General features: G+C 37.1%; 1 protein-coding gene across 3 annotated transcripts; it reads left to right on the top strand.

Moving 5' to 3' along the window:
- The first annotated feature begins 2,517 nt into the window (after positions 1-2,517).
- On the top strand, positions 2,518-54,817 carry LOC127425633 (uncharacterized). Of its 3 annotated transcripts, XM_051671823.1 has the most exons (9): positions 2,518-2,605; positions 6,692-6,764; positions 45,491-45,699; positions 45,962-46,016; positions 46,484-46,587; positions 46,690-46,916; positions 47,020-47,173; positions 49,019-49,126; positions 54,289-54,817. In XM_051671823.1, exons 3-9 carry the CDS (start codon positions 45,498-45,500, stop codon positions 54,330-54,332), a joined length of 894 nt encoding a protein of 297 aa, XP_051527783.1. In that variant the 5' UTR covers positions 2,518-2,605; positions 6,692-6,764; positions 45,491-45,497; the 3' UTR covers positions 54,333-54,817. The 3 variants fall into 3 exon arrangements, with proteins under 3 accessions (XP_051527783.1, XP_051527782.1, XP_051527784.1); XM_051671822.1 differs by lacking the exons at positions 2,518-2,605; positions 6,692-6,764 and adding an exon at positions 26,355-26,459; XM_051671824.1 differs by lacking the exons at positions 2,518-2,605; positions 6,692-6,764 and adding an exon at positions 36,540-36,570.
- Positions 54,818-60,948: the final 6,131 nt, after the last annotated feature.

Below are 60,948 nucleotides of genomic sequence, written 5' to 3'. Positions count from 1 at the left end.
AACGTCTCCCGAACAGATACATAACATAATTTTTCATATGAATCTACCAAGGAGGTCTATAATACCTGGAAAAATCTATCTAATAATATTTTGATTTAAATGTTGCTTGCAATAAATTTCGTTTCGTCAGGGTACACGGTTATGCTGCGTTCCATTCAAGTTGGATGTGGGATATTCCTACTTAATATCTCCGACCATAAATGCATTCTATTCCCCGATATTCAGAACTGCAACGCTCCCGTTATCTTAGCAGGGATTTGACTCTCATTAGAGATGTCTCCTAGCAACCTAACTGATAAACAATGCTGCAGTGCTAGCATTTGTGCTTCAGGTGTACGATTATCAAAAGAGATGCAAATGGAAGATGCATTCCGCTGCACTTTTCCTAGAAGGAAGTTGAAAAATCAGACTTTCCGAGTTGAATGGAACGCACCACTACTTTTCAAAACTTGATCAGACACTGAATGCTCCAGCAGCCTAATTTACACTTAGAAAACTCCTGATGTTGCTATAACAATGCAAAAAGCACTTTCCAATTTGCTTGAAGTGAAAATCAGTCCTCCTTTCCTGTTTAATAAATTAAGCAATCACACGGTCATGCAGAACATCTCGTGTTTTTAAATCCATAAGGATCTCTTTCTCAACGGCAATACCAGCAGTGATGACAGCCGACTCGTCAGCAAGATTTCGCGCTTTTCGCTCTTGAATTACGTACATCACTTAAAGCGTGATTGCATCACTCAAAGCCAGCTAGAAGGCCTCCACCGGGACATATCCTAAAGATCACACCCACAAAGAACAAATAAATCAATCTGATTGGCTGATTAATCTGACAATCTGACTTTAGTTGCTCATTCATTTGCACTGTTGAGGGATTCTGTGGAAATTCTGAAGGCCTGAGGGGGTGGAGCTCAAACTCACGTGCTGCTTCGGGCATGCAATTTGTGAAACAGTTGTCACACTTTGCTTGTAAGAATCAAGAAATAAATTCTGACTGGATAAACTTTTTGTTTATCTCTATTTGTTTGTAGATTAATTAAGAGTTGAAAGCGATTAAAAATACACAGACAAAAAGGTGACTGAGAATGAAAGGATGAAAAATATTTATTTATTTGGCATGTTAGGCCAGCAGAGAAGGCTTTGAGAAATCGCCACTCTTGTTTTCAAGAAACAATTTTTATCATATGTATTTTATTCACCAATCACTATATTGACATTTTAAAAAAGGAAAATGTTAAAACTTTTTTCGCTGGGTCTCAGGAACTTGACATCATTACAGCTTGTAAAGTAAAATAATGAGATCTTTATAATGACAGAGCAGGCTGCAAGTATGACAATACATAGACATATTAGTTCACACTTTAAATATATCTTATAAAATGTTTATGTCAGAATTTTTAAAGCTCTTTGTTGTTGCTGTGGGCATGAATGTAATGTAATGGTGACTGAGAGATACCTCAAAAGCCTGTTGTATCATATTTGATACATGGATTTCTAAAGGGGTGTTTTCAATAAAATTATTATTCAAAATTTTAACCAAACACAAGTTGCTTACTGTATATTTAGTATATACTCATTTTAAAACATCATTAACAATATAATCATTACTGTCACTTTTACTTTATTAAAATAAGCTTTAATGTATACCAACATAAGTCACTTTTCGCGCAAGTCCACCACCATTTTAAATAGATCTATACAAACATCGAATGCCATAAACATGTGAAACTTACACACCATAGGTTGTTTGGCTCTTCAGCTTGAACAGAGAGTGAAACAGGAGCCATCAGATGTTGTGTATCATATGTGATACAAACAGCTTTATAGGGTTAAGAAAGAAAATCTTCATTTGAGGGGCCCTTACAGTATATTGTACAAACAGTTGGTTGAAAAGATTGTCTTGGTCAAGTTGATTTTCTACATTCAAAATGTGTAAACTTTTTTAATTTACAGGGTTACAGTATGCCATTTTATACAGAGAATTTATCAAACAATTCAGAAAGAAGTGAAAGGAGGAAAAAAACATTTGTCTATGATGAGATCTGTGCTACTATATTTAACATTCCATTTTGCATACTCCACCCCCATGTATTTCACTGATGTTATAAAAGCTTGTTAGCGGCATTCATACAGGTACTGCAGATTGTGGGAGCTTGTGATGTCAGTGCACAGTAAGTACTTATGATAAAATATTTTGTCTTGTGCTTAGGGTTCAATTAATTTTTGTCCTTATGTAGTTTTTACTTGTAACATACATTTTAGAGTTCTTTTCTTTAATAAAATAATTATATGTATGTATGTATGTATATGTATATATATATATATATATATATATATATATATATATATATATATATATATATATATATATATAATTAGAGCACTTGGTAATATAACTTATTTCCTTTTTTTGCATATTTTGTTGCCCTGCTTAAGACTCCCCTAATGTCTTGTTAACAGTATAATGTCCAGTATAATCAATGAATACACAGACTGGAGACACAACTGGACAAAATAATTTTCAGTTCCATCCCTCATTCAGGAATATGAACATCAACAGTTTCTGAGACAATAGCTATAATGCTTAGATTGCAGCGCAAACAAGGTGATCTCTCATTTCTTTCCCACAAAACCAAATGAATTTGAAAGCCTTTTAGATAACTTACAAAGGCATATTTTCCTGGGCTGAAATAGTTAAACTGTATGTGCTATGTTTTTAAATATTTTACAATGATAATTACCAAGATTCTACTGCTAGCGTTTTGAGATTTAACTGTTGTACTGTAATCAACAAACTAACTAATCAACAAACCAATCCAGACATTTTGACTTACGAAATACATGATACTGATTTGAAAGTTAATGATTCATGAAACTAAATATATATTTAATCAATCTTTATCATAAACTTTTAGTTAATAACTAAATTTTCCTTTATTGTTTTGGTAGTGACTTCACTGTTTCGGTAGTGAAATTTTGTTTAAAAGGTTGTGTCATATTCCCTGAAACATTTAGCAAAATTTTAAATTTGTTGAAAATATTACAAACACAAATTTTATGATAACTAAAATGTAGTATTTAATTATTAAAGACATAACAACTGTTTCTATCATCTGTATTTGGAAGGACAAACAGTACTTTTGAATTGTCATTGAAGTTAATGACTGCTTGGTCATACAGCTTGTTTTCCATACATATGAACAATAGTTTAAAATAATAAATCAAGTGGATTCAGTTTAAAAAAATAAAAGCTCAACCATAATATTAGCATTAAACCTAAAGCTGCCTGACTTTCAGAGCATTTTGTTTACAAAGTTATCCTACAAAAAGTCTGCAACAAAACAAACAGATACAACATCTCAAAGAAAAATACAACCAGGAAGTGAGACTGCATCCCTGTCCATCATGGCCGTATGATGAGTAGACAGATCCCATCATTTTGAAGTAAATGTGCTCCAAAGTCTGAATTCTGAAATCAGTGTGTAACTTTAAGAATGTCACACATTTTCTCGGCAATTTAAAAAATAGTGGGCTTAAATCTAAAGTTATGTTTTTATGTATGTACAACTGTTCAAAGCTTATGCTTGTTCCCTTAAAATTAATAGTTGTAAATAACATTTTGTCACAACTGAAATAATCATGTCATTATCGAAACTTTATCATACTGTATGTCTATGTATATGTATATGCTTCGGTAGTGATAATTTTAGCTAATTTTGAGCATAACTCAATTTTCATCTTAAATGTTATTTTTTATGTATGCGCAACTGTTCAAAGCTTGTAATTATTTCCTTAAAATGAGATGTTGAAGATAACATTTTGTCACTGCTTAAAATAATCATGTCACTACAGAAAAATTATTATACAGTATGTTTCGGTAATGACAGTTTTAGCTAATTTAAATTTTAGCTAATTTTAGTTTATGATTATTAGGAAATAATAATATGTTTTAAACAGCTGTACCTACATAAAACAGAATATTTAAATTAAAACCCCAAAATGTTGATTTAATTGCAGAGAATATGTGTTTTGGTAGTGACAGTTATTAATGTTACACACTGATTTTTCAGATTTTAGAGCACATTTACTTCAAAATGATAGGATCGAACTACTCACCATCCTGCCATGATGGGGAGAGGTGCAATCTCGCTTCCTGGTCAAAAATGCAGGGGTGTGGTTAAAATCAGGCTCAACCAATGGACTAAAACATTTTGTGTTTCAGTAGTGACAAAAATGAGAGACAGCATTTTTAAATACATTTTATTATTTAAAAATTAAGCCATCAATAGAATCTAAATAATTTCCTTTAACTTTAAAATCAATTAAAAAGGTCTTTTAAAAAACAACATTGAAAAATATTCTTTTATATATTCTTTTGTTATGTTGAAATTGAAGGGTGAGGGTTTGTGACAGCCACCTTCTAATAGAAAGTACTGTATAAATTATGATTAGGTATATATTTAGCATATTATTATCTTAAATAATGCCTTGGGTTTTAATAGATCATAACATAATCTTATGACAAATATCGGAATTCATAAATATATTTTTTAATAGTTCTTTTTATTGTGGGACCGCAGTTTGCACCAATTCAGTAGAATGGCCCATATAAGGTGCTTTAAAAGATACGTTATAAAGTATAGTATGTAATTTAGAGGCATATATTGAAGTAAAAGGCCTACTCTTAAAAGTATAGTTCACGCACAAATAAACATTCTGTTATTATTTACTCACTCTCAGGTGGTTCCAAACCCTTATGCATTTCTTTCTTCTATGGAACATCAAGGAGATGAATGTTATGGAATGAGAGCTTCAGTTGCCATTCGCTTTTATTGTATGCATAAAAGAACGATATGAGGTTGAGTAAATTATTTACTTTTAGGGGAACTAACCCTTTAGTGCCTACCCATCAGTAGCGGCTTATGATCACAAATATATGTGGGGCAAAACTTGCTCTGAGTGCTATAGGATACGTATTACCACAGTTTTTTTTTTTTTTTTTTTTACACGATTCAACTCATTATTCAAGCACAACTGGGCTGACACAATATGTGGTGTCCTTGCATTATTCCACCACAAGTCGGCAATCTTAGAACATAATGTTGATTCTAATATTCTAAAAAAGAAAGCTTTATATTACAATGTTGACTTGTTGAAGATCTGAATCTATGTCAAATGTTGTTTTATAATGTTGTGTCGTTGAAGAACCTCACAGAGTAGAGAAAGAGAAAGCTATGGTGAAAAAACTATCTACGTCCTGTATATAAACAGAACTATCTACCGTACATGCCAAGAAAAAAAAAAAAGTAAATGCTTAATAATAATAATAACAATAATAATAATTTTTTAAATCATAGTAAGTTTCAAGTAGTAAATAGTTTTGTTGTAGAAATGTTTCAAATCACATACACCTACGCTACTGTATAAATCCCCCGTCCCATTGTAAAATAAAAACAAAAAGGTAAATATGGGAAACTTAACACTTTATTCAGTTCAGAACAACAAAGACATACAAAACATACAATGTCTTAGTTATCATCTTTGTCTTTTGATTGTCAAACAATTTTTATGTCTGGCTTGCCAGGACCAATTTGTTTGATGGCCAGTTTGTCTTGAATTTGCAATAGAAACGACACGCTGTAAACACACATTTATCAATAGCACACACCATGTTTACAATCTGTAGCGAGTACTAATACTAAAGTTACCTTTGACTTGGCACTACATTATGGGCAGATTAATTTCTACACCAATGTGTCTCAGTGACTACATTCACATGGACACCAGAAATCATGGGCGTAGAAAATGCGGGTTTACACTGTGTCTTTCATATAGCAAATGTCTAAATGTGTAAATGCAAAAGTTAAAATTCACTGGTCAATCATGTAATTAATTAAATTAAAAATGTTTATAGATTGATAGCCTTAAAATGTATATATCTTATATTTTTATTTTCTTCTTGTGCTAATCGTTCTGTCTGATTTAAATGATTGCTACGCCCCTGCCAGAAAGCATGTTATTGCGAGCAAGCTGCGTTCTGGTTTACATGCACTGTATAAGCAGCATACTTATACATTCAGATTGATCAGTAAGCAGCTATTTCCACAGCAATGTAATTTTCTCGCAATGCTTGTGTAAAGGAAGGAAATCGGCGTTCTCGTTTACATGACGTTTCAGAATGCCGCTATTTGCACAAACTCTGGAATAAACCATTTTCTTAAGAGCATGTAAACGTGGTCAATAAGAGTTCATTGAAGTACCATATTTAACCACAGATTTCATGTGGAAAAAGGAGGGACATTTGTCCAAAACAGTGAGTTTAGTTATTTAGAAGAATTCTCAGGTTAGATATGCCTGCCAAATGTTTGGAAAAACATTACAAACTATGGTGTCATGAATAATTAATTTAGTTTATTATACACCTTCACATAAAGTGACTACACACACACACACACACACACACACACACACACACACATACTGAACAAAGACCGTATTGAGTACAATATTAATCCAAATAATTTTAAAAATTCAAGCAAAATTTGTTTGTCTTCATAACTCAAGAGTCTTATTTAACAACATTCTTACATAAATTTGTGCTTATTAAATTTGATTCTTACCTTTTTTCAATGCTGTTTAATCTTTAAAGACTTTAAATTGACACAAGTCTTGCTCTTTTTTTCATTTCAAGAAAGTGTCCTGTCTGGCCTTTTACATGAGCCCTACTTCATTTGCAATGAATATGCAAAAAATGAATGAATAAGGTAACAAATGCAGCTTCATATGTTCTCAAAGATGTTAAATTCCTTTAAAATTACTGACACTGTCATCTCATGGTCCACTGTAGAGACATATGCCCTGCTGTTTAAACCAATTAACATCATTCAAATCCAACAGTCAAATCTTTAAAGTAAATGTATATAGAAAAGGCACACACATACAAAGCCTTGCCTAGATTAATCGAGAGAATACATTCAATATATAATCATAAACTTATGTGTTTGCAATTAATGGATATTAAGTAAGCTACTCAAAGATCAAAACAAAGTAACACACAGATACATTTTTTATCAGTTTATTATATGTCCTAATATGTCAAATTGATTAAGTCAGATTAAATACAAATTTTGACTGGAATAAAACCAGTCACTTTAGATTTTGCCACATGAAGCACATTTTTTTAGGTTACCTGACAATTTTTTTTTAAACTTTTTTTTAAGTGTATAATAGAGAATACAAAAGTTTGTAGAATGCAGTGTTCAGATAACAAGAAATGCACATTAATGCACATCAGTTCTCCAGATTAAGTTGCAAATCATTTTCTATTTAACCATGCCAGCTTCTCAACCCAGCACAAGGTTGCTTGTTATTAAAGGGATTCACAATAACGTGGCAAATCACACTCTTGAGATAACCTTAACTAACGGTGGACTTCATTAAATCATTGTGCAGGTAAGGTTCTAGGGTCAGTGGATATTTGCGGCTTTGCCCAGATATCAATGTATGCATACCTTTGCACCTCATACAAAGCTGTCATGGCTTCAAAAAACTTGAAATAAGGCACAAATAGAATGGATTACTTTTATGATAATTTTTATGGTGCTTTATAATTTTTGGAGCCATGGCTTAAACATTCGGAAAAGTCATTATATGTCCCACGGCAAACAAAATAAAATGACAAAATAATGAGTATTATCATGAAAGGATTATCATTCAATTTAACATTAGAAAGTTCAGCATAGTGCAAAAGTAATGGAATCCTGTGAATTGTGAAATGAGTTTAATACAGCACCAGAGTGGTGAAGGATTAAAATCATTGTAGTGACATTTGTTTAAGAGTTAAGAGTGTTGAACATAGAGGTCTACCACAGAGACTAATGGGCGAAAAAAGTCAGGTCAAATGTAATTTTTACACATTGCAAAGCAAAATAAAAGTAGGTTCCTTCAGTGCAAAATTTTACATACACTGAAGGCGCATGGCAGTAAATTACAATAGCTAAAACCGTAAATTAAAATAATACATTGGACTCAACACACACACGCACGTGCTCACACACACACACACACACACACACACACACACACACACACATTTTCTGACTGTTCCTATGCCCCTGGTCAAGGTTATTTAATAATGCATGATTTACATGATTTTAAAATTAAATAATCTTCCCTCTTAATAATCTAGATTCCATTTCATTCCTGGATTACTGTCACATGGGTCACCATCATCATGAGTTTTGGAAGGAAACTGTGTCTTATGTCTTGGAATTCACGTGGGCTACGTTCTAAGATAAAGGACATAAAGAGTAATATAGAGAAACAAAAATGTCATGTTGTTTTTCTTCAAGAGACGTATTCAGTTAACTCTAAGGTTTTAGAGATACTGAAAGATTGGAAAACATTCTACACCAAAGCACCAACGTTAAACAAAAGAGGAGTGGCTATTTTGATAAGAAAAAGTGTTTTTGAAGAATCAGGTTGCACAGAAAACATTGATCCTTCTGGCTGCTATATTGTGGTTAAATGTACACTGAAAGGACAACTATTCACACTTGTAAGTGTATACAATTCTCAAAAGGATACAAACCCCTTAATGAGACTCATTAATGTACTTGAGAATTATGCAGAGGGCATCTTGCTGATTGGAGGCGACTTTAACGTTCCCCTGAATCCATATCTAGACAGAAATTCTACTACTACTAATAAAATCCACTCATGTTTGCAACCAGTTGTGAAGAGATTTATGACAGCTTTTCATCTTGTAGATGTGTGGAGAAGATTTCACCCAATAGTCTGGCAACAATCTTATCAACAAAACAACGTGATGTCAAGATTGGACTATCTTTTTGTTCCAGAGGAGTCAATGCAATATATTAAAACATGTGAGATTTCTAAGGAAAAATCCCACTCTGACCATTACCCGATTCTTTTTGATATTAACATATCCAAAGAAGAGAATAAGAAACCAGAATTTCGTCCGAATATCAGTGAAGAGGAGACCACAATTAATATCTGTACCTTCATGAAATTAGTTTTGGTTAAATGGTTGAACTGCAAACAGAAACTTGATTTTACTATAAATCCCCACAAACCTCTAATTATTAGTGCGTTAGAGATTGGAAGAGTAATTCAGTCCTTTGCAGTTAACCAAATCAATGCTGAACGCCAAGATGGTATACCACTTTCATTCTATAAGAGTAACCTTCATGCTCTGATGTCACATTTATGTGCTTTTTATCACAATGTATTTGAGCGATCCATGATCCCAGAGTCTTTCAGTGAGGCTTTGAGAGTATCTGAGACCCATTACATATTTAATGTTGACTATCTGATTTTAGCCACCGTCATGGCCAGGTGGCTCGATGACCATTTAGAGTCCCATTCAGCAGACTACAATAATTATGATAAAAATCATAAAAGTGTTTTGTTTACCTTCAAAAAGCAGTCAATAGAAGTCAGCTGGACTGTCTTAAAGAGTTTTTTGGAAAAAGAAAAAGACAGAGACCAGACCGATCCACCATTACTGGATACATTTAAGACTGACATTCTTGACAAGATCCTGACAAAAAGTCCCAGTAGTGAATGCAGATTACTGCGCTGGGGTTGCCCTCTGACTCTACCGTTGATGGCATTGTATCTTAAACATGTTGCTAATGAAATGGTTGACAATGTAAAAGACCAAACACCGAACATTTTCTATATTTCTAGAGAGAATGTCATTGCTAGATTTTCTGCTGATTTGGAGAGCAATGCATTGAAGAACTTGGGAGACACATACAAAATGGTGGACTGTATACCTGTAAATGAAATTATAAGTAAAAACAGTCAAGAAAGATCAGGATGTGAATAGCCACAATTTCTGGTATACATCAGGTTTTCTAAGCAACTTAGTCCAGTTTAGAAATGATTATTTTGAAAATGTTGCAGCCATATTTGCATATTACATTTTTAAAAATTCACCTGATTGCAAGTGGATTGTGATGAAGGAATTTAGTTTTATTTACATAATCACCCTAAATGATATTTGCAGAGCAATGCTTGCTTGCTAGCCACAATTGGCTAAAGTTAACTTGCAATCTTTTTAGTAAAATACCAAACTTATCAAAATCTTTTTTTATGCATTTGATGTTGGATTGCATCTTGTTGTATGGAAATGACTATGTATGATTAATAATTATACTGTGAATTGGTCATTAAAATGTTGTAAAATACTTTTTTTATTTGTTTGAAGGGAATTCGAAGAGATATAATGCAATACACTAAACCAATTTTACTATTTGTACTATAGAATAATATTTATAATAAACAATAAACAATATTTACTCTTTTTTAAATTATTATTATTATTATTATTATTAAATTACTGACTATTTAGATTGTAGTATAATGGGCTGGACAACAGATTCAATAGATATTATATATAATGACAACTAATTAGTACATGGCTGGTACGTTAAATATTTTGAATAGTGCACACATGATTCTGATTATGTATTTAATGACATTTAGATAGGAAACAATAGAGTAAAATCATATTTTGATATCAGAATAGATATGTTCGGTTTTATTTATCAGTCATTCAGTGGTGACGTAAAAGCAAAACTCTATTATTATCTTATTAAGTAGAACTGTTCAGGGCCTCATTTCCCAAATGCATCGTAAGCCTAAGTAGATCGTATAATTCATCTTACGATTCATCTTATTTTTGCGACCCTTTCCCCAAAAGCATCCTAACTTAGTAGTATTTGAAAATGCTTGTAGATTAACGAGTGCTCTGGAGTAATCGTACAGCGCTAAGAACATTGTTAAGACACAGACTTATGCAGACACCTGCAGGACAAATGTGAAATTACACCTAATACAATATAAAAACTATAGCTACAATTTATGCTCATTTAATATCAGTATACATACATTTTATTTTATTTATTTTTTAAACAACAAGGCTAATAATAATAATAATAATAATAATAATGAATGCATACAATTGTTAGTTAATATTGGATGAACAGGTAAATTAATAAGTAAACAAATAAAAGTTATTTGTGGACTAGTTGGTTACAACAAAGTGGTGGGATGATTATTGCAGAGAACAGTAAAAATTACAATCAGAGAGAGAGAAGGAAAAATGTCAATAACTTGATGCCTTGAATGAAAATCGTCCGATACAGTATACTGGCTTCTCATCTTCGTCTCCTCGTCCTCTGTGACACCTAAGGGTGCTCTGGCCCACACCACACGTTGTGTAGTACCGCACATATTGTGTAGCATTGCTGTTACCGTTGTAACTTTTGGGAGTAAAGAGCAGACGTTTGATTGGTGAATGTCCCTAAAGCGCAACTTCCAGTGCCTCCTTATTTTGCACTCATGGTGAAGCTCGTTATATTCAGTTAATGCTTGCTGTCATTAGCAGGACCATACACAGGGTCTCCGCTGTCTTCACTGATCTTGGGAGATTTAATCTCGACCCACAGAGCAAATTTTGAAAACAAAATATTAAAATGCACATCTGATGAACGAAGCAGTGATTGTGAAAAAGAAATATAGCCTATTGTTTTAAATGAAATGATTGCAAAAACAAAATGCAATTATGTGGTGAATTAAGTTGTACATTTAAGAAAATATTTTTAAATATTTCCAGCGAGGTAAATTACAAATGTTTTTAAAGTTACGCAACAAATATAATGAAGTTGCAATGAAGAGCAGCACTATATGGTCACATTTCAGCACTTCACGTTTATGGACAGCGTCTCTCTTAAGTAGCACTTAAAGCACATCCTCGCATGTTCATGTTAAGTGCAGTTTTGAGAAACTCACATAAAAAATAACGAACGTTCGTAAAAATGCTCGTAGAAAATGCTCTTAACCGCTAAGATCAATCGTTATCGGGAAACAGCAGAACTGTGATTTGCTTCCTGTAAGGCAGGGGTCGCTGTTCTAAGGTTAAATGGGGTTTCCTTAAATCATGTCACTTTATTTTGAAATTGTCTTATTGTCACAGGTCAACTGTATCCTTCTTCTGTTTCTCCAGTCCTGATTATTTTTAAATGCATCTTTTTAGTCTGATTAGTCCATATATCCTGTTTGTTTCTTACTTTTTATCAGATGTTGTTCACTTGCTGTTGATTGTGTTATGGTGAAAGCTGTATCTTCTTAGTTGAAATGGAGTATTGTGCTCAGTTGTATTTGTTTTTGATAATTTCATGTTTTACTTTGAATTAAACTATAAAATAAGCTGATTTCTGTATTACTATATTGAATGTTTATTAAAAACGGCCAGAAATTATAAAACAGTTATCAATAGTTGGACATTTAGAATTATTTCAAACTTTGTTTGTTTGGAACAGTAATTTAAATGAAAAGGAGATCAGATTTACATGAAAATTAATCTACACTAAGCAGAACATAAACCTCAAAGTATATCTATAAACTGCTTAATCTGGGTTCAGTCAAATTTTCTTTAAAAGAAAGTGATGTTTGTGTATCTATCACAGTGTATGAATCTTCCATCAAGCTTGACAGATGTCGTTCTTCAAACAATATGTTTACAGTACATTTTCACCATATTTTCTACTAAGTTCAGCACACCACTCCTGACAATGATAGGCTCAGTTCCGAAACTGCTTCGATAGGTAGTGCGAATACTGTAACCTGTCAATTTGGGTGGAACAATCCACAAATACTGTATATTCTTGTGTCCTGTGATTTGTTTTTAATTTTTTTTAAAAAAATGTTAGCATTAGGCACAAATCCCATCCCATCTTTGTTGTAAGAACTATTAGATATGTTAGATGTTAGGTAACACTTTAGAATAGCTACTGTTTCATACTTAATAGGTAACTATGCAGGAATTAATGCAGGACAAGTGAATAGTAGGCCTACTACATCAACACTTCAGTAACTACTATTATTAACTAATGTGGAAACACGATTAACTAATCCGTATGTATGTAATAGTGATCTAATGACTGCGGTAGTTCAGTGTTGCCTAATCAAGAATTACTAAATTTGATTTGCCTAATTGAGAACTCTTTACTAATTATGGCTAATTTAAAATAATTTTAAGCCCTCAGAATGCAAGTGAATGGTTATCAAAAATGTGAAGCTCCAAAAGCACATAATACAAAAGGCATGTTATGACCATTTAAAAGTCTTGCAATGTCATAATAACGATGTGGACATTTAGCTTTAAAGGGGTCATGACACGGCTTTTTTATTATTTCAATATGTTCCTTGAGGTTCACTTATAATATTAGTAAAGTTTTTTGCACATATATTTGTAAAACATGATCATTTAACCGGTTTTGGTGCTGATTCTCCTAAAAAAAAAGACACTAAACTACATTTTCTAAGATGTTATCAGATATGTAAGTGTTATACATAAAAGAAAACAATGTTAGCATCCATTATTTTTAATTTTACTAGGACAGTGTTTAATTTAGGGATTTTGTTTTAGCTATTTTCATCTTCCAGGTTTAGAATCAACATCGAGTTAACGTCACACTATTTGATGTTTCGATATACTATAGTGCATCGTCAGGTCTGCTGATCTTCTGATCACACCCACTTGGCATTTTTTGAAACTGTGTGAGAACTGTGTCGAAGCAGGGGATATCGTGACCCTTTAAGACTTGATGGTAAACGGCCACTGTTATGATTGGCTCTCTGCTCTTGACTGATCAGCTCTCTAATTGGCATCTCACTGCTCATCGCTACTCGGCGGGCTACAGAGTGATAAGGTAAAGTAGGCTTTGATGTGTTGTTGTGGAGATGGTCAGATGCAAATGTCAACCACAGTGTGACATCACAATGTGGAGGAACTAGAGAACGAGAACTTTGGCAGCTTGGTTTCAACAAATGCTCTTTGTGCAGTGAGGAGGTTTTGAGTTCTGAAACTTACAGTATGTTTTTATAGTACAATGACCTCTTATATGTCAAAAGATCAAGAAAAATTTGATTCCTTATGTCATGACCCCTTTAAATAAACCAACCTGTTTCAACAAATCATTCAAGTTCATTGTTAAAGCTGCACTACATAACTTTGTGCTCTCTAGCGACATATGTGGTTGAAAGTTTAAATTGCAAGCAATTTGCAGAAGAACACATTACATCAGTCCTGTTTCAGTACTGCTCTTCTGGCAGATAAATCTCATTGTTTGAGCTTATCTGGACATCGCCTGTGTGTGATCATGACTGGGAGATATTCAGAGCCTCATTCATGAATGCTGAAACCTGATTGCCCAGTGCAGGGATATTGCAGGGAATGCAAATACCACAAATAATGTATGAGTGACATGAACCTAACTTGGCACATCTGCAGGACAGCGTTGAGATCAGTGTGCACTGACTACTCTTGTAAAAGTTAACATTAACTATGTTTCCACCCAAGGTCTTTTTGTGACAAAAGGTGTAATGCATCAAAAAGTTTAGCGATATAACTGATGGAAAAAAAAGTTTCGCAAGAGTTGACATAACATTTTTCCATTTAATTCTAGCACATAAACTTCAAAGGTCACGAAAAACTGGTTTGGAAACACTTTTCTGTTGAGAAAACAGGCATTAACACAAAAATGTTGTGTCACATGACAGAATTTACTCTAATCGTTAGCCTGTGTTAATCATAGTGACAAGGTATACATCACTGAAAGCCAATTTATTGTACATGAATACATATTGTATTATGACATACCTGCACAGATCTGATGCTGTAAACACATCTGCTTCATGACACTTCCAGAAGTGTCAACACAAATGTCTTGTATCATGCACCTGTCATCTACAAGTGCACGGAGAACAAATTAATGGCCACTCTTTGCAATCAATTTAGTGCGGTAGCTATCCATTTATTTATTAAAGTTGCTTTTCCACACCATTCAAAATAATAGACGGCAGTCATGGAATTCGCCCACAATACAAAAAACATATATTTTCTGTGCACAAAGATGTTTTAAATTAAAAATTAATACACAATACTAGGAGAAAAGCTTCAGAGTGCTTTTTTGGAACATTAACATAGCTCAATTCAATAAAATGATTTAGTTCCAGCAAAATTCCCTGCATTAAATAAAATAAATTACCAAACGAATAAAACATTAAATTAAAAAATAAAAAGATCACAAAAGAAAAAATGATATTGTTAGGGCTTTAATTGCCTTTTCTTTACACAAACTTAAATTAGCCTCACCCTGGGAAATCTGGGAGGCGAAAGGTACATAATTAGCGATATACACACATTTCTGTATGGAAACTGCTTAAGGGCAGATTTCTTTTGCAATAAACCAAAACTTATGCGACAAAGTGTTTTTTTAAGCGTGACGTCATCACGCACACAATTGTTATTGATAACAAAGTGAAAAGTGGATGGAAACAAGGTTTATGTCATTAAAAGGCTATTAATCAAACAACAATAACAAGAAAATGAGAAAACCCCTCACTGCTTTTTGCTGAATAACTTTAGTAGCTTTAAAGTATTAATGTAATAAAACAATGGCATTATTAATAATATTTTTAAATAATAATATATATATTTTTTAATAATACCAACCCCTGATGTAGAGATTGTGTTAATTTTAATTACAAATTACCAAGCAAATAGAAAAGGTGAAAGAAACAATTTATAATTATGCTTAGATTTAATCAAGTTTTTCTAATGCCTGACAGAAAACAGTCTAACCTTGTAGAGCAATACTCCAGGGATAATATTCCCACCAGTCACAAATACACTTCAGAAAATTGTGCATCATGCATTTGAATGAGTATCTTGGAATACTTCCAAGAAGTCCACACACAAAGGTAAATATGTATATACCTATTGTTCACCTGACTTTCCATGTGATCTAAATGAAATGGTACACAAAGATTTTCCCTCTATTCATGAAATTGTATGACACTTTAAAACACGTTTAAACAGGTTGTGCCGGTATAAGATAAATTTCCACATCTTTATGATTTTGCATTGATGGTAACTGATGGTCTGGACTTAAACTATTCAAAGCAGCCGCAGATTGTGACCTGTTTAGTTAAACAGGTTCTTATTAAAGTTCAAAATCAACACCTTTGTCACGCATGGAAAGACAAAAGGTTTGATTCATGGACGTTGCTTTGTAGTTAGGGAATCTGATTGGAGAGCTTATGAATTGTACTAGTGCCTTCCAGTTTTGTGTGCAATATGCATCAGACCCTGCAAATAACTATAGAAGAACAATGTATAAATAACATTTTGTATTTGTATTTATTGTATTACATTCAAGTGAAAACATTGTGACTCTGTGGGTTTTTCTTTTTTAAAACATTGTCCTGTTCATTTGTTTGAGCATCCTGTCTTGCCCAACACAGCAACATTGCATCCGTTCTAAGATAGTTTCAGTTAAAACTTAAACAGAAACAAAAGTGAAAGCACAGTGAAAGCAAGTTAGATAATGCTGTTTTGTCATGTTACACCATAAAAAAGGTGGTTTCTTTTGAAAGCACTTATTAGCTTGGCAGCTGAATCAACGGCAGTGTCTCTTCCCACAGGGATTATCCTGAGACAAAAAAGTTTATCCAATTTTTTTAAGTAAAAAAAAACTAAAACTAAATAAAAATTAAAACTAAGCATAAATAATGCAGGATAGCTTTATATTTTATGTAAAAATAAAGAAATAAAATAAAGAAATTCAGATTTAATTGTGTCTTTACAGAATTGTTTAGGATTTTCTGAAATCTGAGAAACATTTTGTTTTTCAAAACAGGCCACAAAAAGCAATGTATATCTGTATTATTGTCTATTTTATCCAAAGAACACTTTTTTGATACTTTGACATGTCAGCCCTCTTTACTGTCCCCATTTTGCCATGTAATGATTTTATTTTTAAGGAAATAAAAGTTTATTGTAAGCTAGAAATTGTGAATGCACTCATATAATTTTAAAATATTTAATATTTTCAAAATATAGGTATATAATATTAAAAACCACAACCGGTGTTTTTTAAGTTTGGTGTCAAATTTGTTTTTGATGATAATTGCAGAATGCAGGATGTCAAAGAAGATCAATGGTCTGTGATTTGTGGAACAGTGAAAAATGAGTAACTCCTTACAAAATAGATCATATAAGTAATGCAGGCTGACATTTACAAGGTTGCACTTTTAGCCTTGTTTTCTTATACAGAAACTCTTTTATTGTAATGGTCAACTTTTATTGAAATTAAAGCCTTGATCGTTTTTGTTTATGGATTTGAAACCACAGGTGTTGCTAGGGATAAAGGGGCTTAACCCCCAGAGAACACCCCCACCCCTGTAATTTTGAAATATGTTAAAATGAGTTATGAACTACAGTGTACTACACCAGTAACTTTAACATTCTGCATTTATTGCATTTTGAACAAACAAAAACACAAATATGATTCCTTGTACTCGTGTTGTCTGTATTAGTCAAGTCATTTTTATTTGTATAGCGCTTTTCACAACACACATCGTTTCAAAGCAGCTTTACAGAAAATCGTGCATTAACAGAAAATGAAACTGTAATATCAATAAAGTCTTTTCATTGTGTAGTTTGATTAAATATGATGGTCAATTGTGATAAAATTTAAATAATTAAATAATAATTATATTTAGAACCCCTGTGAGCAAGCTGAAGGCGAACACAAAACTCCATAAGATGCTGGTTAATGGAGAAAAATAACCTTGGGAGAAACCGGGATCACTGTGGGAGCCAGTTCCCCTCTGGCTAAAAAGCATGAATATAATGCCAATATTAGTTATTTTTTTGTGGTGCAAATCATGATTTAAAATTTGTAAACTAAATTTTAAGGTCCAGTGTTTAATTCATATTTTGTATGAACTGTAAGATTAATGACCAATGTCTTTGAAGTCCATCCTGGATTAACTACAGATGTTCACATAAATGCATTGTCCTTTGATAGTTGGCTGATGAAGGCTTTTGTTGGCAATTAATTGATAGTCTATGAATTCCATTTCAAGAGTGTAGTCCATCAATATACAGAGGTGATGCAGGCAGAGATAAATGGTGCATCGCAGTTCAACCGGCAGGTCATTTCGGTGAGGTTCGATGGGGTCCATCCTAAATCCAAGGTTCAGGCAATGGCATATGAATTATCCCATGTCTTATGGTTGGAGTTGGCATCAGTTCATCGTCTGAAGTCCATCATAAAAAACTGAAGTGATGTCTGGCAAGCACCGGCTGTAGTTTGTCATCATCACTCAGCGACACGTAGCAGTGGAGTCCGACACCAAGCAGGAACGGAGCTGGATCTGGCGGCTCTGGTAACCTCGGGATATTAGCGTAGATGCCATTACATTTTTTTGCAGAGTTATAGATCATGATAGATGTTTCTGGTTCCAGCAGACCTAACTACAGCAGCCTAATTAATTAAATTATTATGAAATTTAAAGGAATAGTTCACCCAAAAATGAAAATGTGCTGATAATTTACTCACCATCAGGCCATCCAAGATGTATATGACCTTCTTTCTTCATCAGAACAGGATTTAAGATTTTTAGGAAAGTATCCCAGGTTTTTAGCTTCACCCAATGCAAGTGAATGGACACCAGTTTTTGACGGTCAAAGTAATCCACACGACTCCCGCCGATCAAGTAATGTCTTCTGAAGTGAATCAATATGTTTGTGTGAAAAACTAATCGCTAATTAAAACTTTATTAACTTTAAAAAATTGCTTCCTGTAAACACTCAATGCCTCCCATAGCTGTCGTCTGACGACATCACGTTGGCATGCTCACGGGAGAATTCAGAAGTTCTACTATGTTTACCACAGAGGAACGTACTTCATGTGAGAGTTAGGTCAATTCAAAGTTAAAAACGTTTTAATTAGTGATTTGTTTTTCACACAAACATATTGATTAACTTCAGAAGACATTACTTAATCAACAGGAGTCGTGTGGATTACTCTGATGCTGCCTAAATATGGTTTTTTGACCGTCAAAAATTGGTGTCCATTCACTTGCATTGGTTGAAGCTAAAAACCTGGGATACTTTCCTAAAACTCTTAAATCCTGTTCTGATGAAGAAAGAAGGCCATATACATCTTGGATGGCCTGAGGTTGAGTAAATTATCAGCAAATTGTTATTTTTGGGTGAACTATTCCTTTAACAGGTAGCCAATGTAACAACGATTAAATGGGGCTAATATGATCATATTTCTTGATTCTAGTCAGCACTCCGGCTGCTGCATTTTTAACCAATTGAAAGTTATTTATTGAACTTACTGGACATCCTCCCAGTAATGCATTACAATAATCTAGTCTTGATGTCATGAACGCATGAATTCGTTTTTCGGCATCAGCAAGAGAGAGCATGTGTCATTACTTAGCAATATTTCTGAGGTGGAAGAATGCTGTTCTACAAACATTGGAAATTTGATTTTCAAAGGACAGATTGGCATCAAATATAACACCTAAGTTCTTCACTGTAGAAGACGATGTAACAGTACATCCATTGAGAGTCACTTTGCTTACTTTTAGAGGTTTTTGGTCCAATTATTACTCCCTCTGTTTGTCAGAACTGAGTACAAGGACATTTCTGGCCATCCAATCTTTTATTTCATTGATGCACTCTGCTAATTTGGAGAATTGTGAAATTTCGGTATCGTCAGCAGAACAGTGGAAACGTATTCCATGATTCCTGATAATATCTCCCAGGGTAGGCATATATAAGGAGAAAAGCAGAGGCCCTAATACTGATCCTTGTGGCACTCCATACTTTTGTTTGATTTGACAATTCCTCCTTTACATAGACAAAGTGGTAGCGGTCTGATAAACAGGTCCTAAACCATGCTAATGCAGGTCCACTAATACCAACATAATTCTCCAGCCTATTCAAGAGAATGTTGTGTTCCTTATCTGTCACTCACTCGACGTTGTGTCGATGCAGTGACAATAGGGGTCACTCTTGGGAGCCCGAGACACCTCTGGTCTTTGATAAAAGGCCAATGAAAATTGGCGAGTGGTATTTGCATGCCACTCCCCCGGACATACGGGTATAAAAGGAGCTGGAATGCAACCACTCATTCAGATTTTCTCTTCGGAGCCGAACGGTCATGTTCACTGAGCTGAATTCCCACGACTGTTCATTCACCTCTGCTGGATCTGACGGCACATTTCAGCGGCTTCTCCCTCCTCTGCACTGGTGCACTGCAGAGAATGCCCCTGGGAACTTCGGCAGAAATAAGAGTATATTTCTCTAAAAGAGCATATTTCTCTAACAGAGCGGCACACACGGAACGTCTTTTTAAAGACGCGTATTTTTAAAGATGCCTTTCCTTTGTGTGTTATTCCTGGTTGCGCTCATTATCTCTCACCTTCTGATGGTCACGATCACTGTCTTTCGTGTCTGGGCACTGCTCACGCGAAGACAGCGTTCGTGGATGGGTCATGTACTCATTGCGAGGACATGTCCATGGTAACGACGCGGTCGCGGCTTGCCTTCGTAAGAAAGCAAGCCACCCCAGAGGCTCCCCGCCTCGGTCCTTTTACCCACGGGTATGAGGCCAGCACGGCTAGCACTGGGGACCCCAATGGGACCGCCTCCGCCGGGTATCCCCCCGCGGACCTCCCATTCCCCAGTACGCCTGTCTGCCCCGATCGGGCTTCCGGATGAATCCGCCGGCTCGTCTCACGGCGAGTTCAACCTCTTATTCAGAGCCAGTGAAAGTGATGAGCTCTTGAGCTAAGCATCGGAGAGCGGGCTCGTCCACTCGGACGCGGAAGCCTCAGCTGGGCTCCTCCCTTCGGGGACGATTGCCCAGTCACAGGCTGAGGCGGAGATGACGACATGCTTTCCCGGGCAGCCATGAGCGTCGGCTAGAGTGGAACCCTCCGCTCTTCCCTGAACCCTCGCGGCTCGATGATTGGTTCCTGGGTTCGTGGCGCCACTCAAAGCCACGCCCCGCCCCTGTTCCTTTCTTTCCGGAAGTGCATGAAGAGCTGACAAGGTCGGGGGAGCCACTTTTTACTGCCCGGTCCCGATCTTTTCAGCTTCCCCGCCCTCACTACCCTCAATGGTGGGGCAGCCAAGGGCTATTCGGCAATCCCCCGGTGGATAAAGGCGCTCGCGGTGCACCTATGGCCGCAGAGCGCCGCCACCTGGTGCGGGTGCCCAAAGGCCCCCGTCCAAGGCCTGTGGGCTTATGTCATCTCTGAACAATGTATAAATAACATTTTGTATTTGTATTTATTGTATTACATTTAAGTGAAAACATTGTGACTCTGTGGGTTTTTCTTTTTTAAAACATTGTCCTGTTCATTTGTTTGAACATTCTGTCTTGCCCAACACAGCAACATTGCATCCATTCTAAGATAGTTTCAGTTACATAAACTTAAACAGAAACAAAAGTGAAAGCAGAGCGAAAGCAAGTTAGATAATGCTGTTTTGTCATGTTACACCATAAAAAAGGTGGTTTCTTTTGAAAGCACTTATTAGCTTGGCAGCTGAATCAACGGCAGTGTCTCTTCCCACAGGGATTATCCTGAGACAAAAAAGTTTATCCAATTTTTTTAAGTAAAAAAAAACTAAAACTAAATAAAAACTAAAACTAAGCATAAATAATGCAGGATAGCTTTATATTTTATGTAAAAATAAAGAAATAAAATAAAGAAATTCAGGTTTAATTGTGTCTTTACAGAATTGTTTAGGATTTTCTGAAATCTGAGAAACATTTTGTTTTTCAAAACAGGCCACAAAAAGCAATGTATATCTGTATTATTGTCTATTTTATCCAAAGAACACTTTTTTGATACTTTGACATGTCAGCCCTCTTTACTGTCCCCATTTTGCCATGTAATGATTTTATTTTTAAGGAAATAAAAGTTTATTGTAAGCTAGAAATTGTGAATGCACTCATATAATTTTAAAATATTTAATATTTTCAAAATATAGGTATATAATATTAAAAACCACAACCGGTGTTTTTTAAGTTTGGTGTCAAATTTGTTTTTGATGATAATTGCAGAATGCAGGATGTCAAAGAAGATCAATGGTCTGTGATTTGTGGAACAGTGAAAAATGAGTAACTCCTTACAAAATAGATCATATAAGTAATGCAGGCTGACATTTACAAGGTTGCACTTTTAGCCTTGTTTTCTTATACAGAAACTCTTTTATTGTAATGGTCAACTTTTATTGAAATTAAAGCCTTGATCGTTTTTGTTTATGGATTTGAAACCACAGGTGTTGCTAGGGATAAAGGGGCTTAACCCCCAGAGAACACCCCCACCCCTGTAATTTTGAAATATGTTAAAATGAGTTATGAACTACAGTGTACTACACCAGTAACTTTAACATTCTGCATTTATTGCATTTTGAACAAACAAAAACACAAATATGATTCCTTGTACTCGTGTTGTCTGTATTAGTCAAGTCATTTTTATTTGTATAGCGCTTTTCACAACACACATCGTTTCAAAGCAGCTTTACAGAAAATCGTGCATTAACAGAAAATGAAACTGTAATATCAATAAAGTCTTTTCATTGTGTAGTTTGATTAAATATGATGGTCAATTGTGATAAAATTTAAATAATTAAATAATAATTATATTTAGAACCCCTGTGAGCAAGCTGAAGGCGAACACAAAACTCCATAAGATGCTGGTTAATGGAGAAAAATAACCTTGGGAGAAACCGGGATCACTGTGGGAGCCAGTTCCCCTCTGGCTAAAAAGCATGAATATAATGCCAATATTAGTTATTTTTTTGTGGTGCAAATCATGATTTAAAATTTGTAAACTAAATTTTAAGGTCCAGTGTTTAATTCATATTTTGTATGAACTGTAAGATTAATGACTAATGTCTTTGTAGTCCATCCTGGATTAACTACAGATGTTCACATAAATGCATTGTCCTTTGATAGTTGGCTGATGAAGGCTTTTGTTGGCAATTAATTGATAGTCTATGAATTCCATTTCAAGAGTGTAGTCCATCAATATACAGAGGTGATGCAGGCAGAGATAAATGGTGCATCGCAGTTCAACCGGCAGGTCATTTCGGTGAGGTTCGATGGGGTCCATCCTAAATCCAAGGTTCAGGCAATGGCATATGAATTATCCCATGTCTTATGGTTGGAGTTGGCATCAGTTCATCGTCTGAAGTCCATCATAAAAAACTGAAGTGATGTCTGGCAAGCACCGGCTGTAGTTTGTCATCATCACTCAGCGACACGTAGCAGTGGAGTCCGACACCAAGCAGGAACGGAGCTGGATCTGGCGGCTCTGGTAACCTCGGGATATTAGCGTAGATGCCATTACATTTTTTTGCAGAGTTATAGATCATGATAGATGTTTCTGGTTCCAGCAGACCTAACTACAGCAGCCTAATTAATTAAATTATTATGAAATTTAAAGGAATAGTTCACCCAAAAATGAAAATGTGCTGATAATTTACTCACCATCAGGCCATCCAAGATGTATATGACCTTCTTTCTTCATCAGAACAGGATTTAAGATTTTTAGGAAAGTATCCCAGGTTTTTAGCTTCACCCAATGCAAGTGAATGGACACCAGTTTTTGACGGTCAAAGTAATCCACACGACTCCCGCCGATCAAGTAATGTCTTCTGAAGTGAATCAATATGTTTGTGTGAAAAACTAATCGCTAATTAAAACTTTATTAACTTTAAAAAATTGCTTCCTGTAAACACTCAATGCCTCCCATAGCTGTCGTCTGACGACATCACGTTGGCATGCTCACATGAGAATTCAGAAGTTCCACTATGTTTACCACAGAGGAACGTACTTCATTGTGAGAGTTAGGTCAATTCAAAGTTAAAAACGTTTTAATTAGTGATTTGTTTTTCACACAAACATATTGATTAACTTCAGAAGACATTACTTAATCAACAGGAGTCGTGTGGATTACTCTGATGCTGCCTAAATATGGTTTTTTGACCGTCAAAAATTGGTGTCCATTCACTTGCATTGGTTGAAGCTAAAAACCTGGGATACTTTCCTAAAACTCTTAAATCCTGTTCTGATGAAGAAAGAAGGCCATATACATCTTGGATGGCCTGAGGTTGAGTAAATTATCAGCAAATTGTTATTTTTGGGTGAACTATTCCTTTAACAGGTAGCCAATGTAACAACGATTAAATGGGGCTAATATGATCATATTTCTTGATTCTAGTCAGCACTCCGGCTGCTGCATTTTTAACCAATTGAAAGTTATTTATTGAACTTACTGGACATCCTCCCAGTAATGCATTACAATAATCTAGTCTTGATGTCATGAACGCATGAATTCGTTTTTCGGCATCAGCAAGAGAGAGCATGTGTCATTACTTAGCAATATTTCTGAGGTGGAAGAATGCTGTTCTACAAACATTGGAAATTTGATTTTCAAAGGACAGATTGGCATCAAATATAACACCTAAGTTCTTCACTGTAGAAGACGATGTAACAGTACATCCATTGAGAGTCACTTTGCTTACTTTTAGAGGTTTTTGGTCCAATTATTTCTCCCTCTGTTTGTCAGAACTGAGTACAAGGACATTTCTGGCCATCCAATCTTTTATTTCATTGATGCACTCTGCTAATTTGGAGAATTGTGAAATTTCGGTATCGTCGGCAGAACAGTGGAAACGTATTCCATGATTCCTGATAATATCTCCCAGGGTAGGCATATATAAGGAGAAAAGCAGAGGCCCTAATACTGATCCTTGTGGCACTCCATACTTTTGTTTGATTTGACAATTCCTCCTTTACATAGACAAAGTGGTAGCGGTCTGATAAACAGGTCCTAAACCATGCTAATGCAGGTCCACTAATACCAACATAATTCTCCAGCCTATTCAAGAGAATGTTGTGTTCCTTATCTGTCACTCACTCGACGTTGTGTCGATGCAGTGACAATAGGGGTCACTCTTGGGAGCCCGAGACACCTCTGGTCTTTGATAAAAGGCCAATGAAAATTGGCGAGTGGTATTTGCATGCCACTCCCCCGGACATACGGGTATAAAAGGAGCTGGAATGCAACCACTCATTCAGATTTTCTCTTCGGAGCCGAACGGTCATGTTCACTGAGCTGAATTCCCACGACTGTTCATTCACCTCTGCTGGATCTGACGGCACATTTCAGCGGCTTCTCCCTCCTCTGCACTGGTGCACTGCAGAGAATGCCCCTGGGAACTTCGGCAGAAATAAGAGTATATTTCTCTAAAAGAGCATATTTCTCTAACAGAGCGGCACACATGGAACGTCTTTTTAAAGACGCGTATTTTTAAAGATGCCTTTCCTTTGTGTGTTATTCCTGGTTGCGCTCATTATCTCTCACCTTCTGATGGTCACGATCACTGTCTTTCGTGTCTGGGCACTGCTCACGCGAAGACAGCGTTCGTGGATGGGTCATGTACTCATTGCGAGGACATGTCCATGGTAACGACGCGGTCGCGGCTTGCCTTCGTAAGAAAGCAAGCCACCCCAGAGGCTCCCCGCCTCGGTCCTTTTACCCACGGGTATGAGGCCAGCACGGCTAGCACTGGGGACCCCAATGGGACCGCCTCCGCCGGGTATCCCCCCGCGGACCTCCCATTCCCCAGTACGCCTGTCTGCCCCGATCGGGCTTCCGGATGAATCCGCCGGCTCGTCTCACGGCGAGTTCAACCTCTTATTCAGAGCCAGTGAAAGTGATGAGCTCTTGAGCTAAGCATCGGAGAGCGGGCTCGTCCACTCGGACGCGGAAGCCTCAGCTGGGCTCCTCCCTTCGGGGACGATTGCCCAGTCACAGGCTGAGGCGGAGATGACGACATGCTTTCCCGGGCAGCCATGAGCGTCGGCTAGAGTGGAACCCTCCGCTCTTCCCTGAACCCTCGCGGCTCGATGATTGGTTCCTGGGTTCGTGGCGCCACTCAAAGCCACGCCCCGCCCCTGTTCCTTTCTTTCCGGAAGTGCATGAAGAGCTGACAAGGTCGGGGGAGCCACTTTTTACTGCCCGGTCCCGATCTTTTCAGCTTCCCCGCCCTCACTACCCTCAATGGTGGGGCAGCCAAGGGCTATTCGGCAATCCCCCGGTGGATAAAGGCGCTCGCGGTGCACCTATGGCCGCAGAGCGCCGCCACCTGGTGCGGGTGCCCAAAGGCCCCCGTCCAAGGCCTGTGGGCTTATGTCATCTCTGAACAATGTATAAATAACATTTTGTATTTGTATTTATTGTATTACATTTAAGTGAAAACATTGTGACTCTGTGGGTTTTTCTTTTTTAAAACATTGTCCTGTTCATTTGTTTGAACATTCTGTCTTGCCCAACACAGCAACATTGCATCCATTCTAAGATAGTTTCAGTTACATAAACTTAAACAGAAACAAAAGTGAAAGCAGAGCGAAAGCAAGTTAGATAATGCTGTTTTGTCATGTTACACCATAAAAAAGGTGGTTTCTTTTGAAAGCACTTATTAGCTTGGCAGCTGAATCAACGGCAGTGTCTCTTCCCACAGGGATTATCCTGAGACAAACAAGGTAATCCAATTTTTTTAAGTAAAAAACAAAAACTAAAACAAAATAAAAAACTAAGCATAAATAATGCAGGATAGCTTTATATTTTATGTAAAAATAATAAATAAAATAAAGAAATTCAGGTTTAATTGTGTCTTTACAGAATTGTTTAGGATTTTCTGAAATCTGAGAAACATTTTGTTTTTCAAAACAGGCCACAAAAAGCAATTTATATCTGTATTATTGTCTATTTTATCCAAAGAACGCTTTTTTGATAGTTTGACATGTCAGCCCTCTTTACTGTCACCATTTTGCCATGTAATGATTTTATTTGTAAGGAAATAAAAGTTTATTTTAAGCTAGAAACTGTGAATGCGCTCATATAATTTTAAAATATTTAATATTTTCAAAATATAGGTATATAATATTAAAAACCACAACCGGTGTTTTTTAAGTTTGGTGTCAAATTTGTTTTTGATGATAATTGCAGAATGCAGGATGTCAAAGAAGATCAATGGTCTGTGATTTGTGGAACAGTGAAAAATGAGTAACTCCTTACAAAATAGATCATATAAGTAATGCAGGCTGACATTTACAAGGTTGCACTTTTAGCCTTGTTTTCTTATACAGAAACTCTTTAATTGTAATGGTCAACTTTTATTGAAATTAAAGCCTTGATCATTTTTGTTTATGGATTTGAAGCCACAGGTGTTGCTAGGGATAAAGGGGCTTAACCCCCAAAGAACACCCCCACCCCTGTAATTTTGAAATATGTTATAATGAGTTATGAACTACAGTGTCCTACACCAGTACCTTTAACATTCTGCATTTATTGCATTTTGAACAAACAAAAACACAAATATGATTCCTTGTACTCGTGTTGTCTGTATTAGTCAAGTCATTTTTATTTGTATAGCGCTTTTCACAACACACATCGTTTCAAAGCAGCTTTACAGAAAATCGTGCATTAACAGAAAATGAAACTGTAATATCAATAAAGTCTTTTCATTGTGTAGTTTGATTAAATATGATGGTCAATTGTGATAAAATTTAAATAATTAAATAATAATTATATTTAGAACCCCTGTGAGCAAGCTGAAGGCGAACACAAAACTCCATAAGATGCTGGTTAATGGAGAAAAATAACCTTGGGAGAAACCGGGATCACTGTGGGAGCCAGTTCCCCTCTGGCTAAAAAGCATGAATATAATGCCAATATTAGTTATTTTTTTGCAGTGCAAATCATGATTTAAAATTTGTAAACTAAATTTTAAGGTCCAGTGTTTAATTCATATTTTGTATGAACTGTAAGATTAATGACTAATGTCTTTGAAGTCCATCCTGGATTAACTACAGATGTTCACATAAATGCATTGTCCTTTCATAGTTGGCTGATGAAGGCTTTGTTGGCAATTAATTGATAGTCTATGAATTCCATTTCAAGAGTGTAGTCCATCAATATACAGAGGTGATGCAGGCAGAGATAAATGGTGCATCGCAGTTCAACCGGCAGGTCATTTCGGTGAGGTTCGATGGGGTCCATCCTAAATCCAAGGTTCAGGCAATGGCATATGAATTATCCCATGTCTTATGGTTGTAGTTGGCATCAGTTCATCGTCTGAAGTCCATCATAAAAAACTGAAGTGATGTCTGGCAAGCACCGGCTGTAGTTTGTCATCATCACTCAGCGACACGTAGCAGTGGAGTCCGACACCAAGCAGGAATGGAGCTGGAGCTGGCGGCTCTGGTAACCTCGGGATATTAGCGTAGATGCTATTACATTTTTTGCAGAGTTATAGATCATGATAGATGTTTCTAGTTCCAGCAGACCTAACTACAGCAGCCTAATTAATTAAATTAATATGAAATTTAAAGGAATAGTTCACCCAAAAATGAAAATGTGCTAATAATTTACTCACCATCAGGCCATCCAAGATGTATATGACCTTCTTTCTTCATCAGAACAGGATTTAAGATTTTTAGGAAAGTATCCCAGGTTTTTAGCTTCATCCAATGCAAGTGAATGGACACCAGTTTTTGACGGTCAAAGTAATCCACACGACTCCCGCCGATCAAGTTATGTCTTCTGAAGTGAATCAATATGTTTGTGTGAAAAACTAATCGCTAATTAAAACTTTATTAACTTTAAAAAATTGCTTCCTGTAAACACTCAATGCCTCCCATAGCTGTCGTCTGACGACATCACGTTGGCATGCTCACATGAGAATTCAGAAGTTCCACTATGTTTACCACAGAGGAACGTACTTCATGCGAGAGTTAGGTCAATTCAAAGTTAAAAATGTTTTAATTAGTGATTTAGTGACAAGGCCTGTGGGCTTATGTCATCTCTGACGGCCAAGGCCTACGGTGCCGCTGGACTTGCCGCCTCCGCCCTGCACGCCATGGCTCTCCTGCTAGTCCGCCAAGGCGCTAAAGGAACTGCACGAGGGTAGTTACACCCCGGGATTGATGCAGAAACTGCGCTCGGTGACTGACCTCGCTCTCCAAGCGACGACGGTCACGGCGCGGTCTCTCGTGCGGACGATGTCCACAAGCGCCACCTTTGGCTCAACCTGGTTGAAATGTGTGAGGCTGACAGGACACAGTTCCTATCTCCCAGGCTGGCCTATTCGGTGACACCGTCAAGGACTTTGCCCAGCAGTTCTCGACGGTGGAGCAGCAGACGGAGGCTATCCGGCATATTCTACCTCGACACAGACCCTTCCTGCGGTTTGCATTCGAGGGACAGGTGTATCAGTACAAGGTCCTCCCTTTCGGCCTGTCCTTGTTTCCTCGTGTCTTCACGAAGGTCGCAGAGGCAGCCCTTGCCCCGTTAAGGGAAGTGGGCATTCACATTCTCAACTATCTCGATGACTGGCTAATCCTAGCTCACTCTTGGGACACGTTGTATGTACACAGGGACTTGATGCTCTCACACCACAGCCGACTAGGGCTTTGGGTCAACTGGGAAAAGAGCAAGCTCCTCCCGGTTCAGAGCATCTCTTTCCTCGGTTTGGAGTTGGACTCAGTCTCTTTGACAGCGCACCTCACGAACGAGTGCGCCTAGTCGGTGTTGGCCTGTTTGAAGGCGTTCAAACAGAAAACAGAGGTTCCACTGAAATTCTTTCAGAGGCTCCTGGGGCATATGGCATCCTCAGCGGTGGCCACCCCGCTCGGGTTGATGCATATGAGACTGCTTCAGCACTGGCTTCAGACTCAAGTCCCGAGATGGGCATGGCGCCGCGGGACACATCACGTGGTCATCACACCGACCTGTCACCGTCTTTTCAGCCCTTGGACCGACCTCTAGTTTCTACAGGCAGGTGTTCCCCTAGAACTGGTCTCCAGGTGCGTCGTGGTCATGACGGATGCCTCCAAGATGGGCTAGGGCGCTGTTTGCAACAGGCACACAGCTGCCGGCTTGTGGACGGGCCCGCAACTGCATTGGCACATCAACTGCCTCGAGTTGTTGGCAATTCTGCTCGCCCTGCGGAGGTTTCGGCCGTTGATCCAGGGCAAGCACGTGTTATTTTGGACAGACAACACGGCAACAGTAGCATATGTCAACCGCCAAGGTGGTCTGTGCTCTCGTTGTATGTCACAACTCGCCCGCTGTCTCCTCCTCCAAGTCGCTGCGAGGCACTCACAACCCGGGCAACCTCAACACTACAGCGGACGCACTGTCACGGCAGGTTACCCTCAGGGGAGAGTGGAGACTCCACCCTCAGGTGGTCCAGCTGATTTGGAGTCGATTCGGACAGGCACAGGTGCACCTGTTCGCCTCCCAAGAATTCTCCCACTGCCCGCACTGGTACGCCCTGACCGAGGCCCCCCTCGGCATAGATGCGCTGGCACACAGCTGGCCCCCTGGCCAGCGCAAATATGCGTTTAGTGAGCCTACTTGCACAGACCCTGTGCAAGGTCAGGGAGGATGAGGAGCAGGTTGTCCTGGTAGCACCCTATTGGCCCACCCAGACGTGGTTCTCGGACCTCACGCTCCTCGCGACAGCCCCCCCTGGCGAATTCCCCTGAGGAAGGACCTTCTTTCTCAGGGACGGGGCACCATCTGGCACCCACGACCAGACCTCTGGAATCGCCATGTCTGGCCCCTGGACGGGACGTGGAAAACCTAAGCGGTCTACCACCCGCGGTGGTAGACACGATCACTCAGGCTAGGGCCCCCTCTACGAGGCGCCTGTATGCCTTTAAGTGGCGTTTGTTCACTAAGTGGTGTTCTTTCCAATGGGAAGACCCCCAGAGATGTGCAGTCAGATCAGTGCTTTCCTTCCTGCAGGAGAGGTTGGAAGGGCGGCTGTTCCCTTCCACCTTGAAGGTGTACGTTGCCGCCATAGCAGCACACCATAACGCAGTCGACAGTAAGTCCTTAGGGAAGCACGACCTGATCATTAGGTTCCTGAGAGGCGCCAGAGGCTGAATCCCTCCAGACCACGCCTCATTCCCTCATGGGACCTCTCTGTAGTTCTTCAGGGTCTACAGAGAGCCCCCTTTGAGCCTTTGCAGTCAGCTGAGCTTAAGGCACTCTCCTTGAAGACTGGGTCTGCTTCCTCCTGGGGCAGCGCTCGCAGGTTCACCACCTGATCCCTAAAAGGGGTCGTGGGAACCTTGGGCACATAGCCCAGTCTGGGTCTCAGGATCACATGAGAGTAGCCCAGACTGCACTCACTTCCATCAAGAGGGTAGGAGACCTGCAAGTGTTCTCTGTCAGCAAAACGTGCCTGGAGTTCGGTCTGGGCTACTCTCACGTGATCCTGAGACCCAGACTGGGCTATGTGCCCAAGGTTCCCACGACCCCTTTCAGGTGGTGAACCTGCGAGCGCTGCCCCAGGAGGAAGCAGACCCAGCCCTATCGTTGCTGTGTCCGCACTTTATGCATCTATTTGGATCGCATGCAGAGCTTTAGGATCTCTGAGCAGCTCTTTGTCTGCTTTGGTGCACAGCAGAATAGAAGCGCTGTCTCCAAGCAGAGGATCGCCCACTGACTCATTGACACCATTGCTATGGCATATCACGCCCAGGACATGCCGCCCCCCGTAGGGCTACAAGCCCATTCTACCAGGGGTGTAGCGGCCTCCTGGGCCCTGGCCAGGGGTGCCTCTCTAACAGACATTTGCAGAGCAGCAGACTGGGCAACACCCAACACCTTTGCAAGGTTCTAAAACCTCCGGGTGGAACCGGTTTCATCCCAGGTAGTGGCACGCAATACAAGCGGATAAGCCCAGGATAGCTGGCCGGGTGTATCACTTGCACATAGCTCCTTCCACCTCTTTTGAGCTGACGACATGTGCCATTAATTCCCAGTAGTGTTCACAAACTTTGTTCCCTGGTTCACTTCCTCCGAGCCCTGTGGCAGTCGAGTGTTCGGAGAGACTCGCTGCCGGCCCAGTACATGTGCGAACTAAGAGTCCTGTTCTGGGGTAGGTGCTCCGCATGTGGCGGTTCCCTCTAAGGCAAACCCCATGCGATGTATATCTTCTGCTAATTTGTTTCCCTGTTGACAAACTGCATCTTTCTTGGGCAGAGACCCTCTGCCCCAGTCTCCATGTTTGTAGTAACTCCTCCCCCGTTGGGTAGGATCTACCTTGAAGACTCTCACCCATTTTTCCGTATTTTTCCACTTAAATATCCCCCCCTCTCTTTGGGCGAGGTGTGGTCTCCGCGGTGTCCTCCCCTTGGGAGGGACACCCCCCGACTAGACCTGGCAGCCCAGTCGGATAATCCCCCTTCTTTTTTAGGGAGTGGAAATAAAAAAAGGGAAAAGAGGCAACGACTGGGTTAGCCTGTCTCCATCTTTTGGGTAGTCGACTTGTCCCCAAGGGCCGTTCGACACTCATAACTATGCTGGGGGAGGTTACGTGTCGACCTGGTGTGCTGGCTATGAGCACACAGTGGTCTGCCCGTCACACACCGCCAATTCACGTAACACAGTTCAGCCAGTTGTGGCATTTCGTATAGGGACCCCTAGTGTCACTACATCGACACAACGTCGAGTGAGTGACAGATAGGGAATGTCATGGTTATTTGTGTAACCTCCGTTCCCTGATGGAGGGTATGAGACGTTGTGTCCCTCCTGTCACAACGCTGAACTACCCGCTGAAATGGCCGGACCTTGTCTAGGCTCCTCAGCATAAAACCTGAATGAGTGGTTGCATACCAGCTCCTTTTATACCCGTTTGTCCGGGGGAATGGCATGCAAATACCACTCGCCAATTTTCATTGGCCTCTTATCAAAGACCAGAGGTGTCTCGGGCTCCCAAGATTGACCCCTAGTGTCACTACATCGACACAACATCTCGTTCCCTCCATCAGGGAGTGGAGGTTACACAAGTAACCATGACGATTTATCATGTGGATGGCAGCACTAAGATCTAAAAGCACTAGAAGAGAAGTCATTTGTAACTCTGATAAGTGCAGTCTCTGTACCAGAGCATGTGAGCAAAGCTGAGTGGTATGACACTCTGCTCAGTAACCCGCTCCATGTGTGCGCTCCTCTCAGCCGCTCATGGCCCAAGCTTTTTTACTGGTGAGCGTGAGCGATACTCGAGTGGAGCACTCACCGCTCACGCTCACCGGTAAAAAAGTGTCCCGCTCCAACATTAAATTTCTATGTAGTATACAGTGGTGTGAAAAAGTGTTTGCCCCCTTCCTGATTTCTTATTTTTTTGCATGTTTGTCACACTTAAATGTTTCAGATCATCAAACAAGTTTAAATATTAGTCAAAGATAACACAAGTAAACACAAAATGCAGTTTTTAAATGAAGGTTGTTATTATTAAGGGAAAACAAAATCCAAACATACATGGCCCTGTGTGAAAAAGTGTTTGCCCCACCTGTTAAAACATAACAAAACTTAACTGTGGTTTATCACACCTGAGTTCAATTTCTCTAGCCACACCCAGGCCTGATTACTGCCACACCTGTTCTCAATCAAGAAATCACTTAAATAGGACCTGCCTGACAAAATGAAGTAGACCAAAAGATCATCAAAATCTAGACATCATGCCGAGGTCCAAAGAAATTCAGGAACAAATGAGAAAGAAAGTAATTGAGATCTATCAGTCTGGAAAAGGTTATAAAGCCATTTCTAAAGCTTTGGGACTCCAGAGAACCACAGTGAGAGCCATTATCCACAAATGGTGAAAACATGGAACAGTGGTGAACCTTCCCAGGAGTGGCCGGCTGACCAAAATTACCCCAAGAGCGCAGCGACGACTCATCCAAGAGGTCACAAAAGACCCCACAACAACATCCAAAGAACTGCAGGCCTCACTTGCCTCAGTTAAGGTCAGTGTTCACGACTCCACCATAAGAAAGAGACTGGGCAAAAATGGCTTTCCAAGACGAAAACCACTGCTGAGCAAAAAGACCATTAAGGCTCGTCTCATTTTTGCCAGAAAACATCTTGATGATCCCCAAGACTTTTGGGAAAATACTCTGTGGACTGACGAGACAAAAGTTGAACTTTTTGGAAGGTGTGTGTCCCATTACATCTGGCGTAAAAGTAACACCGCATTGCAGAAAAAGAACATCATACCAACAGTAAAATATGGTGGTGGTAGTGTGATGGTCTGGGGCTGTTTTGCTGCTTCAGGACCTGGAAGACTTGCTGTGATAAATGGAACCATGAATTCTGCTGTCTACCAAAAAATCCTGAAGGAGAATGTCCGGCCATCTGTTCGTGACCTCAAGCTGAAGCGAACTTGGGTTCTGCAGCAGGACAATGATCCAAAACACACCAGCAAGTCCACTTCTGAATGGCTGAAGAAAAACAAAATGAAGACTTTGGAGTGGCCTAGTCAAAGTCCTGACCTGAATCCTATTGAGATGCTGTGGCATGACCTTAAAAAGGCAGTTCATGCTCGAAAACCCTCCAGTGTGGCTGAATTACAACAATTCTGCAAAGATGTGTGGGCCAAAATTCCTCCACAGCGCTGTAAAAGACTCATTGCAAGTTATCGCAAATGCTTGATTGCAGTTGTTGCTGCTAAGGGTGGCCCAACCAGTTATTAGGTTTAGGGGGCAATCACTTTTTCACACAGGGCCATGTAGGTTTGGATTTTGTTTTCCCTTAATAATAACAACCTTCATTTAAAAACTGCATTTTGTGTTTACTTGTGTTATCTTTGACTAATATTTAAACTTGTTTGATGATCTGAAACATTTAAGTGTGACAAACATGCAAAAAAATAAGAAATCAGGAAGGGGGCAAACACTTTTTCACACCACTGTACTTGGTTCCAAGCACGTACACAGGAGGTAGCTACAGTGGCCCAAGCAACTGCCCCTTTGCCCACATGGGCTGAGTAGCCCCTCTGGGTGAAATATAGACTATAGTTCAACATTTATTAAATTTTCAAATGATTAGTAATGTACACATCTCAAATTATGTGATTATATTGTGTTTTATTATATAAAATCTCGTTGTTTATTTTGGACTGGTTTACAATGGCTGTTAGATAATCGGGTGAACCAGACCTTCCTTATCATTTGTAATCAGTCAAATATTTCTCTGTTAGCACATATATGTCATCAACATCTTCAAATAATACCTTAAAAAAGAAATTCAGTTCTAAATTACCATTATTTACTTTAAACAAGTCATCAAACATGCCTCTTCAAGTGATAAAACATGTGCATTGGCAGGGAAACTCGCATACGCGCAAATTTGCGCTTTTCAGTTTAAACTGGACCCAAGTGATACAACCGACCCAGAAAACTACAATCTTTTCAACTTCAAAGTTTGCTCATGTCATTTATGTCAATAATGAAAACATAGACTGGTACCAGGAAAAATATTGCAGGTAAAAGTGAAATTCATAATGGTTTTTCAGTTGTCTCCATGGAATGTTTATAGATTTGATACATTAATATGTTTCTGATTTAATGCTATCAGACTTTGGGTCTGTATATTAAAAATAACAATTTCTCATCCTAATTTTTGTTCAGTTTTAAAGGGTGTATTAAGTTATCCAGAAAAGAGCAGTGAATGTTTTTCTCTTTTTCAGTGTTGTTGCTTTATTAATATTTCCTACAATTTTATATTAGTAATGGAGTATACTACCTCCATTACTAAGAAACAAAATAAAGCAATACACTTTTAGATCAATTAGAATTACAGCCTTAAAGCAAATTACAAAGACAAATTAGAGTCCCTACGAATGCAAGGATGGAGTGGAGAGAAATAATATCAAGGAGGAAAATAAGGATGATTGAAAGGAAATATATTAGATGGAGAGAGCAATAACATATAAGATTAAGATCCTAAAATTTGACACAGATGGGAACTGCTTAAAGAAGTAATTATATAATATTAAATGATGACAATTCTTTCTGTTTGACAGAAATGTAATAAGCAATGATACTGCCCTACAAAGGCAAAACGCAAAATTGAGTTCTGAATGAAACAGGTCTCTTATGATTTGTCCAGTGACAGACGAGTTTGTCTCATATGCTGAAATTCAGAGTAACCATTGTGTGAAAATGCAATAACAACATAATCCACATCAAAATAATTCACGCCATTTTTCTCAATTTCAATGTTAGTTAAAGGGGACCTATTATGCAAAATTCACTTTTACATGGTGTTTGAACATAAATGTGAGTCGGCAGTGTGTGTACACAACCACCCTACAACGTTAAAAGTCCACCCACTCCTCTTTCTTATATTTCTATTAATCAAAAACAGTGTCTCAAAATGATCGGTTTTCGTTTCTGCTCTAAAGTGACATCTCTTTAGAGCAGGCCACGCCCACGACTGGTGACGGACTCCACCCTATTATCATAGATCCTCCCCCGAGTGATCTACACACAGTCCGACATTTTTTTCCACGCTGGAGCAGCTACTGTAAGAAGAATAATGTCTCAGCTTCGTAAGAGTCATAAGTGTTCTGTTGTAGGCTGTAAAAGTGAACATAAGAGTCTTCATGTACTCCCAGCATCAGAGCCACTGAAGACGCAGTGGACAAGTTTTGTTTTTGAAGCAAATGTGCCCCAAAACATACCAAAATTTGTGTATGTTTGTGCAAATCATTTTACATCGGACTGCTTTGTGAATGAGGATCAATATTGTGAAGGTTGCATGGGAAAGGACGAGTCGGGAAGCTCAGACACCGTCAAAGTAAGGCTTTAATTTTCTGCGCTCTGCACAGCCTGTACACTCTCTCTAGTGTTTTCCTGGGTTCACTCAGATAGCTTCACCAAAAACAAAAACTCTCCATAAACATAAACATCTTAAAAGACATGCAGCTTTTTGACATTCAGGACACACGCCAACACTGGACTGACGTGTCGTTCTCTCTCTGCTTCTGACGGTGGCGTGGCTGTTTATATGCCGCTCTCCCCAGCTCACTGCAATTAGAGACAGGTGTTAGACACAATTTAGCTCTGGTGTAAGCGCCCTTACCGCTTTCTCTCTCTCTCCGGACGGGCGCTCGACCACAACCCCGCTGCCACAAATATAAAGCAGGATTTTCCAAATATCTGATTGTCAAGCATGGATCACTACCAACTGCTCGTGTTCCAGCTTTAGTATCGCACTTTATATTTTGTTAATGTTTGCAAATCGCCTTTCCGAATGTGCTTGTTAGCTGATTCCACGGCTAATGCAGCTAAAGTTGCCATTGTCTCTGATTGTATTCACGGAGAACAGAGCTATGTCGTTATTTTTAGATTTACTGTCTGTAAAATAATAGGGGGTGGGGAGCAGCAGCTCATTTGCATTTAAAGAGACACACACGAAAACAGCGTGTTTTTGATTCCACCTAAAAAGAGGCATTTACAACATGGTATAATAAATGATCCGTGGGGTATTTTGACCTGAAACTTCACAGACACATTCTGGGGACTTATATTACATCTTGTAAAAAGGGCAATAATAGGTCTCCTTTAATGAGTATAACCTTTGTAGGATAGCAAAGGGTTATATTTTTTAGCAGTGAAACTATGTGTGAAGTAATTTAGGGAACACATGAATTTGGATGGTTGGATGGAAAGTAATGCCATGTAAGCACCAAAGGTTATTTTCATGGCAAAACTAGAGTAGTTTAAAAAGCAATGACAAACAATAAACAAAAAACTATCACAGTGCTGTAAAAAGATGTATAAGAGATGTAAGACGCGTGGAGACAGAATCTCTCATCGACACCGAATTAACAACAGGGAAAAAGAAGCACACGTCCCGCGGTGCAGGACAATTTTTGATTGCTGAGTGCAGGTGCTGGTGGGATGATATGTGATAAAATAGATTTATTTCATGTATTTTAGGTACAGAGTGTTATTTGTGCTCCATGCAGCGGAAAGTTCCTTAGTGCTATGGATGTTAACGCTTCATTAAAGAAAGGTACAAACAAAACTTTGAAACCAGCCAAAGGTCAATCAGATATTTGGCAATGTTAGAGTGATAAAAAAACCTGTTTTTTTCTCACTCTACCTGTTTTTTTGTTTTCTCAGATTGGGAATTGGAATAAAAATAGCCTATGATACCAGAGCAGGACAGAATCTTATGGGCGAGGGACTGAAAAATTTGCGCACTACCTGCAGGCATTTGTGGGCATGAGCGGGACAAAAGGTGATAGTTGCAGGTGGGAGCGGGACAAAATAAAATAAATAAATAAATAAATAAAAAATTGTGGGAGAGAGACAGAATCTCTCGGGAACGGGTCTGAAAAATCCATCCCGCATAGACCTCTACTTCATAATTCATGTCCAATATTTCACGAACACCTGCAGTGCGATTTTAGGTAGCTGATGTGGAGGGAGAGGGAGATATTTGATAAGAGGGAGCCTGTGATACATTAACAGAAGCCACATGGTCACAGCACACTGAGACAGCACCAGGCTTCTTTATGGGCATTAAAAACCTATACATTACACAAAAATATATTATTATCGTTCTTGCTTGCGTAATGTCTCGGACTCTCTGGTTTGCAGCAGCCGTTTCTTGAGTGTGTCCTTGCTTTTGGCCAATGACAAAAATAGAAAAACACTACTCATTTCTGGTGCTGTTTTGTGATTGGTTGGGCGTCTACAGCCCACCCTCAATGTTTGCAACACACAGCCTGCCCCCATATTGCTTTTAACCAATGTACAAATTGGAAAAATGTATATATATATATATATATATATATATATATATATATATATATATATATAGGTGCATCTCAATAAATTAGAATGTCGTGGAAAAGTTCATTTATTTCAGTCATTCAACTCAAATTGTGAAACTCGTGTATTAAATAAATTCAATGCACACAGACTGAAGTAGTTTAAGTCTTTGGTTCTTTTAATTGTGATGATTTTGGCTCACATGTAACAAAAACCCACCAATTCACTATCTCAGAAAATTAGAATACATCATAAGACCAATAAAAAAAACATTTTTAGTGAATTGTTGGCCTTCTAGAAAGTATGTTAATTTACTGTATATGTACTCAATACTTGGTAGGGGCTCCTTTTGCTTTAATTACTGCCTCAATTTGGCATGGCATGGAAGTGATCAGTTTGTGGCACTGCCGAGGTGGTATGGAAGCCCAGGTTTCTTTGACAGTGGCCTTCAGCTCATTTGCATTTTTTGGTCACTTGTTTCTCATTTTCCTCTTGACAATACCCCATAGATTCTCTATGGGGTTCAGGTCTGGTGAGTTTGCTGGCCAGTCAAGCACACCAACACCATGGTCATTTAACCAACTTTTGGTGCTTTTGGCAGTGTGGGCAGGTGCCAAATCCTGCTGGAAAATGAAATCAGCATCTTTAAAAAGCTGGTCAGCAGAAGGAAGCATGAAGTGCTCCAAAATTTCTTGGTAAACGGGTGCAGTGACTTTGGTTTTCAAAAAACACAATGGACCAACACCAGCAGATGACATTGCACCCCAAATCATCACAGACTGTGGAAACTTAACACTGGACTTCAAGCAACTTGGGCTATGAGCTTCTCCAGACTCTAGGACCTTGGTTTCCAAATGAAATACAAAACTTGCTCTCATCTGAAAAGAAGACTTTGGACCACTGGGCAACAGTCCAGTTCTTCTTCTCCTTAGCCCAGGTAAGACGCCTCTGATGTTGTCTGTGGTTCAGGAGTGGCTTAACAAGAGGAATACGACAACTGTAGCCAAATTCCTTGACACGTCTGTGTGTGGTGGCTCTTGATGCCTTGACCCCAGCCTCAGTCCATTCCTTGTGAAGTTCACCCAAATTCTTGAATCGATTTTGCTTGACAATCCTCATAAGGCTGCGGTTCTCTCGGTTGGTTGTGCATCTTTTTCGTCCACACTTTTTCCTTCCACTCAACTTTCTGTTAACATGCTTGGATACAGCACTCTGTGAACAGCCAGCTTCTTTGGCAATGAATGTTTGTGGCTTACCCTCCTTGTGAAGAGTGTCAATTATTGTCTTCTGGACAACTGTCAGATCAGCAGTCTTCCCCATGATTGTGTAGCCTAGTGAACCAAACTGAGAGACCATTTTGAAGGCTCAGGAAACCTTTGCAGGTGTTTTGAGTTGATTAGCTGATTGGCATGTCACCATATTCTAATTTTTTGAGATAGTGAATTGGTGGGTTTTTGTTAAATGTGAGCCAAAATCATCACAATTAAAAGAACCAATGACTTAAACTACTTCAGTCTGTGTGCATTGAATTTATTTAATACACGAGTTTCACAATTTGAGTTGAATGACTGAAATAAATGAACTTTTCCACGACATTCTAATTTATTGAGATGCACCTGTATATATATATATATATATATATATATTATTTAAAACCGTATTTCCCAAATGTTTGATTAGGTAGGCAAGACTGTTGTGGTGTTTGGGTGGGCTCAGCCCACCTCTGCCCATGCCTACATCCGGCCCTGTCATAACCCCGCAGAACCGGGCTTGCATCTAGCTGGCAGCTGCACTGACATGATGGCAGAACAACAAGACACCTTACTTATCTATTAATTTATTATCAAATAGTAGTGTAGTCTACTAGCTCACCTTTTGCTGTGCTACCATGTTCGCGTAGCACATCCTCGTGCTCTCTTGTAATGTGACACGTACGAATACTTGCTAATTCTCATGGTCTCTCCACACTCCTTTTCGATTTCCTCGTTCTTAGCTTTGATTTATACTTTGCATTTATTGAGGTTATAAGGTTTGCAAATTCACTAAAACAATGTTAGAGCTCCATAACATCAGGCCTATTGCTTATTTTGCAGATTCCCAAACCAGCATATCACGAAGGCATTCTGGGTTGAGCGAGCGGCACTGAGCGGCCTTCTGTAGAAATGAACATAGTTGGCAGGACATTGCCTTTTCTAGTATTTTCAACATAAATGGTAGATTTTAAATCGGTCTGTAATTAGCCAATTCTCCAGGATCAAGCTGTGGCTTCTCAATAAGCGGTTTGATAACTGCCATTTTAATGTTTCTTGGGACATGTCCTAAGGATTACAAAGAGTTAATAATATTAAGAAGAGGTTCTGAGATTACAGGGAATACCTCTTTTAAGAGCTTAGTTGGTATTGGATCTAACATTCAACATTTTTTGACAAGTTTTGTTAGTTCTTCATGAGCTAAAGCTGAAGTCAGAAGTTTACATACACTTAGGTTGAAGTCATTAAAACACATTTTTTAACCACTCCACAGATTTCATATTAGCAAACTATAGTTTAGACAAGTTGTTTAGGACATCTACTTTGTGCATGACACAAGTCATTTTTCCAAAAATTGTTTACAGACAGATTGTTCCACTTTTAATTGACTATATCACAATTCCAGTGGGTCAGAAGTTTACATACACTATGTTAACTGTGCCTTTAAGTAGCTTGGAAAATTCAAGAAAATGATGTTAAGCCTTTAGGCAATTAGCCAATTAGCTTCTCATAGGCAAATTGGAGTCAATTGGAGGTGTACCTGTGGATGTATTTTAAGGCCTACCTTCAAACTCAATGCCTCTTTGCTTGACATCATGGGAAAATCAAAAGAAATCAGCCAAAATCTCTTCTGGTTCATCCTTGGGAGCAATTTCCAAACACCTGAAGGTACCAAGTTCATCTGTACAAACAATATTACGCAAGTATAAACACCATGGGACCACGCAGTCATCATACTGCTTAGGAAGGAGATGCATTCTGTCTCCTAGAGATGAACGTAGTTTGGTGTGAAAAGTACAAATCAATCCCAGAACAACAGCAAAGGACCTTGTGAAGATGCTGGTGGAAACAGGTAGACAAGTATCTATATCCACAGTAAAACGAGTCCTATATCGACATAGCTTGAAAGGCTGCTCAGCAAGGAAGATGCCACTGCTCCAAAACTGCCATAAAAAAAGCCAGACTACAGTTTGCTAGTGCACATGGGGATAACGATCTTACTTTGTGGATAAATGTCCTGTGATCAGATGAAACAAAAATTTAACTGTGTGGCCATAATGACCATCGTTATATTTGAAGGAAAAAGGTTGAGGCTTGCACGCCAAAGAACACCATTCTAACCTTGAAGCATTGGGGTGGCAGCATCATGTTGTGGGGTGCTTTGCTGCAGGAGGGACTGGTGCACTTCACAAAATAGATAGCATCATAAGGACGGAATATTATGTGGATATATTGAAGCAACATCTCAAGACATCAGCCAGAAAGTTAAAGCTCATCGCAAATGGGTCTTCCAAATGGACAATGACCCCAAAAAACCTCCAAAGTTGTGGCAAAATGGCTTAAGGAAAACAAAGTCAAGATATTGGAGTGGCCATCACAAAGCCCTGACATCAATCTGATAGAAAATTTGTGGGCAGAACTGAAAAAGCGTGTGCGAGCAAGGTGGCCTGCACACCTGCCCAGTTCTGTCTGGAGGAATGGGCCAAAACTCCAGCAACTTATTATGAGAAGCTTGTGGATGGCTACCAAAAACATTTGACCCAAGTTAAACAATTTAAAGGCAATGCTACCAAATTCTAACAAAGTGTATGAAAAATTGTCACCCACTGGGAATATGATGAAAGAAATAAAAGCTGAAAAAATAATTCTCTCTACTAATAATCCATTTAAAACACAGTGGAGAAAAGGAATGCATGCAATCGACACGTGAGATGTAGACAAGCGAAAAAAAAAAAGAAAAACGGGTGCGCGCGGTAAAATACATACAGTTAAAACAGTAGAAAGGCGGAAAAACCCGAAGCACACGGTAAAACGGCAACAGATAAAACGATGAACATATCGTTTCATAATGCTTCGCAAGCTAGCAAGCTACAAACAGACTCATGCAGCATCATTAGTATTAGTTGTTACAGTCTTTCTATAAGCGCCCACTGCTTTTCATCACAGATAGATGGACTACCCCACCATCGACACTCTTTGTTTGTTTTTTCTTTTCATTTCTTTTCTTTTCTTTACTTTTGAAACCACAAGCTAGAAGTTAGCATATACATTTTTGGATTTTCTTGCAGAATATTTAGAACACCAGATTTTCTGGCATCAGTTTATTAACATGAAACGCCTGGTTTAGCAGGTTAATTTGTGTTCATTTGAATAATAAATTACCAAGGAAGAAGAGATGGTAAAATAAACTATTTATAATTATGGTCAGCCTTAATCAAGTTTTTCTAATGCCTGACAGAAAAAATCTACCTTTGTAGAGCAATACTCCAGGCAGAATATTCCCACCAGTCACAAATACCGTGTTCGGGACCAGCGAGCCAGTTTTTCTCTCTCTCTCTCCTCTCTCCCTCCCCTCGACTCTCCCCAGATTCCCAGGAGGCGGGGAGGACCATCAGGTGGTGGAATGGCTTGAAGGGAAGCGTCTCCCCTCCAGAGATGGGGAGGGGAGTAAGCCAGTCTGGCTGATGCCCGACCTGAATCGGGTAATGGAGGAGTGCGACGAGGAGGAGGGTGTGGCTGGGCTGTGAGGGTGCACGGCCAGCACTGAGTCACCTAATCAGTGGAAGAGAGAGATAAAGCGGAGCCGGAGATGCCAGTTAGAGAGAGAGAGAGAGATGCACAAAGCTGTGTGTGTGCATCTTATGTATGTGTGTGTCTTTTATGTTATGTTAAAATTCATTTGTATCATTAAAACTTTATGTTGACTGCTCAGACGGGTCCTAGCTTTCTCCTTTCCCGACCGAACAGAGGTCTTTTACATCGTGATAGTTTGCATCTGGTCTGAGGACCTAGATTAGGTAAAATCTATTGTGAGAAACTTAGTAATGAAGTAAAGAAAATTGTGATATGCAGACAAAATTGTGAGCCGTTGCAATTAAGCGGCTTATGAAATGGGTCTAAGGATGAGAATTGGGGAGGACGGGAAGATGAAACTCTTATATAACAGGAAGAAGCAGAAGAAAGTTGCACTGAAAAGGAGAAAAGTGATGTGGACAGTTGGGTCTGTGAAGCAATACATTATGAGCCTACAGGATATGTGGAGGAAGTTAATGGAAGGTGCACTCAAAAAATTATTTTTGCTGCTTGTTTAGTTAACTTAATTAAAATGAACTAAAGCAACACAATTCTAGAACATTTTATCACAACTTGATTTCATTGCGTTCTATCCATTTACATTTGTAAAATAGGAGTTTACTTAATCTATTTGAGTTGGGACTACATGAATACTTTTTGTGGTGTTAATGTAGCATTGATGAAACTGAGCATGGGATTTCCATTTCCCAGCATGCTTTGCATGGGACTTGATAGGGAGAGTATATGTTCAAATTAAGTGTTATTTTATGTGTTTTTTTTTTTGCAAGATGAATATAAAGGGGATACTTGTGTAACGTACTCACCAGCTACCTGCCGAAAAACTTCTACAACGGTTTTGTCTAGGGAAAATAACATGTTGGCTAGCTAAGAGCCCTAACATTAAAGACTATGTGCAGTTATTTCTCAGCGTGGTAGCATTATGTATGAGGCTAGTGTGTTCATGAATGTGGGTGAGAGGAGAGAGTATTACTCTGCTCACCTGTACTCCTCGGCATGTCCAAATGCTGACATGGGTGTCGATGAGCCCAAGCATACAGTGACCCGTCCACAACCGGAGAAAAGATAGAGTCACAAATCTTTAATAGTCCTATTCACTCAAAAGCTGAGTAAATGGGGAAAGAGAGATAACAGATTGTCGTTCAAAGTGCCGGGTGTGTTCTGTGTTCAAAGTGAACTGTTCTCCGTCCTGGGTTTGAAGCATCTCTCAGCATCACTCTCTGTCAGGCCTCAGACCACCCCCCTTTCTTCATCAACATCCTCTTTTAAATAGACACCTCCCCTTCTGGTATAGGGAATCCTACAGAAGTGCAGAGATACTCTCCCCCCTATTGGATGGAGTATGTATTGTGGAAGTGTAGTGTCTAAGCACCTAATCAATCTATTCCTAACACTTGTTAGTGTTTAAAGTTTTATTATTTTGAGATTTAGATGAGTTCCTTTTAAGTTATCATTATGGTGAAGAGTTGAGTTTGAGCTAACAATAAGAACAGGTACAGTAAATGTCATATATGAAAATAATTGTTCGCTTCATTGATCATATCCTGTGCTAACTGTGGCATAGTTAGTAAATTATACTTTCCAGTGCTTCCTATCAGCATGTTCAAAGAAGTAGCCTTTATTTTGTCACACATTATACATTTTGCATATATACAGTGAAATTCTTCTTTTTCGCATATCCCAACTAAGCTGGGGTCAGAGCGCAGGGTCAGCCATGATACGGCGCCCCTGGAGCAGATAGGGTCAAGGGCCTTGCTCAAGGGCCCAGCAGTGGCATCTTGGCGGTGCTGGGGCTTGAACCCCCGACCTTTTGGTCTTTAATTAGCATGCTAACTTTCACTTTCACTAGTTAGTACATAAAAAAATAAAAGGGATTTATTTGAGTTTCACTGACACGTTTAATTTCGTTGGGTTTACCCATTTGAACTAGGTTCATTTTTGGTGATTCAACAGTTTTAGAAATCATATCAATGTTATGACTTCAAGATTTCCAGTTTTCAACATCCTGTCCTCTTATAACAATGAAAGTGAAGCCAACTGATGCACATCAAAAGTAGTGAAGAAAAACTAAATATACTGTCTTTTTTTTCCTAGTCTGACCATGTATGCAGTCATTACATTACAAGACTCAAAAGACCTGAAAGTGATACCAACAAAGTGGTTGAATGAACAAAAGACACAATGCTGCATGCCTGCATTCATGTCACAAGAGAAGTTAATGGAAGCTGTTAAAAACAGTCTTGAGCGTTCAACAGGTGGAAATCCATGGGGGATGTTTGATATTCAAGTTCATTCGGAATGTGGTAACAGTTTTGATATAACAGTTAAATACAATATTTTAGTAACCTGCTTCATTTGTGACAATTGTATTTGTTTGAAAGCTAATCCATTTTTCATAATATAGCTGAGCTAGGAGTAACCTAAAGTATGTCCTTTTACACAAATAATGTAAAATGTACTGTTGTAATTATTTCTGTTTTTTTTTTCCCCTCAACAAAACACACATCAACCTTTTTTTTCTTCAGTTCTAAATTGAAAAATACTAAAATATTAATCTTTTTATAGAAACTTTTGAACAGGCTGAGGAGAAGCAAAAAGTGATTAGAAAGCAGAATGAACGGTAAGCAAAGAGATATAAGAGATACAGATTAATCCAGTAATTAGTTTACTTAAAAGATCTGAAACAGTAAAAGTTCACAGAATTCAGTTGCATGTTTTTGCTTTGGTTCTGTGTTTATTTTTGATTTTGCATTCAATATATAAAAATAATATGTATTATTTATAAGTTTATTAAATTATGAAGCAGCACATTGGATGATTATTTACAGAATGTGTGATTTGCACAAAGCTACATCTGATTTAAGAGAAAAGACATTAGATGATTAAAGAAAATCAGGACATAGAATCAGAAAACAATTATACAAAGTGAGGCCTACATATTTTACATATAATTGTTTGCAAGTAATTTGATTAAATAATTGTTTATTTGTAAATAAAGGTTGTTGTTGTATTGTTGATTGTTATAAGTTGATATATAAACAAATTTTTTTAATTTTTTTTATTATTATTATTATTTTTTTAAATCAGACCAGCTGCTGGAATCTCTGGAATACACAAAAGACAAAAACTTGAAAATTCTCAGATAATGTCAAAATATCCATTTCAGTTGCCTAATGCATTTTCCTCCGGTGGTGAGTCAACTTTCTTTGTCATAATCAGATGAATGAAAATTTATTTTCCTACTTATGTTGTTATAACCCTTTTTTTATTTTTCTTATTTCATTACACAACAGACAAAGAAAGGCTCTTCCAAATGTTGGGAGAAATCAAGAGCAGTGTTCTAGAAAACACTGGCATGTTAAGGAAACTAATAAAAGACAATCAGGTTTCTGAGGCCCCCAGCAGCACTAGCATGCCATCTAGAGATACTATGTCAAACCTGAATCTACCACTCAAAACCTTTGCAGATGTGATCAAAGCTGAATTCGAACTCGGGGATCCAAAAACCCACCAAAAATACGTGAGTCAGTTTGGCATTTGAAAAAAAAATGGCTGCATCCAGAAAGAAGCTTGTAAAGTGGGTCTATCAATAACTTTAATTTGATAAAGTGTTTGCTTCACAGGTACAATATCTTTCAATGCATTTTAGTCCAAAAGATGTGGTTAAGAATATAATGCAACGTGTCCTAACTGATGATCTGGCGAAGGAATTCAACTGGACAGGACGAGGTGGTAAAAAGTGCTTCTCAGAATTTAAATTAGCAGAAGTGATCAAAGGTAATACTTTGCAGAGCAAACACCCCTTTTTTTGCAAAAACACACAGCGGCTTCAAAATTCATGTCTGAGGTATGAAAGTGTGTAATTTATGTTGTAGAACAAAACATCTATGTATCGTCAAGTAGGGGTTTACCACAGACTTTAGTTTACACGTAAATTGAAAAACCCATTATATAAACCCATAGGAAAATCCTGAGGGAACCCATGGTGAATTCTCTTCTGGGTTCGCCTACAAATTGACGTCATGGCTGAAAAGCTCTATTTTATCTTTGTCCATTGTGAATATTCAGTTTAGCTGTGTAAGAAACACCACCCACACAGAGATCACTCCCAAACAAAGTAACTTCCTATTGGTCAACGTGTAAAATTCACCTGTAAAGCATCTTCACGCAAATTCCTCGAGGGGAAATTCTTTGCCAAGTCCATGAAATTAACCATTGTGCAGATTCCTAATGAGATGACTGAATTTCACCATTTAAAGGCCGAAACATACTCTACGCAAGTACATGAAAGCAGTCGCGAGCGCTTGACCACCACATAGCCAACACGCGGTCCGGTTGAACATGCTTAACGAGCGTTCTTGCATTACCACAGTTACCAACAAACCTCAGTACTCAAGGGGGTGATAGAGTTACCTTCAAATGTCTGTGCCATTAAACTGGATGTTTTATTATTCAGGTAAGTGGTTATAAATATACTGACTTTAACTTACTTGTTAAGCAATATTCTTTTCAAACTGTTGCTCTGCCATGACATTAGTGGAGCTGAAACAATAAACACCGTAAAGTGGACAGTTCACACTAATCTTGCTCTAACGCCCCTTGCGGCAACATTGAGAATGCAATGTGTAGGTGCTTTCAGTTATGAATTTATGTCTGACAAATTTTAGAATGCAATGACTAATGAAATTGAGCTTGAGTTGCAAGATGCATCTGCGTTCACATACTTGTGTAGAGTATGTTTCGGCCTTAAAGGTAAATTGGATAGCCATGTGGTCCCGGGGTTCCCCTGTCTCGTCTAGCCCTTCAGTACGCATCCAGTGTCAGGAAATAAGGGATGTTTGCCATGTTGGTCCCCCTGCAAACATGAGGATGCAGAGTGCCATATCCTTTTTTTCTTTTTTTTTCTTTTTTATACATATTTCAGTTACATTTTAAAGATTACTCATTTAAATTTGATTGAATTTTGTTATGTAATTCCTAAATCCTAAAAAGATTTTTTGAGCATTGGTAGTATCAGATTGAAAAGAAAATAAGTGGTATGCCCATCTTTAAAGGAAAGACTCAGTGGCAGATTTTTGCACTGACAATAAAGGGAATTGCCATACTAGCTTTTCCAGTAACAAGCTACTTTTCTCATTGTATTGCAAACGGAAGCAAACAGACACAGTGATCACCTAAACTGTTCTCTCTTTCTTCTCATGGGAAGTCCATTTCATTTAAGTGAATCAATTTGTTCAGATGGTTCATGTAAATTCTCATGTCTAATTTCACCTAGGGCACCATATCAGGACTGCCACTAGAAAGACTGGACTATTTATACATGAAATGGGACAGGAAATGAGAGACAGTTGAGAGCAATGATTGTACAGAAAAGAACAAAAAAAAAGAATTCTTAATGGGAGGGAAACTTCAGTTGGTGTGGCAAAGGTTTATGTTTAGGTTATTTTCAAGCTGCATTGCCCTTTAAAAAATTCATGGTGTAAACTGCTTATTTGAAAGACTGGCAGTCTGCGATTTTGATAAAAATATGACATGCTGAACATGCTGAAGCCATGAGAATTAACAAAAGAAATAGTAAATTATTGCATTCTTGTCTGTTCATCTTTGACTTTTATCTTTCAGAAGCTTCATCCAAATATGTAAACATGGAAGATTGTGAAACTGAAATCAAAAAGTATTTGTCTCACACAGCTGACCGACTCAGTCGGAAGAGACCAAGAGATTTTGGAAGTGAGTAATAAATGTGTGACTATGCAATGTATTACATAATTGATAATAATAATAATAATAATAATAATTAGGGATGTCCTGATACCCCTTTTGTTTTTTTTTTTGAAAATTTTATAGATTCAAAATACATTTCAAGGGCTGTTTGAAAATGAACAAAGTTGGGTTTTAAATCACTCCACTTACACTGATGAATATAACATTTTCCTAATAACAAAAACAAATCAATAACATACACTTTTCTTTTTGAAATGTCATTCATTTGAGTGAAGTAAAACTGTTGATAGATTTAGGGCTAAGTTAAATTTAATTTTCAAACTCAGAAATTGTGACATCTCATGCCAAAAAGATGATGAACAGGGACATTGAAAAAATAAATAAATGCACAATAGTTTATTTTTCACAGTTACAAAAAGAGCATTTGTAATCTCTATCCAGATGAAAACGCTCTAGTGTTTCTTTCACAGGATATATTCTGTGAGCAATTTTAAAGAATACCTCTTTAGTTTTATTTGTAACACAGTAATGATTAACAACTCCCCAAATATATTCCCACACCAAAGAGGGAAACATATTTATCCAAACAAATTTCGATGGAGGGGTAGAAATATTAACAAAGAGAGATCATCTGATTACTGCACTTATCATTAATTACATCAATCTTACCCAAAAACAAATGTTTAGAAATCTTACGGCCTACAGTGTTACACCAAGGGCTTTGATCTTTGAACAGAGATAGTATTTTGACAGAAATTGAATTCATGACAATACAATATTCTTTCACTGAAATATGACACTTAAATTTAGAACATAGTTTGTTAATACTCAAAAACTGACCATCAGATTTCAATAACTGACCAATGAATAATATATCAGACTCAAACCACTGTCTAAAAAACAGAGATCTATTTCGGTATTTGATATACTTATTGTTCCAGATATAAATAGAGTGAGGAGAAAAATTCTGTTTAAAAATCAAACACCACAGCTCTTATTTCACACCTCACTTGACTGCACCCATCTTTACTCTCGTCTACCTTCAAGGTGAAGCGTTTGGTAGGGATGGGTGGATCGATCCTAAAGTATTGATATTTCCAATACTGATGTTTTATCAAATACACTATATGGCCAAAAGTTTGTGGACACCCCCTTCTAATTAACGAATTTGGTTACTCCATTAAATCCAGTAAAGAAAAATCTTAATGTTTCTTTATGTAATGGCTTGGGCTTTGTGTGCTTCCAAATTAGTGGCAACTGTTTGGGGATAGCCCTTTTCTGTTCCAGCATGACAATGCCCCTGTGAACAAAGTGAGGTCCATAAAGAAATGGTTTACTGTGTCTGGTTTGGAAGAAACTGACTGGCCTGCACAAAGCCCAGACCTAAACCCCACTGATCACTTTTGGGGTGAACTGGAACAGCAAGTGTAAGTCAGGCCCCATCGACCAACATCAGTTCCTGACCACACTGATAGCCTTGTGTCTGAATGAGAGCAAATCCCTGCAGCCATGTTACTACATACAGTATAGTGGAAAGCCTTCCCAAAAGAGTGGAAGCTGTTATTACAGCAAAGGGGTAAATCGATGCCAAAGGTTTTGAAATCAAATGTTCATCAAGCACATATGGTGTCCACAAACTTTTGGCCATATAGTGTATGTCGATCCTTACACAAAAAATATTGATTCTAAAAAAAATAATATATATATATTTTTAACTATGGATATTATTATTTGGTTACCATGAACATGAACAATAATCATAAGCTTCAAAGTGAAATAAAAAAGATTAGGCCATATAAGTAAATACTTGTGCAGGATGGGAACTATTTCTTCTTCCACTCATCTTAACATTCATGCTGAAAGACAGAAGCAGACAAGCATTTGCACCATCACAAGGCTCGTTCAAACAAGAGGGATCAGTTCCTTGTAGAGGTAATGATAGAAAATCAGAGAAACAGCTTCTGGACAGTAGTGTAGTCTAGGACATATGCAGGCATACGCTGTATGTCCACCTATCTTTCTTAGGATTTTGCGTATGCCCACCTGAAATAAGTGATAATACGTATGGCCACCAGAACGAATAATCTTTTGACCTGGAATTTTTCAATCTGCTAACGTGATGCCACAGCACCATTGAGTGAATTGTGTATATATATATATATATATATATATATATATATATATATATATATATATATGTGGGCTAGGGTTATTTAAGTTTACAGAGATTCTCTCTAAATGCCCACAGAGATGCGGGAGCGCAACTGATGGCACTACCAAGACAGACAGTCCCACGCACTCTCATGGCGAAATCGTAAGGATTCATACGACTTTTGTAAATTTGGCTAATTCGTATGATATCGTACGACTGCACTCATATGAATTCGTACGACTTTCACTACAATGACATCGCTGGACATAGTTTCCATCTAATACACAACAATTACTTGCTTCTGTCACATACAACAGCTTCCTATCATGTTTACACACTCTACTGATTGTTTAGGTTTAGATAAGGGGTTTTGGTAAGGGCATAATATTAATAAGCATGTCCTTAACGCCTCGCGCTTCCGCATTAAACATCTGGACATTTGCACGTGATGAAATCATACAAATTTATACAAACAAACTCGTACCAAATCATATAAAATAGCCAACTTGTAAAATATGTACGACTTTTCATGAGACTGGGTTGGACAGTCTGACTAAGCTGATCCACCAATCAGAACGTTCATTTCAGACGTGATTGGATATTTGCTAACCAGTAATATTTTTCGTTTCAGTAAGGGGTGGGACATTTCCAGCATCTAATGCACAAGGAGTAACCATAATTTGTTTCCCTGCTAAACATAAATATATGTATATACATTTAAATGTAACTTATGCAAATAAAATTTGTGAAATACTGCATGTTATTACACCCCTGCTAGTTTTCGATGCTCTTTTTTTTTTCTTTCCTTTTCTGCAGTTGGTGTTGCCTTTTCCTTATGATATCAAATCATTTCAATTTATATTTCTAAGTAGGAAAACAATTTCACTATACACAGAAAAGTACATAATAGTACACAAATAAAACAAATAACCATTAATTTTTATGTAGGTTATATATGGTAATACAAGATAACATGTTAACATGAACTACACTCATATTAGCTACAATGCTTAACAGTTTGTGTATTATGAATAGTTTATTAGTTAGAGTAATAATAAAGTATTAACAATTTTCATAGTAGCCTAATAAAAGGAACATTAATGACATCTACGTATTTAAATACATATTTAACATCAAGTTATTATACCATTGTTCTTAGTCCTCTACACCATGCCAGTAAGAAACTTACCCACATATACATTTTGTAAGTTAATGTGGGAACTATGGTTTTGAAACCATGGTTTTACTACAGTAATATTGTAGTATTAACCATGGTTAATTTTTGTAAGGGAAAACAAAACAGAAGTCTAATAATTTTCTGTTTAGGCTCACAGATGTAAAAAAATAAAAACAAATAAAAAATTACTTGAATTATATCTAAAAAATTATATTGTAAGTGACCCATTTTATCCCAAGAAATAAAATAAAAAAATAAATAAAAAAAAAATTAATAGAAGTATCGGTATCGACGATATTAGATTTGAAATTATTGGTATCGGATCGAAAAGAAAATAAGTGATATCACCCATCCCTAGCCTTTGGCAACTCAAATGAGCCTAATCACTTTAAATCACCAGACTGAAAAGCTGCCGTCATCACACACAAAAACACTTCAAAATAAAAGCTCAATAAAAAAAAAAAAAGTATGATACAAATATATCACTATTGTAAAATTATGTAATATTCACTGTATTACTACTATTACTACTAATAATAATAAATCAATGGTAATTGTATTATATTTAAGCAATATCTCACATCTGTGATGCTCTGTTATGCTGCACTTTATCTGACAAAATATAACTCTATTGCTGTATTTTGGATTGTGCTGTAAGATTCTGTATAAAATCACTTAATCTGATAAAAAATAATCAACATTATGTTGAAAATTAATTGTTATATTTTCATTTGATTAAAGTTTTAATTAATTAATTTATTTAAACACTATTTTGATGATAAAATGTAAATAATCTGTTGATATGAAGTTGATATGGATAAAAAAACAGGTATCGGACTCGGTATCGGCGAGCATCAGAAAGAAAGTATCGGTACTTGTACTCGTTCTCAAAAAAATTGTATTGGGACATCCCTAATAACAATTTTTATTAACATAGCACCTTTTAACGATTAAGCACAAGGTGCTTCACAAAACATAAAATCAAAAACACACGCAGTAAAACAACACATTCACATATTAATAAAAACATGACTTAATCTGACTTTTTTAGAATAATGGCCGATTATAACAACCTCTGTTTTATCAGTATTTAACAGAAGGAAATTACATGCCATCCAGTGTTTTATATCTACTATACACACTTGAAGAACATTTCCGTTAGACAGATCATTGCGATTCAATGACAAACACAATTGCATGTCATCTGCATATAGGAATGAAAATTAATGTTGTATTTTCGAATCACAGAACCAAGCATTAGCATATATAGTGAAAACAAAACTGGCCCTAACAGGGATCATTGCGGAACACCACAATTCATTTTTGAAGAGGAGGACATCTCATCTCCAACAGACACTGCAAATTTCCTGTTCATCAAGTAGGACACAAACCAGTCTAAAGCTACCCCAGATATTCCCACCCATCTCTTTAATGCATCAATTAAAACTGAATTATTAACCGTATCCATTGCTGCAGTTAAATCAAGGAACACTAAAATAAAGCATCAATCTTCCGCCATCAATAAGTCATTTGTCACCCTAAAAAGGGCAGTTTCTGTACTGTGATTTTCTCTAAAGCTTGACCGAAAGTTTTCAAAAATATTGTTATCCTTCACTACCTCAAACAGTTGTTTAGCTACTGCTTTTATCTAATTGAGAATTATATTAATAATTAGATAATTTTATGGTATAGTGCTTCAAACAGCATTTAATTCCTCGCATAATGATTTTCATTTTTGATTTTTGTTATAAGTATAAAACCTAATTGGTAATGGGTATGATTGTCTTCTTTACTTTGATTTCTATAATAAAATGTAATATAATATATTTTCTCTTTCAGTTCTCTTTCCTGAAGTGATTTGTGATTTCTCCCACATTGCTTGACAGTGCCATCCAGCCAAATGTTTTTTTGTCAGGCCATGTACTATTACAATTTATAAGCTTACTCAATTTCAAGAGGATTATATGGTGTTACCTATTATTGAAAATTCTTGAGAATCCTTTTGTAAATTTCAAAATAATAAATTGTAGTAGAATGTTTATACTTTCTGTGTAATATGAGTGCATAGAGCAATGTACATGGGAGAATTATGAGAAATAATATGAGGTTACAATATTGTATACCCTGTCCCCTTTTTTTGTTGTTGTAATATTTAAATAGACTTGATTTTCTAGGGATTTATTAATGCAGACCATTATGTACAGTAGATTAGTCTTAATATTGCATGTTCATAGACCTTTATATATATATTCAAATAAGTTTGATTTTCTTAATGAAAACTAAAAGGAGTATAACTTGTAAAAAAAAAAAAAAGATTCTAAATATTACGTTTAATGAACATGGAAGTATTGATTGAATTAAAAATAAACCAGAATTACATTCAATCTCTTCAACTATGCTTTTGGCTCTTTGCATTTCTTAAAGGACTTTTCTGGGTTCAAAACAAGTTACGCTCAATCAACAGTGTTTGTGGCATAATATTATGTAGTAATAATTACTTCAAAAAATTATTTCGACCTGTCCCTCCTTTTCTTAAAGTCAAAATCAAGTTTACGGTGAGGCTCTTACAATGGAAGTGAATGGGCCCATTTTTGAGGGTTTAAAGGCAGAAATGTGAAGTTTATAATTTTATAAAAGCACATACGTTAATTCTTCTTTTTAAAGTCATGTATTATTTGAGCTGTAAAGTTTTAGGGATTTAGGGTTTACAGTGTTACATTGTTATGGCAACAAAGTGGTAAAATTGGATATAACTTTACACAGAAAATGTTAGGAAGCTCTTTTATCCCACTAAAATCATGTAACCTCTTAAACCCTGTTGCTGAACATAATAATAATAATAATAATATTATGGTTTATTCAATAACCACTTGCTTGATCTGCACAAATATGTGTCGTTTTGAAGACTTTTATCTTTACAAAGAATAAAGCTGATCTGACAAATTTTAAAATACTGCTTTTAAATTTGCTGACAAATTGAAATGGTTGCATTTTCATAATGTGCAAATTTGTGATCATAACTATTTTATAGAATCAGTAAAAAGATCACATAGCCATGTGTTATATATCGTTGGAAAGGTCTTAATAAGTACAATACAACAAGCAAATTTGTTTCTAGGGCTGCAACTAACGATTATTTTGATAATTAATCTTAGATTATTTCTTCAATTAATCGACTAATCAGATAAAAAAGTGACAATTTTTTGTGTTTTATTAAAATTAATTACAAAACATAAATGATTAAGGGTATAACAATCCATCTCCCCATTCAGATTGAGTCACGATGCTAAATTCACGTGACTCTCACAATACTTTAAACAAAGCCCAAATCAAGAAAAGTTCAGTCTGAATGTTTTTCTTTTTTTTTTAATTACTTTGAAGAAATATGCAAAAACATTTATTTCCTATATTTGTAAAACTTAATGAAATGTACTGTACATTAAAGTGCAAAATCATCCATCAGAGATACAGTGGGGCTAAAAAAATAGGTGATGTACAAATGGTCAGAATGCTAACAAATAAATCTGTAGGATAAATGTAGAAGCTTTAAAATGTATGGCAAAATTATTATTAAAAGTTTTTCCAGACACCACAGGAAGAACAGTAATTTAGGTCAGAACTGATTGTATTTTCCATTTGTGGTCATTAGTTACTGTTCTCTTTAGTTTGTCAGTCATTATTTACAATAAAATGCATAAACTAAAAGAGTCTTTAATTCAGCTTGGATTAATTAAAAGTGTTAACATGAGCATACAAAAATATTTTAGTATTGCTTGTTAATAGCATATGTTAAAACGTATTTCATTTATCCTGAAAACTGTGTAAATGTCAAATAGAACTGAAATATGAATTTACATAGTTTTTCTTAGTCCACACAAAACAAGCTAAAAACAAAAAACAAAGAGATGGCATTCTGCATCCTCATTTCAAAAGTTATAAAATAATAAACAAAATGAACCATCCTGGTCTCATAAAATGTATGCGAGCATTGCAATGTGAGCATTTTGCAAACGTTGCATTGAAATTACATGCTTCTTAACAGGTTTGGCTGCACTTTTCAAGTTAAAGGTCCAGCAGGGGGCGCCAAAACCGAACAAAATGAGGTTGTAATCACACAAGGTTTTTAAGGTGAATTTTAGATTCCTCCCTAACCTAAAACTTTACCCTAAACTTAACCAATAGTGTCCGAAAAGAAAAATGAGAGTTTAAAAAAAACAGACATCCTTACCCTTACCCTACACCTAACCTTAACTGAAAATGTTTTAAAATGCAGAAGCGAAATGAAAAGCACATTTTCTGAAGCAACCACGTCATTTCGTATCGCTTCTATGTCTCTGTCGAGTCACATGTCAGCTTGAGTTCTTGTCTGCTTTAGAACTGCGGTCCTCCGAGTCCAAAGCTCTATAAGGTGCGCTACCATGCAAGCTAATCACACTAAAATAAGTGTATATATGTAGGTGGGTCTGTAATACAAGCATTAAAATGTGTAATTTTTTAACAGATGTGTTAGAGTAAAAGTGTGCCGATATCATAACATAGCAGGGTCTGAGTAAAAGAGAGAAAAATAAGTGTTTATAAAGTCATAATCAGCCAGTGAAGTCATGATATGAGTGAAAGTGAACAAAACACACAATTGTTGTAGTGCCTGTAGTGTTCATTTCACCTGGAAACTGCAGGAAATTGTACCTGGTGACATGTACAGTCATGAGAAAAATAAAGTACACCCTTCTTGAATTCTATGGTTTTACGGATCAGGACATAATAAAAATCATCTGGTCCTTAGCAGGTCTTAAAATTAGGTATATACAACCTCAGAAGAACAACAACAACACATGACATATTACACCGTGTCATGATTTAACAAAAACAAAGCCAAAATGGAAAAGTCATGTGTGAAAACATCATTCATACACCTTATGATTCAGTAGCTTGTAAAATGACCTTTAGCAGCAATAACTTCAAGTAATCGTTCTCTGTATGACTTTATCAGTCTCTCACATCGTTGTGGAGGAATTTTGGCCCACTCTTCTTTACAATGTTGCTTCAGTTCATTGAGGTTTGCGGGCATTTGTTTATGCACAGCTCTCTTAAGGTCCCGCCACAGCATTTCAATCGGGTTGAGGTCTGGACTTTGACTGGGCCATTGCAAAACCTTGATTATTTTCTTTTTCAGCCATTCTGTTGTAGATTTGCTGGTGTGCTTGGGATCATTGACCCAATTTCGGCCAAGCGTTAGCTGTCAGACAGATGGCCTCACATTTGACACTAGAATACTTTGGTATACAGAGGAGTTCATGGTCGACTCAATGACTGCAAGGTACCCAAGTCCTGTGGCTGCAGAACAAGCCCAAATCATCACCCCTCCACCACCGTGCTTGACGGTTGGTATGAGGTGTTTGTGCTGATATGCTGTGTTTGGTTTTCGCCAAACGTGGCGCTGTGCATTATGGCCAAACATCTCCACTTTGGTCTCGTCTGTCCAAAGGACATTGTTCCAGAAGTCTTGTAGTTTGTTCAGATGCAATTTTGCAAACCTAAGCCGTGTTGCCATGTTCTTTTTAGAGAGAAAAGGCTTTCTCCTGGCAATCCTTCCAAACAAACCATACTTGTTCAGTCTTTTTCTAATTGTACTGTCATGAACTTTAACATTTAACATGCTAACTGAGACCTGTAGAGTCTGAGATTAACTCTTGGGTTTTTTGCAATTTCTCTGAGCATTGCACGGTCTGACTTTGGGGTGAATTTGCTGGGACGTCCACTCCTGGGAAGATTGGCAACTGTCTTGAATGTTTTCCACTTGTGAATAATCTTTCTCACTGTAGAATGATGGATTTTAAATTGTTTGGAAATGGCCTTATAACCCTTCCCAGATTGAAGGGCAGCGACAATTGCTTTTCTAAACTCATTGCTGATGTCTTTCCTCCTTGGCATTGTGTTAACACACACCTGAATGCTCCAGACCAGCAAACTGCTAAAACTTTGGCTTTTATAGAGGCACACTTGCTGATGATCAATTAATCAATGGCATTTGATTAGCAGCACCTGACTACTACTTAGCCTCTTAATTCCTATGGAAGCAGTAAGGGTGTACTTAGTTTTTCACATTTTTATTAAATATGTTTATAAATGTGTGCATGCAAGATTAGCAAATTGCCTAAATAAAATACACAAATAATTGAACATAACAGCAACCTTGATTTGTGAACCTACAAGTTTACTTTAAGCTGTATATTGCACATTAATTATTGCTCAATGGGGCAGTTTTAACTGTTCATGAGATGGACAGCCTGAGGGAAAAAACTGTTCCTGTGCCTGACGGTGATTGGTGTTCCCTTGGGCTGAGACCTGAGACCTTATTTCTTTTTTCTTTTCTTTTTTTTTTTTTTTTTTTTATGTTCTTCCAGACAGTGTTAATGTGTTGTAGTTAAATACAATAATTTGCACTGTTTACTTGGAAGGAAAAAAGCTAGACTATTAGTCTGATCATAACTTGCAAATGCCACTAAATGAGGCAATATCATTATGTCATTATACAATACATAAGTAATTGAATTATAAGCATTCAAAGAGAGTTCTGCAATGCAGATGTTTATACCAAGTGTCTATTGTTAATGGTGAATTTGTGAATTGTCAACTAGACACACACAGATATCAACACTCAAAAATGAAAAATGCTGACAATCATACTTTTAGATAAAAAGTAAACTTAAAAACAAGTAACTAAAACTGCAACAAAAACAACAGCAAAATAAATTATTAAATAGTAAAATAATAATAATAATAATAATAATAATAATAATAATAATAATAATAATAATTTCTTCATGTCGCAGTGCATGCTGGGAACTGAAGTGACGACATAGTAATGTAGAACTGTACTGATGAATACAGTAAAAAGCTGCATTGGAGCTTTACATTAAGTGTGCTGTATATTTGCAGTAAATTGCTGGTGAAATTGCTGCCAGTATTTTACTGTAAATCTAAAAGCATTTTTTTTACAGTGTATTTTAAGTGATCAGTGGTTAGTTGGTCGTTCTTCAGTAGGCATAAAATATTCAGAAGTTATTAATTGTCTACTAGTGAACTACCCCAGTCATCAATTTGCCATACAAACTAATTAATTACTGTTCCATATTAGTTAGTAGTACTGACTGAAGAGCTAATGCTGTACTCTTCATTTGTCCTGCATTAGTTCCTACGTAGTTATGTATTAACTATGGAACATTATTATAAAGTGTTACCAAGAGATCTTGATGGAGAACTGTCTGATCACTATCTTGTACACATCACTCTGGACATGAAACACCACAACACCACCACCATCAACAACAACAACCATAGCATACTTATAGGGATGTTCTCCTAAAATAAATATTCTATCGTCATTTATTCACCCTCACGTTGTTCCAAACCCAACTTTACTTTCAGTAAAGAAAGTAAGTCATATTGTTTTGGATTGATATGTGGGTGAGTACACAACATATACATATACTTTATATATATATATATATATATATATATATATATATATATATATATATATATATATATATATATATATACATATATATAAAATGTTAACTACACCTTTAAAGCTGTATAGCTATAGTTAAAATACAATAATGTCCCTCAAATATATGCTCTAATTTTGTTACTGACCATTACATTTAGTTTAATAATATACTGAACTTTGCTATTGGGGCATGGGTCATTTTGTCAGAAGGTAGGATCTACAGTTACTTTAACTTATCTGGAGGATCATTATGATTTGCAAACAAAAAAATCATTTGTCAAAATAAACATTTACATGTAGTCCAATAAATATTTTCATTTATATGGAGTTGTTGTTACATTTTATATTGGTGTTTTATGAAGAAAACTGTTTTCTTCACCTTTTTTTCAGTGAAGTGATTCAAGTGGTTGATCATCTGAAAATATATCATTTTAAAGCTGTATTTTGCATTTAACATCCAACATAAATTGGCAAATGGTAAAGTGGAACTATTTTTTTTTTTTTAGGTCCCTATAATTCAAAGTTGTGTGTTTATGATGGGTTTTTATATGTATGAGTTGGTGAATAAGCATAATATCATTCTGTTTAATTTTCTTTATCAGTTGCTATATATATATATATATATATATATATATATATATATATATATATATATATATATATATATATATATATATATATTATTAGCTACTATATTTATAAATATGATTAAATATATACATTTTGATTTCACTGTTATTTTGTCTATTTTGTTTGTTCTGAATTCTCTCTCCATGTTGCCTGGGTGATGTGTATTAAACATTTAATGTTTGACTGATATGCAATGTGATCTCAGAGAAAGGATCCACTTCCTTTTGTGAAATGTTATGAAGCTTTGAACAACATATGAAAACAGGTAACAGATAAATATAAACAAGTTTTTATGACATTTAAATGATTATATTTCAACATTTTTACATTATGTAAAAAATATTATTAGAGTATAA

Source organism: Myxocyprinus asiaticus, chromosome 34 (genome assembly GCF_019703515.2).
Source record: "Myxocyprinus asiaticus isolate MX2 ecotype Aquarium Trade chromosome 34, UBuf_Myxa_2, whole genome shotgun sequence".
In the NCBI taxonomy this organism is placed as follows: domain Eukaryota; kingdom Metazoa; phylum Chordata; class Actinopteri; order Cypriniformes; family Catostomidae; genus Myxocyprinus; species Myxocyprinus asiaticus.
This window is presented reverse-complemented; position numbering and strand designations above follow the sequence as displayed.

Excerpts from the sequence above, each read along its gene's own strand:
- LOC127425633 (XM_051671823.1), top strand. The coding sequence starts at position 45,498 with ATGTATGCAGTCATTACATTACAAGACTCAAAAGACCTGAAAGTGATA. Across the intron at positions 46,017-46,483 it reads ATTAGAAAGCAGAATGAACG|ACCAGCTGCTGGAATCTCTG; the intron begins GTAAGCAAAGAG and ends TTTTTAAATCAG. Across the intron at positions 46,588-46,689 it reads TAATGCATTTTCCTCCGGTG|ACAAAGAAAGGCTCTTCCAA; the intron begins GTGAGTCAACTT and ends ATTACACAACAG.